Source organism: Physeter macrocephalus, chromosome 10, assembly GCF_002837175.3.
Source record: "Physeter macrocephalus isolate SW-GA chromosome 10, ASM283717v5, whole genome shotgun sequence".
Lineage (NCBI taxonomy): Eukaryota > Metazoa > Chordata > Mammalia > Artiodactyla > Physeteridae > Physeter > Physeter macrocephalus.
The window spans coordinates 2,243,212-2,314,313 of record NC_041223.1 but is presented as its reverse complement, the minus strand read 5'-3'; the positions used below and the strand labels follow the sequence as shown (position 1 = coordinate 2,314,313).

General features: G+C 49.5%; 2 protein-coding genes across 2 annotated transcripts; one reads left to right on the top strand and one right to left on the bottom strand.

The window, feature by feature from the left end:
* The first annotated feature begins 15,199 nt into the window (after nt 1–15,199).
* CCR6 (C-C motif chemokine receptor 6) lies at nt 15,200–42,603 on the top strand. The gene is made up of 3 exons (XM_007108106.4): nt 15,200–15,584; nt 39,250–39,359; nt 39,458–42,603. Exons 1-3 carry the CDS (start codon nt 15,467–15,469, stop codon nt 40,574–40,576), a joined length of 1,347 nt encoding a protein of 448 aa, XP_007108168.2. The 5' UTR covers nt 15,200–15,466; the 3' UTR covers nt 40,577–42,603.
* Nucleotides 42,604–56,964: 14,361 nt separating this feature from the next.
* GPR31 (G protein-coupled receptor 31) lies at nt 56,965–57,918 on the bottom strand. The gene has a single exon (XM_007108105.3). The coding sequence runs from the start codon at nt 57,916–57,918 to the stop codon at nt 56,965–56,967; it is 954 nt and encodes a 317-aa protein (XP_007108167.3).
* Nucleotides 57,919–71,102: the final 13,184 nt, after the last annotated feature.

The following is a 71,102-nucleotide window of genomic DNA, read 5'->3' as shown; positions in this document are numbered from 1 at the left end:
TACAATACAATACAATAATACCTCACTTGTAACAATAAAGAGATCATCGAGACAGAAAATCAACAAAGAAACATTGCACTTAAACTACACATTACACCTAGTGGAGCCAAACAACATACATAGAACATTCCATCCAACAGCAGCAGAATACACATTCTTTTCAAGTGCACATGGAACATTCTCCAGGAGAGATCATATGTCAGGCCACAGAGTAAGTCAATAAATTAAGAAGACTGAAATCGTATCCAGCATCTTTTCCAACCATAATGAAATGAAACTATACATCAATTATAAGAAGGAAACTGGAAAATTCACAAATATGTGGAGATTAAACAACAAGCTACTGAACAACAAATGGGTCAAAGAAAAAATAAAAAAGAAATTTTAAAGTATCTTGAGACAAATGAAAGCACAACATTCTAAAACTTCTGTGATGCAGCAAAAGTAGTTCTAAGAGGGAAGTTTATAGCAATAAACATGTACATTAAGAAAGAAGAAAGATCTCAAATGAACAACTAACTTTACACCTCAAAGAACTTTACACCTCAAGGAACTTGAAAAAGCAGAATAAACTTAGCCCAAATTTAGTAGAAGGAAGGAAATAACAAAGATCAGAGCAGACCCAAATTAAATAGAGACTACGAAGACTATAGGAAAGATGAAACTAAGAGCTGTTTTTTTGAAAAGATAAACCAAATAGACAAATCTTTAGCTAGGCTTACCAAGAAAAAGAAAGAGAGCTCTCAAATAAAATTAGAAAGAGAACACATGACAACTGATACCACAGAAATACAAAAGATCATAAGATACTACTATGAATAATTGTACACCAAAAAAACTGGACTACCTGAAAGAAACTGATAAATTCCTAGAAACATACAACCTACCAAGACTGAATCCTGAAGAAATAGAAAATCTGAACAAATCAATTACTAGTAAGGAGATTGAACCAATAATCAAAAATCTCCCAAAAAACCAAAGCCCAGGACCAGACGGCTTCACTGATGAATTCTACCAAACATTCAAAGAAGAATTAATACCAATCCCTCTCAAACTCTTCCAAAAAATAGAGCAGGAGGAAATATTTCCAAACTGATTTTATGAGGACAGCATTACCCTGATACCAAAACCAGGAAAAAGCATTACAAGAAAAGAAATTACAGTCCAGTATCTCTGATGAATATATAGGCAAAAATCCTCAATAAAATATAAGCAAACTAATTTAAACAATACATTGAATGGATTACACACCAGGATCAAGTGGGATTTTTCCAGGAGGGCAACAATGGCTCAACATTGACCGGTTAGTTAATGTGATTCACCACATTATAAAAATGAATGATAAAAATCGTATCGTCATCTCAATAGATGTAGAAAAAAAATCTGGCAAAATTCAGCATCCTTTTATGACAAAACTTCTCAACAAACTGGGTATAGAGGGACTGTATCTAAACATAATAAAGGCCAGGTATGAAAAGCTTACAGCTAACATCATACTCAATGGTGAAACACTGAAAGTTTTATCTCAAGGTCAGGAACAGGACAAGGATGTCTGTTCTCACCATTTTTATTCAACACAGTACTGGAAGCCCTAGTTAGAGCAATTAGGCAAGAAAAGGAAATAAAGAGATCCAAATCAGAAAAGAAGTAAAATTGTTTCTATTTGCAGATGACATGATATTATACATAGACAACCTACAAGACTCTACAGAAAAAAAAAAAAAAGGTTAGAACTAAAAATGATTTCAGTACAGTTGCAGGATACAAAATCAATATTAAAAAATCAATTGCATTTTTATACCCCACAGTTAATGATCAGAACAAAATATTAGGAAAACAATTCCATCAAAAAGAATAAAATACTTAGGAATACATTTAAGCAAGGAGGTGAAATATCTGTGCACTGAAAACCATAAAACATTGATGAAGGAAATCAAAGAGGATACAAATAAATGGAAAGATAGTCTGTGCTCGTGGATTGGAAGAATTAATATTGTTAAAATGTTCATTTATCCAAAGAGATCTTCAGATTCAATATAATTTCTGTCAAAATCCCAGTGGCAATATTCACAGAAATAGAAAAAATAATCCTAAAATTTGTACGGAACCACTAGGGACTCAAAGGAATCAAAGCAATCTTGGGAAAGAAGAGCAAAGCTAGAGGCATCATGCTCCCTGATTTCAGGCATCAGGCTCCCTGATTTCAAACTCTATTACAAAGCTCTGCTCATCAAAACAGCATGGTATTGTCATAAAAAACAACCACACAGATCAATAAAACAGAATAGAGAACCCAGAATAAACACACATATATGGTCAATTCATTTTCCACAAAAGAGCCAAAAATATATAATGGGGAAAGGACAGCCTCTTTAATAAATTTTGTTGGAAAAACTGGACAGCCACATTCAAAAGAATGACACTGGACCCCTATCTTACACCTTACACAAAAATCAACTCAAAATTGATTAAAGACTTGAACATAAGACCTAAAACCGTAAAATTCCTAGAAGAAAATATAGGCAGTAGACCCCTTGACATTGGTCTTGGTGATGATTTTTTGCATTTGACGTCAAACGCAAAGACAACAAAAGCAAAAATAATCAACGGAACTACGTTAAACTAACAAGCTTCTGCACAGCAAACGAAACCATTAACAAAATGAAAAGGCATGGGCTTCCCTGGTGGCGCAGTGGTTGAGAGTCCGCCTGCCGATGCAGGAGACACGGGTTGGTGCCCCGGTCTGTGAGGATCCCACATGCCGCTGAGTGGCTGGGCCCGTGAGCCATGGCCGCTGAGCCTGCACGTCCGGAGCCTGTGCCTCCGCAACGGGAGAGGCCACAGCGGTGAGAGGCCCGCATAACGCAAAAAAAAAAAAAAAAAAAAAAAAAGGCAATCTACTGAGTGGGAGAATATATTTGCAAACCATATATCTGATAAGGGGCTAGTAGCCAAAATATACAAGGAGCTCGTACAACTCAATAGCAATAAGCAAACAAACAAACAAACCCAATTAAAAATGGGCAAAGGACATAAATAGATGTTTTTCCAAAGAAGACATATAAATGGCCAATGGGTACATAAAAATGTGCTCAAAATTACTAATCATCAGGGAAATGCAAATCAAATTCTCAATGAGCTATCATCTCACACTTGTTAGGATGTCTACTATCAAAAAGACAAGAGATAAATGCCAGTGAGGATGTGGGGATAAAGGACCCTTGCCCGCTGTTGGAATGTCAACTGGTACAACCACTATGGAAATCCGTGTGGAGGTTCCTCAAGTAATTAAAAATAGAACTACCATATTATTAAGAATCCTACTTCTGGGGGCTTCCCTGGTGGCACAGTGGTTGAGAATCCGCCTGCCGATGCAGGGGACGCGGGTTCGTGCCCCGGTCCGGGAAGATCCCACATGCCGCGGAGCGGCTGGGCCCGTGAGCCGTGGCCTCTGAGCCTGCGCTCCGCGACGGGAGAGGCCACAGCCGTGAGAGGCCCGCGTACCGCAAAAAAAAAAAAAAAAAAAAAAAAAAAAAAAAATGCCTACAGCAGAGAGGCACATTTGGAGGGCATGTCCCGCACCCCTCGCCCACAAGGCCAGACCAACACGCGAGCCTGCTGAACCTAACTTTTCTCCCTGCCTCCGTTTTTCCCAACCCAGCTGATCACCGGCCTCTGTCAGAAGGATGTCCCCGCACCCGGCGGCGCTCAGCCTGCCGGCCTCCAGGTAGCGGCCAGATTCCTGACGCAGGCCGTCTCCTCATCCACAGCTGGGCCGACCAGGACTTCCTTCTGTCCCCACCTCTGCGGCGTGTTGGCTGGCTATTCAGAGTGACTGGCTGTGTGTTGTTTTCTATGGTTTTTTGGGGTTTTTTTTTTTTTTTGGTATAAAACATTTATTGTTTCACTAGTTTTTTTTTAATTTTTTTTTTTTGTGTGTGTGTGTGTGTGGTATGCGGGCCTCCCCCTGCCGCGGCCTCTCCCGTTGCGGAGCACAGGCTCCGGACGCGCAGGCCCAGCGGCCACGGCTCACGGGTCCAGCCGCCCCGCGGCACGTGGGATCCCCCCGGACCGGGGCGCGAACCCGTGTCCCCTGCCTCGGCAGGCGGACGCGCAACCACTGCGCCACCAGGGAAGCCCCCTTTTAATCTGTTTTTAAACATTTTTATTTTATATTGGAATGTATTTGATTAACAACTTTGTGTTAGTTTCAGGTGTACAGCAAAGTGATCCAGTTCTACATATACACGTATCTATTCTTTTTCACGTTCTTTTCCCATTTAGGTTATTACAGAATATTGAGTCGAGCTCCCTGTGCTCTACAGTTGGTCCTTGTTGGTTATCTGTTTTAAATAGAGCAGCGTGTATATGTCAATCCTTAAAAAACTAAAAATAGAGCTACTGTATGATCCAGCAATCGACTCCTGGGCATCTATCCAGAGAAAACCATGGTTCAAAAGGATACATGCCCCCCAATGTTCACTGCAGCACTATTCACAATAGCCAAGACATGGAAACAACCTAAGTGTCCATCGACAGAGGTGGGGTTTTTTAAGATGCTCTGGGAAGTTATTCTCACGGGACCAATACAACCCGAGATATTTTGACATGGCACAGAACCCCACTGATTGAGTTTCCACCGTTTAACAATCGCCCAGTAACATACAGGACAGAATTCTCTCCCTCTCCTTCATCGTCTTTCTGTCCCTAAACCCCAGATCTCCTCGACGCTGCTCTGGGCAGGAGGTTCAGGGGCAGGTAAGACGTCGGCCTTTTATTGTTTTAACCCCTCGAAGTGAGTTTTCTAATATGGACGAACACAGTGGTCCCCCCGCATCAAACACTGCTCGAAAAGCCCACGTCAAACCTCCTCATCCTGTCTCCTTTCCAGGACCAACCAGTCTCTGCACCGTCCCCAAGCCGCCCAGAGGGACCTCCCTCTGTCCCTTGGCTTCCACCATTCATTCTCAGGGACGGCCTGCTCAGGGGTCCGGTTGCTGCCCAGGGATCCCCCTTCCTGCCCAGGGGTCCGGTTGCTGACACCGTCTCCTTGCACACTTGGCTTCAGGGCTCCTTCTCCCAACTCTAGCCCGGGTATCTGTACTGTTTCACACCCCCAGGAAACCCCCTGGTGGTTGCTTTATGCTATCTTGTATCTTTCGTGTGTGTCAGGTAGCGCACTAAGTGGTCCTACACAGAACAGAAAACTGAAGGCAGTCGAGCCTTCAGCAGGCTGGGATTGGGGTCTCCTGTCGCATGGAGTGACGGGGTCTTCTGTCCAGGTTGGCGGCGCCAGCTCTGCTCCACCAGCCCTCAGGCAACCCAGCTCTTGCTGCTCAGCCGTCCCCCGTCGCTAGGGGGTGGCCCCTAACTCTTAAAGAAGGTGACATCCTTGTTCCAGCCAGGAGGATGGACGGACAGACAAAGAAGAGGGGCAAAGGGCACCCACATCTCACAGCCAGCACTTCACCACATGGCCGCTCCAAGATACCAGGGAGGCTCTTGTGCAGACTTGGGGCCTTTTTTCAAGGTGCCTGTGTGTCCAGGCAAAAATTCTATGACTGTGCAAGAAGGAGAGAACCGAAATTGGGGGAAATGAGTCTCTACTACAGCACCCACCTTTACAATCTCCACATATTCACGTCTTAAAGGAGCAAAGATGTCCTTTATACTTTACGCAGGATCCTTTGTACAGGACCACCCACGGGCCTGAAGACAAGACAATCAGGACGTTGCGGGTGCTTGTTCCACGGGCTTTTGCTGCTTCAGACGCGATGCTGTGACTGCAGCGTCTTCCCTGAGCCCAGTGTGAGCGTGTTGTTTCCATTCTGCCCACAAAAGACGCGGGTTCAGCCAGTTCAAGATCAGAAAATGAACATGTGAATGGCTGGAATCTCATGACACAGGGAGGAAAAGCCGTCATCATCCTAGATTTGTCCTACAAATGGGGCAGCCACAGCTGAGACCCAAGGAGCTGGGACAGGGCCCAGTGCCTGCCGCCGAGAGCAGTGGGGGAAGAGGAAGCCGGCCCCAGAGGAGGACGACACAGAAAGTGCGTGTGGCGCAGGGCCCTCCTGTCACTGATGGTAACTAGCACGCCCACGGTTTGCTTGGTTAAAACCGCGACCCCCCAGGAAGTGAATGGGGTGACATGGAGAGCAAAATAAGAGACAAAAACTTTTGTGAACAAGAAAAACAGGCTTGTTTACAGGCTGCTTAGGGAGAGTATGTAACTAACGACTTCTACTGCTGACAGCTAGAAGGACCGGTCATGGACATGTCATCTCTCCCACTTTTGTTCGTCCCAGGAGACGTCCCAGAGACCGAAGGTCATGGCCTGGAAGACATCCTGATTCCAGGGAAGGAGTGAAGAATGGAAGTCTGGACTTGGAGAAATCCTAATAAATCTTAACGAAAAGTTTCGGATTTTAGCACAAAGCAGACACTTGGTAATTATTGGCCAAGTTAGTGAAAGGAAAATATTTGAGGACAATTTTATTATTTACAAGTTTTATCGGATGGCTGGAAAGAAACACAGCTCATGAGTTCACTCTTTTAGATATCTTTTCATAAGTGCTGTTATGTTAGTAAGCATCTGAAGAATGTCAAGGAGGCTGGAAAGGAAACTATGGTCCAAGGTGGCAGGTTGAAAAACACAGACTGTGCTCCCTGGCGCTGTGTGGGGCGCAGCCTGTGTGACTCTGAGCAGCAGTCCTGTTCGGAGTCACTTATGTTTAAGTTGACATCCAAGAGCCCTGGAGAACTGTGATGTGGACACAGAGCCCAGGGGGGCTAAGGAAGGTGTCTCTGTGGGCTGTGGATGGCAACCCGGACTGGAGGTCAGAACCAAAGCAAAGTGAGAGGGTAGCTGCTCAGGAGGACAGCGGTGGTGATGGGAGAGTCGTTACATAGAGGGGGGTTTGAGCAAATTGGTAAACATCCTGAGGATTAAAGGAAGCCATGTTTCTCATGGTCAAAGGAGGAAATTATAAATGTGGAAAGACTAGAATGAATCCTACAGTGCTGATTTCAAATTGGAGATATTGGTGAGAGTCAGGGTTTCAATACATGTACATAGACGTAAATATAGATGTATCATACATGTGTATGTGTGTGTTTGCACTACTGTATGTATGTGTGTATATGTAAACATAAATACACTCTTTAGATTTTCCCACCAAAATCGGCTGGGAGCAGACACCCCTGTAGCAATGAACATGCTAGAGCCCAGCTATTAGATTCTATGTACCATTCTCCACAGAAAAAAAAAACCAGACTTGGAGAAACGGCAGAGCCCAGGGCTGGGCGGGACTGGGAAATTGCAAGATGGGATGAAAACAGGAAGTAAGGAAATGCTCAAACAGTGATAGGATGTCAAAAGGATATTTTGGTCAAATCTGGAGAGCCTTTTACATCAAAATAAATAATGATGTTATTATTAATGAAAGTAATAATGGGTTATTCAGTAACCGACTGAACAAAATAGGAATCCGTGATCCTGTTCTGACATAAATAAATCGGGAGAGGAGAAAGCTTTTGGTAGCAGAATGCCAGCCTCGCAGTGTGGAAGGACAGGTGGAAGGCAGCATCACCTTTGGGTACCCTCGTAGCAATACGCAGTCCAAGAACTATCCAGGTGTGCTAGAACCGGCAGTGAAGGTCTGATGAGGGTAGGGCTTATTCACGGTCTCAAAACGTCCCCTCATACAATACTTACTCATTACAAAGCGAAAAGAATGACTTCACAGTGGGGACGTCTGGCGGATACCACAGTCATCACGTGATCACAGTTAGTACAAGCCGAGGGACAAGGCACCTGTCAGGGCCCGCCGTGAAGAGCACAGCATCAGCTCTGTGACATTTCTGCCAGAAATGTGTGTCCCGTATCTAGACGTAAGGATACGCGAGACGAACCCAAACCGAGGACTATTCTACAATTGTCTGAGGTGTCACGGGTGTGAGGCCAGGGAAAGACTAAGAAACTGATTGTGAAGGAGACTTTGAGAACTAAGCAGAATGTGTGATTCTAGGTCGGATTCTTTTGCTCTGAATGACTTTAATGGGACGAGTGGTGAAACTTGAAGGGTCCCCAAGGACTAGATGGGGGGTGTGGATCTGTGGGAAGTGCACAGGAGCTAATTCTTCCTGCCTCGGCATCTCAACAAATCCTCAGCTCTACTTCCTAAGAGTGCAAAATACGAATTGGCCACAAAAAGTTTCTTTTACGTTTTCTGCCCACTTAGAGATGTAAGGCATGATGACGGTAAGGAAAATAGAAAAATACGGTGTCAGTAAAGGAGAGAAACATAAGAGGGGATTTGGAAGAAATTATTTAGTGGCGAGTAAGAAATGAGAGAAATATGTTCATTGGTTGAATGGTTCAGCCAGTGGAATCAATATTTTATTTGTATCATCACTGTCCTTTTAACATCAGACATTTGGTGCTTTGATTAACTTTTTATTTTTATTTATTAAAAATTTTAAAATTTGACCATATGTTGGTTCTGAAGCACTAACATATGGAAACAGGCAAAACCAATGAAGACCTTGCCCTTGGCAGCTCCTATCTGAATGCCCTAATGTGACAGCTGCTTAGAAATTTAATTCTAAGAAATAATAAGGTTATGCTTGGGAATGGTAATGACTATGTTCAGCTTATTCAGAGTTTAAGACTTCACACTGGCACCTTTTCGTAGGAGAGGTGGGAGGAAAAGCAAGCAGATGAAAGATTGAGCCTTTTGGTTCTAATCATTGAAACCTTGCTTTTCATTAATAATGATGGCAATCCAATACATACTACTAGATAACCGCAGGCAATATTTCTAAATAATTACATCTTAATAGGTATATTAAAGGAATTACATTGAGGATTAGAATGACTAAATCTTCATTCATTATATTCACACAGAATCTCCAAATTCCTTGCATGTGGTCGCGCATTCTCAGATCTTCACAATTCAGGGTTTTTTTAGTAGTTGATGGTTCTTATTTAAAAATCATCTACAACATTGTTCTTTTTGCTCTACAGGAGGCAGAATGTGGACCTATTTTATTCTTTCAGAATTAATGAATTTTGTGATTAGCACTGGTTTCTTCAGCAAACGTGAAAAACTTTACTTCCAAGCGGCTATTTTGTTTACTCTGCTAGGGTCCCATTGGCATCCTTGTAATTGGGTATTTCAACAAACAAAGCCCAAACATTCAATTGTAAAATATGTTTTGTACGTATTGAAAAAAAAAAGTATGTATTAAAACGGAAGGACACATTTATCCCAAGATGAAACTCCGACAGTGTTTACATGTTTCATAAGTTCTGCATAGTTTGGGGTTTGCCAGAAGCAGAACCTGGATTCTAATGGAAGTATTTTACAACCTGGTGGGTAGTCCAGGACCCTGGAGAGCGGCTGAGGGCAGCGGGGAGAGGGGCAGCCAATGAGAGCAGTGCCGTCCTGCGAGGCCCCGTGCAGCAGGGACCCATTGTGAGTAACTGGCTTGATTCCCTTCGGAAACTCTGGCCCACCAGACACGGAGTGGGGCCACTGCTATGGGCGCTGGTTCTCCAGCGCTTCCTGTCTGCCATGCTTGGGTCAGCAGGCTCTCGTTTCACAGGGAGTCCGGGCACAGAGGGAGGATGCCTGAGGCTGGAGGGCTGGCCGCTGGACTAGAAGGTCGAGGCCTGAGGGCACATGAAGGGCACGCACGATATCTGCTTGAAAATCGCTTTCAGTTATGTAGAAACAGTAAGCGTTAACTAAAACGTCTGGGTAAATGAATGGGGAAAAAATCGTGTCGCTACAGCACCTCTCCATACTCTGGTCGAATGAATGTCTTATTGGTGATGAAAATGTAATTCTTAAACTTACCAATTTTTGCTGCTTTCTTTCAAGCTGAATGTCTTCTTTGGCTCTTACTAATTTTTTTTCAGCAATGGCAAATATTGTCAAAAGCTAACTTACATGTTTATGATAATGAAAGATGACTTTAAACCTTCTTGGAAGGAATATTCATACTCTGCACAATTCTCAATCCTCTTGGGGGGGAGTGGGAATCAGAACAAAGTGTCTATTTTTTTCTGAGCTACTGTGTCCTCATCAGTAAGTGAGCACAATACTGAGGACCTCACAGGCTATTGTGAGCATTAGAGACAAAGCATAAAATGTGTGCGTCCAGCAAGTGCTCCATTGATGACCAGGTTACCACCTTAGCAGGCTGTCCCAACTTTAACGTGCATTATTTACCCTGATGAAAAATTTCAAGGTTTGAGAGAATTTTGGTTTCAAAGTGATGAAGGCTTGAACACCCATTGAAACAGACAGTCTCCCTGTCAGCGGGCTTATCAGTGAACCAAGGTCATTACTTTTGGAAGGAAAGGAGGATGTGTGAGTGCAGGAACTTCTGAACGCCATGAGTCTCCGGAGTTATGTAGATGAGGTGTGTGTCACAACAATGCCTCTGCAGAACTGGTTGCTTCCTTGGAGGAACACGCGAGCTTGCAGTCGATCCTGGTAGGACACCTTGCTTGCTTTCTTGGGGGTGGTTTATCGATTCTTTGAGGACAGTTTTCAGGAGATCTGGCTGAAAGACAGCCATGCAGGTGTGACCGTCACCTGGAGGAGTTTGTGCCGGACACTGGGTGGGGCCTGGGGCAGCCGCCTGGGCTGGATGGGTGAGGTCTTCCAGGGGGTGTAATGTTTGAGAGCGATGTATAACTCCGGTGAGCTGGACCTAATGCTATGAGGTGGCAGTTCTGTTGGGAAGGGGTGGGGCAGGTTCCCGGGGGTGGCCTGGATGGGACGGTGATGCCCATGGTTCCTGAAAGCAGTAGAAATTCCCACCGTTAATCATCCTGAGAAAGAGATCTTGGAATGAGGGACCAGAGCCATGGGAGCACAGGGGGACGTCTCCCTGCCCAGCACCTCCGCTGCTGGGGCTTGGGCTCTGAGGCTGACTGACTGCCTTTCCCGTGGCAGTGGCTAGTGCCTTTCCCAATGCAATGGCAGTGAGGTGACCACCCAGGAGCCAGGCAAAGAGGGCGTCCGAGGGTCCCCTGAGGATGGCTCTGGAAATATGAAGTCACTTCTAATAGCAACCTAAGTTCCCACATGGATCGGAGCTTCCTTTTATTAATCCTCAACCTTCAGTAAGATCTTGTTTAAGAACTAGTCTTTAGCATGCTGTGGGAATAAAGACCAGGGCTCAGCCATGCCTGAGGGTAATAAAGAAGGGGGAGCCAAAAGCCTTCTCTCGAGGCCAGCACGCGAGTGGCAGCAAACACGCCAGCCTGGACCACCCTGGGAAGTCCCATCTTGTTCTTGGATCCTTGAGAGCTGGCATCTTTTCAGGTCATCCAGTAAATGGTTTAGGATAAGATAGTCTCCTATGTCGCGTCAAACCCCAAAGAGGGCAGATAGATTGGGGCCTTCCTTGTGGTAATGAATTTCAACCCAGATGCCTGGGTCCCCGGGAGTATCCTCGAGAACACAGGCTCTTTTGATGTCAGAAGACTTATCTCCCGCCCTATGACCCATGCGTGTCTTTTCAAAGCAATACGACTTTCTGCTTCTGGGTCTTCTCGGCCATGAAGGCACCAACGTAGTGAATCAATGTGCTGTCTGAGGTGGTATGCCTTAACCAGTTCTATTCATTTCCATGTGCTCAGATGACTACATTAGTCCAGAAGGTAAAGAGTCAAGTAAGCGACCTGATGAAGAGGAACTCAGGATCACCTTCCGATTTCATGCTTATTTGTAGTGTGTTGAAAGCTTGTAGGGTCATGTGGACCACTGCAAGGCCTCTCTCGGGGATGCTCAGGGGTTTCCAACGACCTGGGAAGCCACTTTCTCTGCTAACACCCCCTCTCAACCCCTAGGCACGCTTCTCTTTCCACTGTGGGTGCCTGATTCTGAAGACCATCTCTTTTCTTCATTCTTGGAAAGCACCTCTAGCATATGACTAGCGTATGCAACAGAATTTTACTTAACATTTGGGATTATTGGAATGCTGGTTACATCATGGAAAAGGCCAGGAAAACCTAAAATCAAATATTAGAAATTTCTGCTCATGTTATTTTATTATGCATGAGTAATGTCTCCCAAACCCTAGCCCAGACTGGTGTCTGGACCTACATTTGTCTTTCCAAAGCACCATTAGCAAATTTTCCTAATGGACAGATAACACCAAGATTACTAACATTACTAACAATATTGTTACATTTGTACTTGACATCAAAGAGGACAATTATATCCCATCAGAATGTATTCCTTGGTACCAATGTCAGAGACATTGTCAATGCAGAGACCGATGTCAACCGTGAGCTGGACAGACCCTGTTTCTGAATCTAGACGGTGATCATTATGCTTCTTTTCGATGAATCTGTCTGTGGGCCATCTCTAGACTATCGTGGGGTGGAGTGATCCTTGGATGGTTAGAAGGCCATGCTATACTTTTATTGCACAACCCACTGGCCCTATGTCTGTCTTACTCAGCTGGCTAAACCACAGCTCTTGTTGGGTTCAACTCTCCTACTCCCTGGCTCTTGTGTCTACATAATGAATGTGTCTAGAAAAGGATAACAAACAATCGTCGTGACTGGTCTTGCTTTAAATTCATGGTTGCTCACTGATGTTGCCTGGCAGTTATGTAATTCTGTACCCCTTTCATTCTCCCTCTCCCCTAGATGGCTGTTGCATTTTTTTTTCCTCTCTTGTCAAAGCTCTGATGCCTCTTTTTCCATCCTCACTCTCAGCCGATGACCTGGTTTCCTTTTTCACTGTGAACAAAGGAACAATCAGAAAAGAGCCCGCATAAACACTCACCACCACATCCACCTGTGTACTGTGCCCGTGGACGCTGCCGCCTTGCCTACAGCCGAGGAAGTCTCTTGCTGGTGCACAGTCTCCCAGCCTCCTCGGTCCACTTGGGGATGGGACCGAGTGCTTCTCCCTTCTCTTTCTTGCATAGTCAACATTTTCCTCCTTACTGGGTCATTCCCACCAGTGTGTAAACATCTCTCATTTCTACCATCTTAACGACAGATTTTTGGACTCCAGCGTCATCTCTAGTTCCTGACCATTTCTCTCTTTCCTCTTGTGTAAACTCTCTGAAATAAGTGTTTGTATCCTCTCCTATTTCCAGCCCCTTCCAGCTAGGTTTCCCCATGCCAATCAACAAAAACTGTCAGGGTTGCAATGATTGCATGCTACTAAATCTCATGGTCATTTTTTCTTTTCAGTTTTGTGTTGCTTGATCTGCTAGCAGCATTGACATACTGGATTATTCTCCCCTTCTTGAAATACTTTTGTGCTTGGCCTCCAGATCTCAGACACTGAACCTTTTCTCTTATCCATCTATGCCCACTCCCTTGGTGATCTCATCCACCCATAAGCTCATGACCCCTAAATTTACATCTCCAGCCCAGCACTGTCCTCTGAGCTTCATATTCAGATAAGCAATTATTTATTGTATTGGTATCTCCACTGGGATATTCTAATAGGTATCTCTAACTTCTCACATTCCTAGCTAAATTCCTGATATCCTCTTCCACCCTCAACCTACTGCTTCTGCAATATTCCCATTTTATTTAATCAACTTATCCTGCTACTGTTCAGGTCAACAACTTAGAGTCATGTTTTGTGCTTCTCTTTTCTCTCAAATCCAATATCCAGTCTGTTGGCAAACCTTGTTGACTTTATCTCCAAAACAGACCCATCATATCTTACTGGGATGTTCTTCCTAATTCCACCTGGGTTCCCCGTAATCTACGTTTCCCGTTGCCACCAGAGTTATCTTCTTAAAATGTAAGTCAGACGGTCAATGTAACGTAATGTCACCCAGAGCCTTCCAGTAGCTTCCCATCTCACCCTAAGGAGAAGGTAAAGTCATTACAATGGACTGGAAGACCCCCAACCTGGCCCCTCTCACCTCTTTGACCTCAACTCTCCCCACGCTTCCTGGGCTCACCCTAGTCACACTGCCCTCCTTGGTTTCCCCTGAACATGTCAGGCAGATGTCTGCATCAGGGACAGTGCCCTGCTGTTCCTTTGTCCTGAAATGCCCCTCCCCCATAGAAACACATGACACACTCCCACACCTGTCTCAGGGCTCCACTTAAGTGTCACCTCTCAGTGGCACCTTCCCTGTCCACTCGACTTAAAATTGCCTCAGTAATCCCTATCTGTCCTCCCTGCTTGATTTTTCTCCATGGCACTCATTACTTTCTACCATATTGTAGATCTTTTTCTTTATTTTGTTTATGGCCCAGCTCCCATGACTGGAATGTAAATCCCATGAAGTCAAGGAATTTGTCTGTTTCACTCACAGCTGCAACACTGTGGCCTAGAAAAGTTCCCGGCACATAGTAGAAGCTCAATAAGCGTTTGCTGAGAGAATAAATGAATTGTGGTTTGGTGTAAAGAGGACTTGGAAGACCCAGGCCTTATTTTTTTGAATCCACTACTCCTGGTTTATAGACTCTTGAGAAAATTACTTAACATCTTTATGTGCTAGTAACTTTCCATCTGTAAAATGTTTTACCAAAATAGTTTGTCAGGATTACGCAAAATGATAAATATGAAAGTTCTTTCTAATTTCATTAGATGTGTTAACATTTACAATACTATTTATAATCATATAAAAGAGAAAGGAGACAGTTAGACAAACCAGGAATGAACATTCTCACTTCTTGCCCAGCAGGGTCACTGGTGTTTTCTACCAAGGGCCAATTTAGAACGTTCCATTAGGGGGATTTGTGGCTTGACTAATTCTATTTTAGATTTCAGAGAACGTAACCCAGATTCCCCCTCAAATTACAGGACTATTCCCAGACTGAATAGTTGCTCTGGGGATATAGACACTCAGGTTTCTGCCGTCCCCGCACAGGTCAAGTTACAACATAATGGCCACACGTTGTAGAAAATGGTGGAGAAGGCAACGTGAATCTTTTGAGGGTGATGTTTCTCCTTTACAACTGGGTTATGCCTTCTTTTGGAGCTGATCGTTGACCTACATGATTTGTGACATGCAGATTCTCAAGTTGTCATATCTTTACTTTTAAAGGATAAGTCATGTGGTTTTTTAGGCTTTTTGTTCTTTTAAGCCAGAATGTGGGTAGATGACTATAAAGTTCATTAGGTATTATGTGGAGCTTTTCAGAGAACTTTATAATCATTCTGATTAATTTGTAATTTCCAGGAAGACTAAAAAGTATTTCACAGACGAATAATTCTGAAACGAGAAGAAAAATTCTCTCTAAAATTGAAATTATTAAGTGACCTAGTTGCATCAGCTTGCCTTCCTTCCTCCATCTTATTTTTTACCTTCCTGCGATCTGAGGTGTGAGCTGCAAGAATGAAGCTTGTGATGAGATGTTCACCACACCACCCAGCGTGGGCAAAGTAAGAACACAAGCACACAGGCAAACGCGAGGCGCAGGGGCTGAGCACTCACCATCCGAACCGCTTTAATCCGTATGGAGGCCAGGGGCCTTGCACTGGTGAAGAGAAGTCTAAAGATGAAAGAAACCGACATTCAAGAAAGAAAACTCCTGTGGCTGTTTATTTGTGGAACAAGAAGCTACTTCCTTATTGGTAAGTTTTTATTTCATCCTGGGATTTAGGAAACATTGTATCCCCGTTGTCTTAACTGTTTAATGCTTTGAAGATAAAAGAAAATTGCGAACATTTATGGTATCAAGCCAGACACTGATTGTCACTCAGACCACTTAGCCCCGCCATGGGGAGAGAAGGGGAGACACTAACTTTTGCTGAGTCCGTGATGTGCTGGCCACTGTTCTAGAGACATCCCCTGGGTTTTTCTCAGTAATCTTGTGTTACATAATTCCGACCGCAGTCCTGAGAGCAGGTGTGGTTAAAGAGTTGGAGAGATGAAGTCACACCATCTGTGGGTAATGTGCAGGGAGTCGAGTCCCTTCAGGTCGCCTGTGCCCTGCTGATGGTGACTAGCGCTTGTGAAAGGACTGTAGGGACAGTGGCAAGGAACCTGATAAACCACAGCCACCTTTGAAAGTGCCATCGCTTACGTGAGCCCTGACTGTGAAGAAGAAACGCACACTCTACAAACCAAAACCAGACACAGTCTCCTTAACTTACCATTTGCGAACCTGCTGGGCTGCACCCCCGTGCACCCGTGTACAGAATGAGGGGTGCTGGGGTATCTAAAGGTGGATGAAGCATGGCGGGGGGGTGGGGGAGGGGGGGAGGTGAGCGGCTGTGTGAAGGGGGTAGGAATTGACCTGGAGAGCAGGGCGGTGCTCTAGGTGAGGAGGACAGGGCAGGAGCGAGTCCCACATAGACGAAGAAGGGAGCCACGGGGCGCTGACAAACGGGGGCGAGATGGGAAGGGAGGAAGGGCTGGGGCAGCCTGGAGGCAGCTCAGCAGAAGGTACAGATCCGCGTGTGGACATCCATCCACACGTGGACATGCTCACGGGTCTGGTTCAGGAGAATGGATGAGGCTGCCTTCACGGGAAGTGCTCATGATAAAATCATCTTTCAAGTGAAAGTGACAAATGGGTGGCAATGAGTTTCACTGTGTTGTGGGTTCATGTATGTATGCCATTTAAAAAATACTGTTATTCCATTAATATGACAATACGGGAGGCATTTGCTCTAATCTTGCATTATGTCTTCTCTTACTAAACATTCTAAGCCTTCTGAGCCCTCGCTTACCTGGAGGTCTCTTATCTAATAACATCAACCCTCTAAGACAACTTGAGAAAGAGGAAATGAACACAAAAAGAGACTCTTGCAGCCAAAATAGATACCACAAAGCCCATCCCCTCTCCCAGGGGAGACCCTCAGGTGCACATTCAGATGTACCGACTCTTATTTTAGGCGAGGTTCTGATAAGTAGGGCTGTTTGGTCTCCCAGCCCAGAGCTTATAGAAGCAAAAAGTTTCAAGTGGGAAGGTCACCCCTGGAGTCAGAGGCCGGGAGGAACAAGGCAGGAAAGAGGACAGGGTGGGATGGGAACACCCCAAACTACAGAGAGGACCACTCGGTGTATTTCCGTCTGGGGCCATGCAACGCACAGGCAAAGAGCCCTCGGTATTTGAGCGACTTCTGCTTGGAGTTTGGTGCTTTCCTGCAGAGGAGAAAAGCTCACGTCCGCGGTGGTGACCCCAACAAAGGCATCAAAGGCAGGGCTGGACAGCGGCGATTTTATTAGAAGATGCGTTTGAGCCAGAATTTCATCAACCAGGTCTCAAATTTTCAAACGCTTAAAACTGCAGATGATCAACCTCAGCTGAAAGTTAATTCAGAATTACCTTCCGCCAGGACAAGGTGAATTAGACATGTGGCCAAGTTCCTCTGCCAAGTGCCCTCAGCATCCAGCGAGTTCTTCATGATGGCCGGCGAGGTCTTAGGATCTAAAGAGGGTTCCACGTCAGAGGAGGTTGATCTCTGTGAAACGCATTCCATTTGACTTTGCACAACTTCTTCTGTCTGGGGAGTAGAGTGAGGGGTTGGATGCATGAAAACAGAGAAAAGGGAACAAAGAAAGGATGAAAGATGGGAAGGAGGGGGCGGTCTGAACAGAAGGTAAGCAGTGAAGCGGAGGGAAGTGCTAAGATGGCGAGCGAGGCCATCGAGGGGGAGGCGCAGCCACCAGGGCCAGGGGAGGGCCGGCGGCAGACGGGAGCAGGGCTCGCCCTCAGCCCTGGGCAGGGGGCCACCAGGACTGGGGTGCGGCCGGGGCCTCTGCACTTCCCTCCTCAGCCTCCTCTGAATGGAGTTGCAAGGACCTCATCCTCCTGTGCTCTGTCTCCCTGCTCATCGTACCATCCACCTGAAGTTCTGGGGGTGAAGGAGGATGAGCCGCAAATTAGCGCACGCCCTGGTCTTTCCTGCTCACGTGTGGCCTCCTGGGCAGCACCTGCCCCCGGGGCGTTGAGAACGGCAGGCCCGCTCGGTCAGGGTCTGGAGAGGGAATTCAGCCCCTCATCTGTCTGCTCGCTCGGAACCCCTCCCCTGCCCCCCCAGGCAGAGAAATCCTCAATCCAAAGGCTGGTTACTGTCTCGGAGGCGGCGGCGGCGGCGCCTGCTGTTGTGTTGTTATGTTTCTCTCCCCAACCGTCTTAGTGGCTGCTGATGAGACGGCCAGGAAAGCAGCGGGGCTGTTGTCACATTATCATGACCTCGTCCTTTCTCATCTCTGTAGCACCTTTATAAGTCAGCCTGGCCGTTCCCGTTAGACAGAATGAACACAGAGGCCTGAATCTGGGTCACTGAGGAATGCAATGAATCAGAGTGGCGGCTCCAGGCCCTTTGCTAGGCTGCCCTCCCTCCCATGCACAGAGAGCGCCCACGGGAACTGGGGCGGCGATGTCTTTACGGGGTCAAGGAAGGAGGCGATAGGTTTTACCTGTGGGTTTTTATCTAACATCAAAATTATTCGATTGGAGGTCCCCAGCATCAAAGGATGTGTGGCTTTCAGAGTTGTTTCTGGCCGATGAACAGAGGTTTTAGGAAACTAAAAGCCACTGTCTTGTAGGTAAAATTAAATGAAAATGCAATAAAATAGTTTAGCCTTCTCTGGCTTTTTTGTCACTTTTAGCCTTTTCAGATTCTGTAAAATAGGCCGAGGTGATGTGCATAACTCCTCCCATGTGTTCTGGCTAGGGGTGGGCGTCCTCTCTCCAGACCTGAGGTGGAGGGACTTGCTGGCCTCCTGTGGGGTGGTGTCTGCTGGGGACCAGCCCCCGTGCCCTTCCTGTCCTCCTTCTCGATTTGGCAGAACAGGTGGAAAGGGGGCCTTTCCGCTGTCCCCACCCTGTGATCTAATCCTCTCTATTCTGCTAAATTAGTCATGCCCTCGTTGAAGAGTTTTGTGGTATTTTTAAAGTAAGTCTGAGAAAAGCCAATCCCCCTGGAAGTTAGTTTTAATGCTACTTAGAGCTCTTTCATTGACTGTAATAATCTCACTCTGGTTTTCCTGTGCTGAGCCGGGAGTGGGGTCCAACAATCCCTTTCACCATTTACTGTAACTGATTTGAAGCAAAATAGCATGTTCACTGTTCTGGAAACTGATGGAAAAAGTTGTGACTATGGGAGCAGTGAGACAATGAAGACTATCAGGAAATATCTAGAAGGTGTAATTTTTCCAGAAGTGAGCATTAGTGATATCTGCAACAGTTACTACAATTAGTCTTTTTACAGTTCTCAGAGATTGTTTCATTGTACAACCAATGTATCTCATTATTAAACACATGGAGAGCACAAAGACTTAGAAACAAAATTACATTTCTTATATTTCTAGCACCCTCCCCCCAACCCCCCCCACCCCGACCCCCGCCAAGCAACCATAGTTATCATTTCAATATATTTCTTCCCACACCCCTCCCTCACACCCCTCCCCCTCACGGTCTCCCCCACACCCCATCACTCCTTCCTCCCAGAGCTTGATTTTTCAGATCGGGTCAATCTTTTCCGTTTAACCTTCTTTCCTCTGGCACACGAGCTAACAGAACCCTTCTCTCCCCAGCCTGTCTGGGGAAATCAGCGGGAGGAGGGCACACACTCCACGGCTGGGCAGCCTGGGTGTCTCAAAATCCCTCCTTTCTCCCGGCTGAAACCACCTCCTTCCACCCTCATGTCTTTGGGCCCACATCCTCCTTTTGGCACAGTGGAGAATAAGGCCGTTCCTTTTCCTTGCTGGCTTTCTTCACACACTGAAGGCGGCATCTTCCCTGAGGTCCCCTCCCGACCCCCTCCTTCCTGGCGTGCGCTGGTCCCAGGCCCCTTCACCTCCCCAGTCACGCTCTGCCCTCACCGTGGCCCAGTAGCAGGGCTCCTCGCCCCTGGTCCTCAGGGCCGTGGCTTCTGCCAGATCCTGGTCCGCGCAGGACAGCCGTGGCCTCGGCCCTGAGGTTTCCGCATTCTGGGAGACCGGGACCGTGGGCCACCCTGGTCCTGGCAGCCCACGAGGAGGGGGCTGGGCGGTTGCTGCTGGCGGGAAACGTTGACTCCCGTCTCCGTGGCGTGCGGGCTGTGGCTCCCCCACCCCCCGCCGGTCCATCAGGGGCCGCCAGCTCCTCTGCACTCCTGGGCTGCGCCTCGGGGCTGAGCAGCAGAGCCTGGAGTCAGAAGACCGGCGCTTTGGGGGTTGAGATGGGGACCGTGCAGGAGGCAGTCTCTGTTCGCACAGTCACAGCCAGAAGCGGCCGTGGGCCGGGCGTGGGGAGTGGGGGCCAGCCGCCGTGTCTGCTCACTCCAGGGCTCAAAAAATAAAGCCTCACTTGTGCGGCGCCATTCGACTCCTTTGAGTCTTTACTGCCGGGTTTTGGTTTTTGTTTTAGTTTTATTTTCTATTTATGCATTTTAAAATTGAAGCCTAGGTGATTTACAATGTGGTGTTCGTTTCTGCTGCACAGCAAAGTGATTCGGTTATACGTACATACTCTTTTTTATATTGTTTTCTATTATGGTTTATTACAAGATGCTGAATATAGATCCCTGTGCTGTACAGTAGGAACTTGTTGTTTACCACTGCCAATTAAAAAATTTTTTTTTCTACATCTGTGGTCTCTATTTCCCGAGACCACACTATCTATCGCCTTAGATCCTTATCATAAAGCTTTCACTTGAACATTCATACTGAAAGTCTATCTTCCAAGAGCACTGTAAACAGTAGTGATTCAAAATCCAAAGGTCAGTTTCAGTCCTCGGAGCCTCTGCTCTGCAGGTTTTTCTTCAAGCACTTTTTTCCCTTGCTCCAGTAACACTGTATTAATTTCAAGGGACCTATTCTTCTGGCCACTTCTCTTCTGTCTTTTTTCCTCACTTCAATCTGTTCTCCTGCTTCCCGTGCTTAAGTGCAAAGCTCCCAGAGCTCTCATCTGCATCTCTGAGGTCAGTTACAACCTCCTGTGCACCGCTCTCCCTGCATCTCATGCTAGAGCCCCTCCTTCGGACAGAAGGAGAAGGAGGAGGGGCGGGGGGGAGGGGTTGGAGGCAGGGAGGGAGGAGGGGGAGGGGAGGGGAAAGAGCGGGGAGAGGTCAGCTGTGGGGGTGCGTACCAAACATGCGGGAGATCTGCGCTTCCCCTGTCTCTAATCTTCACCTGAAGCCTTCACAGATCTCTCCGCTTCCTTTTATTAATGAGAAGACGGACACGCAGGGATTAATTTCAGAAATGGCCAGCACGTGGCTGGCCCAGATCTAAAGTCAAGACTCTGCAGTTACACAGTACTTCAGTCTCCTCACACCCCGTGCACCTTAAATGAATCTCATTTCCTTCCCCTTACGTCAGCTTCTATACCTTCTCTGGTTAGAACTGTGTTAGAAACTTAGAAATGAGTTTCCAGTTCTGATTTCCCTGTTTCTGTCGAGGTGGAAAATCTGGCATCATTTTTATTCCTTCTTCCTCTTGCTTTTCACTGATTTTTCAAAACATCCTTTCTTCTTCACATTTATCCCAGAAACGCAGAGACTTCAGGGTCAGATGACATGGCTTTGCGTCTTGGCTCTTCAAGTTATGAGATGCGTGAACTTGGGGAAGTGGCTCTATTTCTGAGTTTCAGTTTGACACCACCAGCACCCTCTAGGCTTCTCGTGCAGATGAACAGAGCAGGGCGAGGGGAACCCCGAGACGCGTGGCTGTGAGCCATCAGCCCTGCCAGCCGCTCTGGGGCTCTGGGCTGCCTACCTCCTGGACGGCTTCCTGTCCACGTCGGTGCTGGGAACTTACTCCCTGTCATTCCACAGCTCACAAAACTGCCACACCTTGGCGTTGTCACTGAGACCAAGTCCCAGCTCTTCGGCCAGGCTTCCTCGACTTCCCGCTGCAGCCCAGCCCGTCCACTGCTCCCCGGGCTGGCCCAGGACGTGCTTTCCTGCCGCCACGCCTTTGCCCTGCTGCTTGCCCCCTCCCCCTCCCTACCTGGCCAGTGGGTCGGCTCTCCGGGCTGAGCTCTGGCCCCTTCCCCACAGACACTGCGCTCTACGCCTCCTTAAGCTGTTCGCATTCTCAGTACCGTGAAGCATCACTCACAGCCTTGAACTCGGCCTGAAACGTCATGTGTTTGTGCCTCACCTTTGCAACTGTGGAAGTCCCTTAAAGGCAGGAAATAAATCACATACGTTAAAGCGTCTCTGTATGTAGTGTAGAGCATGGGGTAGCTATCTGAAAGTTTAATTTACAGCAGGCAAAGGAGATCGGTGTGCCCCTGACTCTCTAGCAGTACAATGTTCAGGCTGGATCGTTTAGCGCGGAGAGTGAAAAAGTATCAAACTGTGCAGGCCCAAAGCTACAGCATGTGCCCTGAACTCGAAGGCTGTACAACCCGAAATCTTTGTCGGTTCCAAAACACGAGGGGTCAGCGTGGTTGATGATTCCCTCTGTAAAATGCACTTCTGTCCCTGCCGGGGAATTTGCTGGCAGAATTGGATGAAGAGCGTTTCCGTATTTCTATATGGAGGAAAAGCTACCAAGCCAGACCACAAGGCACAGACCTAAGCCGCTGCTGGATGAGACATTCTGTTTTTAAAGTTGCCCGGCTTCATCTCTCCAACAGCATTGCTGGCTCAGATTTCTTATCACCCCCCCCCCCGCCCCCGCCACTTCTAGCATCTCTTCTAACTGTTGGCTTTCTTGGGGAGGATATTTTTTAAACAGAGAAAGTCTGTTTTTGTTTTGATTTTTGTTGCTCGTAACACATCTCGTTACTTCAGAAGAGGATTAGAGCTCGAGCTGAAGAGGAGAGAATGGTTCCCGTTACTCATTGCCGCTCAGCAAACGACGTCCAACTGTGGTGGCTCCAAACAACAACTTATTATCACCTCTCTAGGCTCTGGGGTTGGCGGGGCTCAGCTCAGTGGTTCTCGGGAGGGGCCTGTCGTGCGGTTCCAGTCGGAGGGCGGCTGGGACCCGAGTGGTCGGAAGGCTCCATGGGGCTGGCTGTTGTCTGGGGTCTCAGCAGGAGCTCTCCGCACGCTGCCCACACGTGGCCTCTCTGCCCAGCACAGAGGCTGGGCTCCCAAGAAAGCACAGCCCAGTGGGGAGCGGCAGGGCTCCTGTGACCCAGCCTCAGGCATCCCGGATCACTGCTTCTGACATAACGGTTGGTCAAGCAAGTCAGCAAGGCCAGTCCAGACCAAAGAAGAGGGAAATAGATTTTACCTCTGGACACGTGAGCCGCATGCTTGTTTTAGAAGAAAAGGCATTGAAGCTGGCGGTCTCCAAAGACTACCTAGCACGCGAAATGGACATCTCGTTAAGATACAGGTAACGCCGACATCAGCTGGGCTCATTTTCCAGGTCCCTGAGATCCTAACACTCCAGCCACCAAACCAAGACTCAAGCGTGTCCCTCAGAAACCCTGCAAACCACCATCTGCTGGGCCTGCACAGTGGCCGGCAAATATCAGACACCGGAACTGTTCATCAGTGAGGGCCGAGGTCCTCTGAAATGCCAAAGGCAATCAGCTTTATCCGCCACAAGCCCATCGGCAGATACTGGTCATCTGGGTGTCATGCATCTTTGGAAATTATCCACAAAGTTGAAAATGTATGAAATCCTTGTTATGGGTCTTCCCTGGTGGCGCAGTGGTTAAGAATCCACCTGCCAACGCAGGGGATGCGGGTTCGAGCCCTGGTCTGGGAAGATCCCACATGCCGCGGAGCAACGAAGCCCGTGCGCCACAGTTACCGAGCCTGCGCTCTAGAGCCCGTGCTCCACAACAAGAGAAGCCACCGCAACGAGAAGCCCACGCACGGCGGCGAAGAGCAGCCCCCGCTCGCCGCAACTAGAGAAAACCCGCGCGCAGCAACGAAGACCCGACACGGCCAAAAATAAATAAATAAAATAAATAAATTAAAATAAAGAAAGAGAGAATTTTTTAAAAAAACCTTGTTGTCCCTTAAAGGAACATTCAGTATCATCTGTGAGGAAGTCCATTTGATTGAAAAACTTTATGAAATTGTTGCCTAAAACTACTTTAACTTTTATAATGAAAAAATGTGTTTGTTCATAGTGTACACACATTTCTCAAGTTCCTATTTTTCCTTTTAAATTCTTCTTCCTTCTTAGGGGAACCCACTTGTATTCCCTGCTGTGCTTGTGTGGCCAAGACTCCCTTTCCTTCTAATTAAACAGGGACCTGCAGCTGAAGGAGCTGCCTTTCCACACCCCAGGGGTGAACCCCGGCAGTTAAGATGAGGGGTCCCCGGGAAGCCCAGAACTACACAGAGTATCACAGCCAGCCTCACGGCAAAGTGTAAAGCACTTCCTGCTTGGCCGTGATATTAATTTACCAAACTGTCCCTGGACTTGGTTCTGAATGAATTTTTCACACCTGCTGTCAGACTTTCAGACTGGAAACTATTTATATAAAATGCCTCACCGTATTGTGTGCTTCTGGCTTTTTACATCCCTCACAATACCATGCAAATGAGCAGCTGCATTTTATTTAAATGAGGTGAGAGCTCCCAGGATCTTTAACATGGGACATTTTCTAGAGAGAGAAAACAAAATGGGTCTGAGCTTCCCAAGGATGACATATAATTGGGATTTTACTTTGAAGTACAGAAAGAGTACTGGGGCGAAGGACACATGAGGGCCACGCAGGCCCGGAGCCCCACAGAGGAGACCCTCGTGGACAGGGTGGGAAGGCCAGAGGCCCGGGGCTGGAGCTGCTCAGAGGCCAGGGCCAACTCCTCGACGGACCCTCCTCCCTCTGGGGGCAGAGAAGTCGTGTAAGGGGCAGTGGTCCCTCTGGGGGGGGGGGGGGGCGTGTCTCTCCCGCTCCGGCCTCTGCACGCTTCTGACAGGCGGGCCAGCCTTGGTGCCGAAGCGTGTGGTTCCAGAAAGGGAGCAGCGATGGAGCCTCCTGGCCCGTCGCGTGGCCTCACAGTGTCGCTTTTCTCAACATGCCGAATCCTACTCACTGTTCTGTCTTGGTCCTCAGCGAAGTCAAATCTGTTTTCCTTGCTTTAGGCAGGCCGGTTCTAAGGTGATGATGAGCCGCAAAAGGCTTTACCTTCCCACCTTCTCGCTACACGAGACCATCAAAGGGGATTTCAGAAGGAACGTGCAGAAAAGGTGTGTGCGTGACACCCGTGCCCCCGAGGTGGCCCGTTTTTTCCTCTGCCAGGAGCCTGGGGCCTGGGAGGCAGCCCTTCCAGCAGTGGGAAAGGCAGGAAGGACACACCCCCCTGCTCTCCATCCGGGGATCAGTGGTCCAGGTCAGGGACCCCGAGGGGTGTCACGTGGAGGGCTCTTTTCGAACAGAGGAGGGGATGGGACACCCGTGTGAATGCAGAATCGTAAGCTCCGTCACAGAAACACAAGTCAGGACTTGGAAAGAAGCGAATGACCTTCAAAAGGATCATTGTGAGGGAGGGAATATGGGACTCTTGCGACATCGGTGCCCTGGGATCAGAGGTCGGCAAGCACCTCAAAGTCAAACAGAAAAAGGCTTTTCTTCTATAGGGCTGCGAAGGAGACAGGATGAGCAGAAACTTCGCAGGGAAATGACCCGCAATGGCCAGGAAGAGGGTCCCGCTGTGCTAGGACGATTCCCCAGAGAAGCTGACAAGAGGACAGGTCCACGTTTCAGTGCTGCTCAGACTTGGGGACAAGCCGCGTTCTGGGGTCTGTAGGAGGGAGAGACCCCTGACTAACTCTTAGTCAAGACAAAGCAGAGGGAGGGCCGTGGGCAGCTTGCTCAGCTCAGGAAGAGAAAGGAAGCTAAAGAGAAAGGAGGAGGGAACATGTCAGTCAACCTGGCCTTGCATTTAATTGATCTTTGCTATAAAACTTTGCTATAATTTTTTTTATAAAACTCTTTCCTGGGACTTCCCTGGTGGCGCAGTGGTTAAGAATCCACCTGCCAATGCAGGGGACACGGGTTCGAGCCCCGGTCCGGGAAGATCCCACGTGCCGCGGAGCACCTGAGCCCGTGCGCCACAACTACTGAGCCCGCGCTCTAGAGCCCACAAGCCACAACTGTTGAGCCCGTGCACCACAACTACTGAAGCCCGTGCGCCTAGAGCCCGTGCTCTGCCATAAGAGAAGCCACCACAATGAGAAGCCCGCGCACCACAAGGAAGAGGAGCCCCCGCTCGCCGCAAGCGGGGAAAGCCCGCGCGCAGTGACGAAGACCCAACGCGGCCAAAAATAAATAAATAAATGTATAAGAAAAAAAATAAAAAATAAAAAGAACTACTTCCTGAGACGTGAATCACAACAACACACTACATCATGGTGAACACTTTTATGATTCCAGAATTCTTTTTCTTTTAATTTTCTGTCTTTTTTTTTTTTTTTTAATCCCTCGCACCCAAAAATGAGTTCTCCAAATGACTCATCAATTTCTTTTCCTTCCATCAACTGCTATACCTAATGACAGGGCACTTGTTAGGTCTGTCACCTGCCATCTCATAAAGATCAAGTGCCCAACTTTTTAGCATCTCACGCTTTTCTTTTTTTTTAAGTTGAGAGATAATTGACATATAACATTATATTGGTTTCAAGTGTACAACCTAATGATTGGATATTTACATGTATGGTGAAATGAACAATAAGTCTAGTTAATATCCATTACCACACGTGGTGTTTTTGATCCCAAATGATACAATAGTAATACTTGTGTTTTTTTATCCCCCCAAAAAACTAGTGTTTGTTGAGTAGCTACCCGACTCCAGGCACTGTCCTACCAGCGTCACATGAACTGAGGCTGCTGTCCCCCGTGACACTCTGAGGCTTCCCCGTCATGGTCTTTATTGTACAGAGGAGGGAATGAGGGGTGCGGAAGGTCAGTGCCTCCCTGTGGCGCACAGCTTTCGGGGTGAACACAGGCAGGGGGCTCCAGAGGCTGCATCACTAACCACAGTGCTCACACGGCCCTTTCTAAATACTTCTAAATCTTTCCAGGCAGCCCACAAAGTGCCCTTTGCTCCCAGAGGTAACTGACCGGGAGACGGAGTGAGTGTTTGTTTGAGCATAAACGCATTGTCACACCTTGAAAGGCAACTCAGAGCCCTTCTTCTGGGAGATAACAGCGCCCAGGTCCCTCCCTTCTCAGCAACTTTACCACCGGCTCCAGGGAGACGTGTGATTATTCTATAACCTACAGGATATAGATGGTTAACCATCTGTATTTGGGCAAATAGGCGTTCCTTTTACATAGGAAGTGGTAATTCAGCGATTTGCTTTTGGTTAGTTCTGGTCTCTCGCTGCTTTTTTCTTAATGACCATTAGAAAGTGCATCTGGTTAAGAGAATCACACTGGTGCTGTGCGTTCCTGGGGTGTCATGAGGGGCGTGTAACCGAACTGGGCACTTTGGATCACGGCGTTTCTCAAGGTGAGCCCTGCTAAGCCCCCTCGACTCCTTTTAAGAGTGTATTTTCTTCTCTTGATACCCACATCTAAGGAATATTAGACATGGAATTGCTTTACTCTTAAGGATTCCAGAATGCTGGCATGTTGTCTGTGTTTACACTTAGTAAAACATACTCACTTTCACACATGCGGTGCCCTAATAGTTTTAGGAATAGTACTGTGTGTTCTAGAAGCTCGCTCTCCCTCTAAATGTACAGGAAGTGATTTCATCCTAATTGCCTCGAACTGGAGCTTGGGCGATGGTTCGGGCATTGCTTCATAGGGGAAAAGTCCAGGGGCCACCTGTCTGGAGAGCAATTCTTTATTTAAATAAGTACGTAAAGGGTTTGCAGAGCTAAAACCTGAGCTAAAATAATGTTTTGGCGGCCATGCAATAGGTGATTTATGCAATGAAAGATGACGAGTGAGGATCTTGAATAGCTGGAGATTGATTGGGATGGAGCTTTTCAGGCAGTCATTTAAGAGAAATCGATGGGGTGGAAATTTTTATGAGACTCAGTGAAATACAGGAAAAGCGCTGATAATGGCTGCAAAGGCCACAATGATTGTGGAGTGAGTGTCTCATGACCATAAAAGGATGTGCAGTGGTCTTTAAAAGAGTCTGCCGTAGGTGCCCTCCAAAGCCTATGGAGTTGCAGCAAAGAGCTATTGCAGAGATCAGTAAAGAAACGAATGCAAGGTCTGAATTAATTAATCACTGACTCTGGAAATGATTAGAGATATGAAATATAATTTCTGTAATGAACAAGAAAATGTAAAAGTGAGCTTTTAAAGAAGCAAAAGGAACCAAAAGAAAAAAAATACAAAACTATATACCAATCACTGGAAAAAACCTTCTGGCTTCTCTCTTAACCATTCTTATTCAAAAGCAGAAGGAAGCCAGACTAGAGTTTCAGCCCCACCGATGTTCATCTAAAAAAGGATAAAACACCCATGCTTCAAATGAATTAAGAGAACCTACATTTATTGAATACTTACTTTTCTAGTACGTGAGATTCTGATCTACATATCGTTTTAAAATAAACATATTATTTAAGACCTTGTGGGAATTTTATAGCCCTTCAGTAAGACCTGCTGGAGACAAGGTAAATTAGGTCTCTAATTCACAGCCCTAGAGGAACTGCAGTCTTCCCATCTATAAATGGGTATAAGTCTACCTTCGAGGGGTTTTGTGAGGCTAAAAGGGGTAATAGATGTAAAGCAGTGATCCCAATATCCCAATGCCTAGTATGTAATTAGAAATTAATTTAAAGTGTGCACATCCGCTTTCCACACACTCAACAAACATACACACGCATACACGCGTGCCACGCATACACCCGTGTATAATATGCATACATATGACTGACTATGTGTGTGCACACAACATATATACATGCACACACATCACACACATGCATGCAATGCATAACACGACATACATACGCCTATACACACAATGTAGCACACATACATGCACACACATTACATACACACATGTGTGCATGTGCATACATATACTCAACATGTGTACACACACACACATACACATTTAGTTCTTGTTCCTTGTCTTGTGGGCCATCACTATTTATGAAAATAAACACAGATTTAAAATCTTCTGCTTTAACAAACTGTTAAACTTGTTATTAAATTTGTTTAAATAAAAAATTTAACACAGTTTCCTTGCTGATAATGTTTTGTTAAAATTATTCATGTTTTCCCCGTATTTAATTTTGTTGGGTAGATTCTGCCCTTGGCCAAATGGACAAAAAGGTTGAAGTTGGTCTGCTACCCACCCTCTTCTGCTTTTTCAGCCACCTCTTCTCTTCTCTTGGGGATCTTACTTCCTTTTTGCTGCCACCCACTCCTGGTCCGAACAGACAGCAGACCAGTAATTGACAGACAGACCCTGCGAGGCTGTCCTTGGTCAACTGATAGCAGTGAAGACGCTGGCTGCTGATGACCTAATCTGTTTTCTGCCTGTGTCCCTGGTCCTCTGATGTGACCAGAGGAGTGGCTTCTGTGAGGTGGAGGCCCAGGGGGCGGCCTCTGGTGGATCTGAGAGCAGTCGAGTAGGGAGGAGGGGCACTGCCTGGAGTTTCTTTTTTTTTTAATTAATTAATTTTATTTATTTACTTTTGGCTGCATCGGGCCTTCAGTGCTGCGTGCGGGCTTTCTCTAGTTGCGGTGAGCGGGGGCTACTCTTCGTAGTGGTGCAGGGGCTTCTCATTGCGGTGGCTTCTCTTGTGGAGCACGGGATTCAGGCACGTGGGCTTCAGTAGTTGTGGCACGCGGGCTCTAGTAGTTGTGGCTCACGGCCTCTGGAACGCAGGCTCAGTAGTTGTGGCGCACGGAGCCGCGTGCTGCTCCGCGGCATGTGGGATCCTCCCGGACCGGGGCACGAACCCGCGTCCCCCGCGTCGGCAGGCGGGCTCTCAACCACCGCGCCACCAGGGAAGCCCCCTGCCTGGAGTTTCTTAAACTGCCTGGGGTGGGCTATGACCCTTGCCTCCCACTCGTGGGGCCCATTCTGATTTTTAGGACATGTATTATTGGGCATTCTTTTCATTTTTAAACGAAGTAGTCAATTAGCTGTTAGTTTCTGAGATACCTTCTTTTGCATATTGTACCTAATGAAAATGGTACTAGGAAGCCACACTGTTTAATTGCAAAAAAAAAAAAAAAAGTAAATTAGCATTTAAAACACTATGTTAAAAATGTTAATCGAATTAAGTTACATTAAGTTTTCCTTGAAGTAACACTTTTGTTTTCCTGGGTGGTAACAAAATCTTTGAAATCTGACAGTTGAGAGGCAGAAGCTCTCACCAAGTGCATACGGTGGATCTTGGGACTTTAACACATTTACTTTTCATTTAAAAGAGTAATATATTTGTGGTTTCAAATCTTAAATGCAAATGTCATATGAAGGTTCAACTTATCACTGTGTGTCTCTATAAACGGAAGAAAAGCCATTCAAAGATATATCTTTTAATAATAGATTATTTCGAAGTATGTCCATGATGAGAAAAGAATCCATCAGGAGTTAGTGCAAGGCCTGTGTACTTTTCCTTTCATGCAATTTCTAAGTGGTGGATACACTCCTAGTTGGAGGCCCGGCGTGGAGACCAGCTTGCTGCCTAAAGATAGGGGATCTGTTCGCCTTAGTGATATCTCTCACCAGCTTGCCCCGGCAGGCAGTGCCAGCGCTGGCCAGAGCCTGGAGCTGCTGGCCACTGGGTGGCATGTGGGCCTGGCATTTATACTCGTCTTGGAAAGAAGGAAGGAGGGAAGGAAGGAAGGAAGGAAGGAAGGAGGGAGAGGATAGCTCCTCTAGGTCAGCTTTTTCCAAAGTGTATTCCAAAGAACACCGACTCTAAAGTTCCTGTGGGTGAGCAGGTTGGGAAGGTGTGGTTACTCAGCGAGGCTCTGAGCCATGGTAATAAACGGTGACATAAATATCCAAGAGGAGGATGCAGGTGGTAGTGTTGCCCAATCTTAACCCCAGAGCAGTCTTTTTGCGGTACGCGGGCCTCTCACTGTTGCGGCCTCTCCCGTCGCGGAGCACAGGCTCCGGACGCGCAGGCCCAGCGGCCACGGCTCACGGGCCCAGCCGCTCCGCGGCACGTGGGATCCTCCCGGACCGGGGCACGAACCCGCGTCCCCTGCATCGGCAGGCGGATTCTCAACCACTGCGCCACCAGGGAAGCCCCCCGAGAGCAATCATTTGCCCTGCTCTTCCTCTCTGCCTCTTTCCCGCTGTTCTTTGTACCCAGAGCATCTCCGGGGAACTCACTTTTAAATGCTGATCTAAATTCCAATGATCTCAGTTGCTGGACGCTGGAATTCCTGGTGAAGCCACAGCTCTCACACACAAACGTGCATTAGCGTAACCCGGAGACAGTGTGAAAGGAGATGGTCCGTGATCACAGCGGACATGCACAGGACTCCAGAACTTACCTCACCCCTAACTTTACTGATGACTCAGAAGACACAGGCAAGCATAGGCCCAGGGTGACATCGCTTTCCTGGCGGGGCCCCGAGCCATCAGATACAGCTTACTGAACGTGGGTTTTGGTTTCAGGTCAGTACGAAGTGTTACGAGCAGTACACGTGAAAACACTGTTCTCAGGGCTCTGCAGGTTTTACCTGCTCGCCGCACAGCTGGAGGCTGCCTCTTTCGCACGCCCGCAGCCTCCCGTGGGCCGGGCTCCAGCGGCCCCATAGGCTCCACAGCCAGGCACAGGGTGCTGCCGGCCTCACAGCTTCTCCGGCAGGGACTCCACAGGCAAATGCACTTAGCATGGTTCCAAGGAGGCCGGTCAAGGCTAGTCCTGCCCCCGTGTCTCCAGCTGGAAGGGAGAGCTGCACCTGCTTCAACCCTTTCCTCACCAAAGAGCTCATCCCCAGAGACTCTGATTCAGCAGGTCTGACCCACGTCACACCCACCTCGTGTTCTGTAAGGGCTCACCACTGTGCCTGCCGGAGAGTTTGCCACCCCCCAAGGCGGCTCGTGCCATTCTTACTGAACGGTTTAAATGTTCTTTCTAATGTTCAGTCAAATCTGTGGATACCGTCTCCACTCACTGGGTACATTCTTACCCTGTGCGGGGACGTGTAAGCCTAGACCCTCTTTCAAATGACAACCTCGCGGGTAGTTGATGGCCTCATTCCTACCTGGCCCTCCCTCCTTTCAGGTGGGTCATCTCCAGTTCCGACACATGGGGGTCTCTCTTCGCCATCGTAGCCACTTGGCTTCAATTGATTCCAGCTGGCCATTTGTTTCCGTCGCTCAACTCAAAATTACTATGTAAGTCTGATCAGCGTAGACTTGATGAAGCTGTCACGTCCCCCGTGCTAAACCTTGCAATGATGTGGCCTAAAAATAAAACATCAATTACTTTTAACAGGCTACATTTATTGAGCATTATTTTGGTTTTCTATTGCTTCCATAACAAATTACCACACTTATATTTAACTCTCAGTTCATTAGAGAAGGTACGAAGGATCTATTTTTAAAATGTCTTAATATCACAATTTTCATAACAGAGAGTCCGCAGATTCTTTCTCCAAAGAGCTGGCTATTGCTGCTCGAGGTTTGAGGTAATTTACTTGAAAAATAAAAGGTTCTTTCCATGCTGTGGTGCCCCTGATGGCTTTCCGTCGCCAACACCGTTTCCTCCGAAGAGCTCACATGATTTCTGTAGTGAAAATGGCGGTCTGGGGCAGGGCGAGTTACTTCCAGAGGCTGCGGGTGCCTCGCGCACGTGTCAGCCTGACAGCAGTCTTTTCTGAGAACACTGGGTCTCAGCCACAACAGCACGACGTTTGTCATCGTCCAGATTTCTGTATCGTTCGCACCCGACAGTTACGTAACCCTATCCCTGAGAGAGGCAGAGCTTACAAATTTGGGTTATTGTGATTTATTCTGCCATTCTAATCAGAAGTAAGAGTAAATCAAGGGAAATTAAAATAATGTCTCAGGAATGGACATAATTCAGACCAAACTTCTAAGGTCTCTGCTTGGAGCGCACCCCCCGGCAGCACGGCCTGAGTGTCTGGTTTCTTGCGGTGCCACAGCTCAGACCCTCCTGCCGACGTTCACGACAAAGCCTCCTCCTTACCGGAGGGGACCCCTTGCTTTGCTGGACACCCCACTATCATTGCTAGCACTGCACAGTTCTATAATGATTTGTTCACCCGACAGCTTCTCGACGCTGGAGCTTATGTTCAACGCATCTTTGCATCCTCTGTGTCTCTCCTCAGTAGCTACTCGTAAACACTGGTTGGACCGAATTCAGTTTGAATTCAGAAAACATTATCTACCACAGTGTGGTTAAAAAATATCTTCCCTAAGTGGGGCTCCGGCTGGGCCGAGCGTGCTGGGTCATCCCTTACCGCGTTTTAGCTGGGCTGCCGTTTCCGCCGTTGCCGCCCCCACCGCCATAGGGTACGAAGGCCTGAGCCCCGCAGCACCCCGCAGCTGCGTCTCGCCAGCACCCCTGTGGCCTCCCCAGGTCTGGACTCCGTCTGGGCTCGGTCCCTGCACAGCTCCCCAGCAGCGCGGTCTCCACGGCAGCCCTGCGTCCCCGCTTCCGTGGCACCCCCTCCTGCTCTGCTCCCAGGCCCCTCCCACGCACCTGGAGCCCACCCCTCCCTCAGTCTGTACCTTTTCCTCCTTCTGGAGTCCTTGAAAGCCCTTCTTCCCTCACACCTTCCACAACCTGCTCAGTCCCAGGGGAGGACAAGTGCCCCGCATCGGCGCATTTGTGTGAAGCTGTGGGCACGTTATTTTTATTAGCTTTCTGAGGCATCATTTATAACCATAAATGTCACCAGCTTGAAGTCCACCCTTCAGTGGGTTTTGACAACAGTCACCGTCCTGGCAGAGGGAGCATCTCCGGCACCACAGAAAGTCCCCCAGCCTGGGCCAGCCGGTCTCTTCCTCCTAGCCCTCACCCACGGCGGTCACTGACTCGGTTCCTGCCACGATTGCTTTGCCTTTTCTAGAATTTCATATAAATGGAAGAATGCAGTGCGTGGGTCTTGACTTCTTTACCCAGAAAAACGCGTTTGTAATTCACACGCGTGGAGCGGGCATCGGTAGCCACTTCTCATCTTCCGACTGCGTTCTAGGGCGTGGATGGGGTGCAGCTTGCACGTCTGTTCCCCATCTCCTGGGCGCTGGGGTTCTTTCCAGTTTGGGGCTGTTAAGATAAACCTTTGAGTACAAGTCTTTCATTTTCATTCTCCGGGGTGAACACGCAGGGGTCACTTGTGGTTCACGTGGTAAGTGTGTGGTTTAACTTATGAGAGACTTTGACTTGTTTTCTCAGAGCGGGTCTCTGTGTTGCAGCCCCCACCACTCTGGTGAGAACGTGAGGCTCCACATCTTCTTCCACAGTCTTGTTTGCCTTTCTGATTTTAGCCAGTCTGGTGAGCATGAAACGACTTCTTATTGCAGCTTTAATTTGCATTCTCCTAATAATTAATGACATGGAGTGCCTTTTCTTGTGCTTATAAATACATCTGTGTATTTTCTATGTGTTTTCTTTGGTGAATCGACTTAACATTTCTGCCTGATTCTTCTTGAGTTGTTTGTCTTCTTGACATTGCGTTGTAAGGGTTCTTTGAATATGCTGGCTACACTGATCAGATATAAATTTACAATTTTTTCCCCATTCAATGGTTTTTTCATTTTCTGAAGCCTTTCGAAGGGCAGAAGTTTTAAATTCTGATCAGTTACAGAAATTTATCAATTTCATAACAGTTCATGCCTTGAGCAATTTATACAAGAAATCTCTTTCATTCCCAAGGGCGTGAAGATTTTCTCCCATGTTTTCTTCTAGTTGTTTTATGGTTTTAGCTCTCACATACAGATCTGTAACCTATTCTGAATTATTTTTTTGCCTACGGTATGATATAAGGGGTATGGATCAACTTTTATACATGAATATCCAGTTGTTCTGGCACCATTTACTGAAAAGACTGTTTTTCCCACTGAATTACCTTGGTAGTTTAGTGAAAAATCTGTATTTATTCTGTTCTATTGATCTATGAATCTATCCTCTTGCCAATACCACACTGTCATAATTGCTGTAGCTTCATAGTAAGTCTTGAAATCAGGTATTGTGAGTCCTACAATTTTGTTCTCTGTTTCAAAGTTGTTTTGGCTATTCTAAATCCCTTGAATTTCTTAATAAACTTTAGATTTACCTTGTCAATTTCCACAAAAACCCTTGCCACAATTTTGATTTGGGTTTTGTTGTATCTGTAGATCAGTTAGGAGAGAACTGATATTTTAACAATATTGAATTGTTTAATCTACACATGATATATCTTTCCATTAATTTAGCTTATTTAATTTCTCTCAGCAATGTTTTGTAGTTTTCAGGATATGTATACATTTTGGTGGATGTATTCATAAGTACTTCATTTCATGTTTTCTGATGCTATTATGATTGTTTTTTCAGTTTCAATTTCCAAACGTCGCTGGGGCATAGAATTACAATTGATTTGTGTCTGTCATCTGTGTCCAGCCTGATGTTAATCCTAATCAGTGTATTTATTATTATTATTATTATTTTTTGCTGCACCGTGAGGCATGTGGGATCTTAGTTCCCCAACCAGGGATCGAACCCGTGCCCCCTGCAGTGGAAGTGCGGATTCTTAACCACTGGACTGCCAGGGAAGTCTCCCAATCAATGTATTTTCATTTTACATGTTGTGTATTTCATCCATGGGATCTTTCTTTAGGTCTTTTTATATCTTTCATGCCACTCCTCGTCATGTTTATGCCTTCCTCTACCTTCTTGATCATATGGAGTGTATTTACAGTAGCTGTTGGAGCATCTTTTCCTGCTAATTCTATCATCTCTGTCATTTTTCTGTTTCTTTGTGTAGATCATGGGTCACACTTTTCTGTTATTTTAAATGTCTGTGCTTTAGTCAGTTTGAGCTACTATAACAAATTACCACAAATTGTTGTTTGTTGCTGAAACAACAAACATTTTATTTCTCACGTTCTAGGGGTTGGGGAAGCCAAGATCAAGGCCCCAGAGGATCCAGGTCTGATGAAAGCTTGCTTCCTGGTCTGCAGTCTTCTCACTGTGTCTCCACAGGGTGCAGAGCAGAGAGAGGAGGCAAACCCTGTCGTGTCTCTTCTTGTAAAAGGGCACGAATTCCATTATGGGGGGAGGCCCCATCTCCACCTGCCATCACACTGGGGGTTCAGCTTCAGCATACGAATTTTGGGGAGCTGCAAACATTCAATCTACTGTGGTCTGGAAATTTTTGTTTGGGTGCCTGACATTATGAATTTTGCATGTTGAAGGCTGAATTTTGTTTATTTCTTTAAATAATTTTGGGCTTTATTCTGGAATGTAGTTGTATTATTGGAATCAGATGGATGATTTGAGACTTCCTCTCAGGCTTTGCTGTGGACGGCAGGTCCAGAGCAGCATTTAGGTCAGATTTTTTTTTTTTTTTTTTTTTTTGCGGTACGCGGGCCTCTCACCGCCGTGGCCTCTCCCGTTGCGGAGCACAGGCTCCGGACGCGCAGGCTCAGCGGCCACGGCTCACGGGCCCAGCCGCTCCGCGGCACGTGGGATCCTCCCGGACCGGGGCACGAACCCGCGTCCCCCGCACCGGCAGGCGGACTCTCAACCACTGCGCCACCAGGGAAGCCCTAAGTCAGATTATTTTAACCCCATTACTCCTAAGACGGCGCCCTTCTGAGGATGCTCCCAGGGCCCTGGGATGTGGAAGGTCATGGTTGCCACTGAGGCCGAAAGCCCGCCTCTCTTTACTGGTGCCGAGTAGAAATGCAGAGACAGAGTTTTGGGTGAAGTAGAAAAGAGTAGCTTTTATTGCTTTGCCAGGCAAAGGGGGCCACAGCAGGCTAGTGCCCTCAAGACGTGCCCTCCCTTGAGAGTAGGAAAGGCTCTATAGTCTAGGGGTGGGAAATAGGGCAGCAGACAAGGGTGCAAGTGGCACATTCTTCTTGACTTCAGGAAAGTTTCAAAACCATCAAAGCTGGCGTCAGGTGGTCCCAGGATGGGCTCTGGTGGTCCTTGAGGCTATCGTGCTGTGACCTTCTTTCTGGAATGAAGAAGGCTCACAAAGGGAGGGGTTGTTAAGGAGTGTTTTCTCCAAGAAGTAAACACCAGGTGCATAGTTCAATTCTAACCAGAAAACAATCATTTTCAAACGGCAGTTAAGCAAGAAGAAAAAGAAAAAAAAAAATATATCTGTGGGAGAGAGTGGCCAGATGGGCTAAAAGAATGAAGTTTAACATGATGGAGGCTGTCAACTAATTTCTGTTGCAACAGCGATCTGGCCGGGGGAGAGCTATTTCCAGCCCGGGAGAGCACTGCGAACCTCGCTGCCCATCCTTTCTGGCGGTTCTTCCCCCAGTCGTGTGTCGCTTCCTCTTAAGGACACCACTCTGCTGGTCTCCTCATTTTTCTGTGTGTAGGGCCTCCTCTCTCAGCCGCCCGGCCTCCCTGAATTCTGGTCCCTGTCTCCTCAACTCAGCAGGAGGGCCGTTCTCTGGGTTACCCCCCTGCTCTGCACTTGGGAACTGCTCCCCTTGAGAGCGGGGGCTTCGCAGAGCTCAGACCATTGCCCACTTCGCTGGTCTCCTGTCGGGGACCACAGTCCTGTGGTGTCTGTCATTCAATGTCTGAAAACTGTGATTTAATGCATTTTATAGGCTTTTTTGGTTTTTAATGCGGTAAGGTGCATTTGGTCTCCGTTAATCCATCATGGCTGGAAGCACAAGTCTTGAGTTTGATTGATACGTTTAATCTGATCATCTGATCGACGCGTCTACTTCCTCAATATGCTTTTGCAGCACAGAAGCTCTGTATTATGCGTCTTCTGCATGCTCTGAAGTGCCCGTTAGAACTCTACACTTGCAGGCAATTGCAAAAGTGCAGAGGGGAGCCCAGCCTCCCTGCAGTCCTGTGTCCAGAGCAGGGACCGGAGCGGCAGCGAAGACTCAGTCTCCAGGCATCAGGGAAGGAGTGGGTTCAGGCCACCTGATCTGTGATTGGGAAGCAACAAGGGGAGAGTCAAATGATACAAGAAGTACGTTCAGAAAACCCTTCGGGGTGACCTCTGTGATCGACCGAATCCTTCCCCCAGACGTCAGTGTTGACTCTGGAGGTGGGGGCCGACTTGGCGCAGGTAGATGGGTCGTGGGACACATCGCTCCTTCTTGTCTGAGTCTCTGAGGGCCGCGTTGCTGTTGTTCCTCCGCCTTGTGACCTTGCTGGGCCGCGTGGCAAGGGGGGAGCTAACGGAGGGGCGTGAATGTGCGTTTCACAGGAGTATCAGGATTGCAGGACAGGGATTTTGTCGGGGGTGGGGCTGGATGAGAAAGCAGCACGATGAACAGCACCAAGTAAAGAAGGGTGGGTGGAGTATTGGGGGAGCAAACACCCTTCTTTCCTTCCTGTTTGTTTCAAATGACGGATTTCAGAGTCCTGCGCCCTGATGCTCCAGCTCCGTCCTTTCTCAGTCTCCTGGTGAATTTCTCGAGCCTGGACCCCGTGTCACCCCTCTTGGCATATTCCCGGCATGTCACATGCTCCATCAGGGTTGTCTGGTAGAAGTCAGGCTGACCCGGCCAGGCTGGCCACCCCGTTTCACAAACACGCAGCGCTCAGTATTCCTTTGCAGCCGGAGCGGTCACCTGCAGGTGATCTGTTCTCCAAGGACCCGGGGTGGGCCTGACCACAGAGCCTTCCCTCGCCATGCCAACCTGAACCTTCCTTCCCACACTCTGGTTTCTGAGCAGTATGATGTGTTTGCCCCAGCAGAGCAGTGGTTGTTAGCTAGACTGTCCATTGCACATATCTGTGGCTTTTAAGGATTATATATATAAAACCATAAATATATACCCAGCCTTTAATAGTATAGATAATATTTTCAGGCTAGGACTATAAATTATAAGTATCCTAGCAACACCTGCACTTCTATGGGTTTTGTTCAGTGGAATCTTGTGAATGTAATTAATTTGAATTTTGCAGAAGATTTTTCTGCAGATCAAATCTGTGGTTTTGCTGATATCACCCTTTTCTATGCTCTAGATCAGGGATCGGCAAGTCACAGCCCATGGCACCACGTCTGGTCCGCCCACTCATTTGTGTAGCTGTCTGTAGCTGCTTTCACACTGTACCCACAGGTTTGAGTAGTTGTGTCAGAGACTATATGACCTGAAGATCCGAAAACATTTACCATCTGGCCTTTTACAGAAAGAGGCTGCTGACACCAGCTCTAAATGCGTATTTCTGTGTAAAACAGTATGCTGTGCACTCTTCGTGTTGAAATGGGAAGAAATCTATTTCCTTAATTCTCTGGCTCTCTGAGGATACTTAACTGTGATGCGTTTTGCTTTCTTTCCTCCGTAGATTCACTTCTGTCCTGTTCTCTCCACTGTGAGCCAGAGGAGTTGAAGGTCCGCCCCCCTCGTATTCCAGGCCCGGACTTTGTGCCCAGATCAAGCACCGCCATGAGACCGGTGAGCGTCCTTTTCATTTTGGTCGGGAGTATAATTTTGGCCAGCTGTGCTCCTTGAAAATTACACTACCGATAACTCTATCTTTGTTCACGTTCCAGGAACCCATGAATTCCACCAACATCTACGACGCAAATGAGGATTACTTTGGGTTGGCTAATAGTTCAGATTATTCACTCGATGTTGACAGCTTTCTATGCTCCTTGCAGGAGGTCAGAAAGTTCTCTGGGCTATTTGTGCCACTTGCTTACTCCTTGATATGTGTCTCTGGCCTTCTGGGCAATATCTTGGTGGTGGTCACCTTTGCTTTTTATAAGAAAGCCAAGTCTATGACCGACGTTTACCTCTTGAACATGGCCGTGGCAGACATCCTCTTTGTCCTTACCCTCCCGTTCTGGGCGGTCAGCCATGCCGCTGGCGAGTGGATTTTCAGCAACGTCGTGTGCAAACTGACCCGGGGCATCTACGCCGTCAACTTTAACTGTGGGATGCTGCTCCTGACGTGTATCAGCCTGGACCGCTACGTCGCCATCGTGCAGGCCACCAAGTCCTTCCGGCTCCGGTCCAGAACCTTGGCTCACCGCAAAATGATCTGTCTGGTCGTGTGGGTGGTGTCGATCTTCATCTCCAGCTCGACCTTCACGTTCAACCAGAAATACAAGCTACAAGGCAGCGACGTGTGCGAGCCCAGGTACCACACCGTCTCCGAGCCAATCCGCTGGAAGCTGCTGATGCTGGGGCTGCAGCTCCTCTTCGGCTTCTTCATCCCGCTGGTGTTCATGATATTTTGCTACATGTTTATTGTCAAGACCTTAATGCAAGCTCAGAATTCTAAGAGGCACAGAGCCATCCGCGTGATCATAGCCGTGGTCCTTGTCTTCCTGGCTTGCCAGATCCCACATAACATGGTGCTTCTCGTGACCGCCGTCAACCTGGGCAGGACGGACCGCTCATGCAGCAGCGAGAGGCTGCTGGGCTACACCAGGAACGTCACCGAGGTCCTGGCTTTCCTGCACTGCTGCCTCAACCCGGTGCTCTATGCCTTCGTCGGTCAGAAGTTCAGAAGCTACTTTCTGAAGATCATGAAGGACCTGTGGTGTGCGAGGAGGAGGCAGAAGGCGCCGGGCTTCTCCTGCTCCCGCCTGCACTCGGACAACTTCATCTCCCGGCAGAACAGCGAGACCGCGGACAATGACAACCCGTCCTCCTTCACCATGTGACGCCCCCCCGGGCTCGGCGCGGACGGGCGGACGGGCAGGACAAAAATGCGCGGGGCGTGTGGACATGAAGCAAAAGCGAGCGGGGTCTCTCCTGCAAGATCAGGGCTGCACGTGCTCGGGGTGCCAGCGGCACGCTGACGGGCAGCACCCCCCAAACTCACTTGCCGGGGTTGCTCTGTGCCCCTGTCCCTGACGGCTGGCGTTCTGCAAAACAGGCTTTGGGAAATGCTGAATGAAAATGACTTGCTGACAAACGTGGACACTTTCAGGAATATTCGCTACGCGGCCCGAGACCACAGTTTCTTCTGGTCATCGCACAACACCCCACGGCTTAAAAAACCCAGATGGAAAAAACAAACGAAAGCCCTCATGTAACTGATTTTAGGCAGAAGGTTAGACATTTTTCCATCGCGATGGTTACTGTTGGGAATCGTAATAGCAAGATGGGCTGGCTTGAGCTTTATCTCATTTCCCTGTGAAAAAGTGTGAGCTTTGTCTCATTTCTCAAGCATGAGCTCATAAAAAGGCAGGCGAAAAACAAGCTCAGAGACAGAAGAGGTGGCTGCATAAGTACTAGTGACACTTGTCACGGTGGATAAGGCAGTTGAGGTTGTAACAGGCCGTCAGGAAGTGTAAGTTTGCTCCATTTCCCTCAGTGATTGGAAATTCTCCTCTAAAAATCCATTAGACTGCATGCATTTAGCATACAGAAGGGGCTTAGTAATTATTTGTTTAACAAAACACAATAGAATCGGAGCTTACAGTGCAGTTTAAAGAGTTAGTTGTTTAAATTTTTTTTTTAATAAATAGAGTACTTTTTAAAAAAGAACCAGGAAACTTTGCTGAGACAATAATGAAAGAACTTCTGTTCATTTCCATCATGGAGCTGAAGAAAGATGTGTGGAGGGGACCCTGGTAGTGACGAGCTTCAAATTAGCTTCTCGGAGAGCTTGGATCACGTTGGCTTCTGCTGCAGTAAAGTGGTGTTACCTAAAGTCTGATCTTAACGATGGAATCAGTTTTTAAATCTCTTTGACGGCATCAAAAGTTCATAGAACTCAGGTTTTGACAGTGCTTTGTAAATATTTGAACCTAAGGGGAAAAGCATCAACACACCTTACAAAAACACAAACACGGCAATTGCCTGGTGGTCCAGCGGTTGGGACTCTGTGCTTTCACTGCTGAGAGCCCAGATTCGATCCCTGGTCGGGGAACTAAGATCCCGCAAGCCTTGAGGCGTGGCCAGACCAAACCAACCAACCAACCAAACAAACAAACAAACAAAACCCCGCAAATGCGTATTAGAAAAGTCCTGACATGAGCTGCAAAGATACTGACGTGTTTTAAGTGTTATCTGAAACGTTCTCTTGTTCTTACAAGCTTCAGCTACATCTCTACATGAAATTCAACATGATCTCTTAAGATCCAAAGCCTGTATTTTTTTTTTTTTTTTTTTTTTTTTGCGGTTCGCGGGCCTCTCACCGTCGTGGCCTCTCCCGTCGTGGAGCACAGGCCCGGGACGCGCAGGCCCAGCGGCCACGGCTCACGGGCCCGGCCGCTCCGCGGCACGTGGGATCTTCCCGGACCGGGGCGCGAACCCGCGTCCCCTGCATCGGCAGGCGGACTCCCAACCGCTGCGCCACCAGGGAAGCCCCAAAGCCCGTCTTTTTAAACATGGTTTTGGCTTTTGCAAAATAAAACTGTTCTGTGGGTGAAGTAGGAATTGTCTTTCAGTCTCAGGGCTCCGACTGGGAGACCCTGGTGTTCAGGGGTCCCACGTCCTTCAAATCTGTTAGCGCGTGACTTCAGACATCAGAGCAGGGGAGGCGTTACTCAGATGCTTCTTTCGGTTTGACCAGAGCACTGATGAGATCTGTGAAAGTGTGGTTCAAAACCGGCACAGAAACATCATGCTGACTCGGCGAAGCTGGAATCAAGGTCTTCTGCATCTCAGTCTCCAGAGGAGTGAAACTTGCTTCTTTATGCAATAACCCTTTTCAGACTTCAGCCATAATGAATAAAGGTGTTTCTAAGGTGTGCTACAGATTTTATTTCATTAAATGGCACCCTTTCTTCGTGCTGCCTTTTGGGCATCAGAACAGGTGCATCAGCGGCCGTTTGGTGCCGCAGAGGCCAACAGCGCCGGAGACCCGGGGCTACCGGGGTCTCTGCTCCTACCTTAAAGGGCTCCGGACTGTTCTTCAATGGTTCCCGGGTCTCCTTTCATCTATTTCTCGTGTCTTCTCTCACGGTCAGGCTCTGGCTGGACCTCAAGCGTGTGCCTTTCATCCCCCCTCTGACTCTTTGCAAACATTGTCCCACTGCATTCGGGGATCATCCGTCTCCCCTTGTCGGGACTGTGTATTAATAGGGACAGTGGGTTCGTGCCTGCCAGGCTGTTATTAATACATTAATCCTAGGCACGTGTGTAATTTATTGCATATGCATGGTGTGTGTGTTCATGTATAATCACATCTATGTACTGACCAGAGGATAATTTTTCTTGGTTCCTGTTACAAAGTAGTTGAGATGCGGTCTCGATCAATTATTTCTGGATAACTGAGACTTTACTATATATATATCTCAGCAAAGGTGAAAATTCAAGCTCGGAGGTATTATCTTGCAAATTGTATGTTGATTTGCTTCTGAGGACAGATAGCCTAGCTTTTAAGTGAAGCCAGGAGAGTACAATATTTTAAAATCCTTTTAAGATTTCTGATAGTGTGTGCAAATTCCAGGCGTTCGGGAGGTATGAGGACACAGAATCTGGTCTAAATGAACACAGTGTGTATGCTTAGAGTCTACTGGTGTATCACTTTGGGAGGCCTGCCCTAACAAAATATCACAGACCAGGCTGCTCAAACCACGGACGTTTCTACCTCCCCGTCTGAGATCCAGGTGTGGGCAGGGCTGGTTTCGCCAGAGGCCTCTCCCCTTGGCTTGCAGACGGCCGTCTTCTCCCTGTGTCCTCACACAGTCTTCCCTCGGCGGGGGGAGTGTGTGTGTCCTGACCTCTCCTTCTTATAGGGACACCAGTCACACGGGATTAGGGCCCACCCTGACGGTAGGTATCGTTTTAACTTATCAACCCTTTAAGGCCCTCTCTCCAAATACGGTCCCGTTCTGAGGCACAGGGGTCAGGACACCAACGTGTTAATCTGGGGACACACAAGTCCAACTAGCCCGTAACAACTAGGTTTCTAAAGGCAGAGCAGCTTTTCACATTCGAGTTAATCTCAAACACGTGAGGATTCATTTCCGGGTGGGGTGTCCCCCTTTCTGGTAAGGTGGGTTCTAGGTAGTCGCTCCCTGTTCAGGTTTTCAGTTTTCAGGTGCATTTCCCCATAAAATGAGGGTGACAACGGACGCTGTGGCGCTGGTCAGCCACACCTGCCTGTTCAGCCCGCGCAGTAACTGAGCCCTGATGCTCCCACCGCGGATGGCCCTCCTCTGAGGATCTCCACTGGCCAGTCTGCCGCCCCCCATCCCCCCTTGGGGGAGGGGGCTTCTCCCGCCTCCCTGCCTCACCCTCCAGCTCTTCAGGGCAGTGGGAGTTTCCCCCAACTTGGGCCACTTCTGTACTTGACGTAGAGCGCACCCTCTTCTCTCGGGGGCCTCGGGGTGGTGGCCAGCAGCTGTGGCCGCAGAAGGCAGCTGTGACGGTGCTGGGGGGGCGGGACCCCCTTCGCCCACCCATTTGTATAAACAGGGCACTCCTGGCTCGAGACTTCAGAGGCCTCTGTTATCTAATCCGATTCCTAGAGCGGCCCGTATCCTCCCTCACAACTGCGGGAAGACCGTTCGAATCGCTGCAGCCCTCACGGAGCTCAGGTCCCCGGATGTGGAGCTCACTGCCCTGCGGGAGCCAGAGGTACATGCTGTCTTTGTGCTCAGGGACTTTACATGCGGGGAGGCTGCGGAACCAGAGCTCACAACGAGCAGCTGCGACTTGTTTTCACACTTTATGATTCAGTATGAACACCCGCCACACTCACTGCAAATTGCCAGATTGCTTTCTTACGTTCTTCCTTGAGTTGCATTTGCTAATATACTAATTTTCCTGATGTTTTATTTAGGCAAATCTAGAAGAGAGCTAGCAGTAGGGGCTGTATCTTTTCTAATCCCTTGGTTTATTTCTCTCTTGTATTAGAGTCCAGGTAGACAATCCAGGATGACTAGCAGGATGCTGTTGTCCTCATGGTGCAAGGGGGCTGCTCTAGCTCCCTCTTTCACATTTTCACCCCAGGCAACAGAAAGAGGAAAAGGGGGAGCCAGGTGGCCTTTTCTTTAAGGGCACAATCTGAAAGTTGTGGGAATCACTTCTCCCAACCTATTGGCCTCAACTTAGTCATGTGGTTACAACAAGGTGAAAGAAAGTTGGAGAAATGTCTCCCGCTGGGCGGCCACCTGTCCACACACGTGTAATAACAGTGAATACACCACAGTTCTGTCACATGGACTGTTACTCTGTGGGAGGGGAGAGGAGACAGTGGGAAAATGAACTCCAAGGGAAGGAAGGGCAGCTGTACCACTCACTTCAAGAAAAAGAGCAAAGGTGGCAAATTTTAGAGAAACGTTCAAGTTGCAGTAGAAAGAACAGAGCGCCAGAAGCGGGGATGGTCTTGGCCAGGGTCTCTGAGAAGAGGGTCGGTCCAGCCCCCTCTGCCCAGGAGCGGCCTCCCTCCCCACCTTCGTGACAACCAGCGCCGCAGCATCCAGAGCTGGTCAGTCTAAATTGTCCAAGTACCGTGTTTGGAATCAGGGTTAATATTTTAATGAGAAAGTTTTATTTCTCTGCCTCATTTTGAAAGATTAACTGGCTCCTTGAATTTAAGAATTTGAATTTACAAAGGACATCTGGGGGTCCTTTTTCTGAACCGAGCATGTAGGCGATGACCCAGCACATCTCTCCACGCTAGTAGTGAACAAGTGCATCTATGAGACGCTGTAAAGGGGTCCTTTCAAGGGTCCTTACTTCACCGGAGATGTGCGGCCCACTGGCCTCCTGGACGGGGCGCTGCCGCCACCTGCTGGACGCAGGCTGCAGTCACAGGGGCTCCAGGCGAGATGTCCCTGCATCTGGTCTGCTGGTGGGATGGGTGAGGAGGGGTGGCCGCACTGGAGACCCCCATCAAAGGCTGCTGACAGCCTCGCCTTTGGGGAAAGCCTTCCCAACGAGCTGTCCTCGGTCACCCGCAGACCTGACTTCCAAGGTCAGGTCTCTGCCACCACGCAGAGACCCTCCAGTGACCCACCGGATCTGGGGAGCAGGGGCTGCGGGGTGGCAGTTCTGGAGACATTCATGACCTCGGAGGCCACCTCCTTAGACCCAGGGGGCAGCTGCCTCTCAGCAGCATCTCCAAACGTGTCCTGGCCGGCGGCTTTCTCTCCTGGGGCTCCTCCTCTGTGTGGCAGTGGGCCCCTCCTGCTCTACCCGCCCCCTCGACGCGGAGCTGCTCCGACTGGACTCCCTCCCCTCCCCCCGTGCCCCCCACCCAGGCCGCCTCCAGTCCCTGGATTTCCGGACCACCCCCGCCCCCCATGCTGATGACAAGGCTGGAACTTTCCCCAAGGTTCTGGGCTCGCAGACAGACCTGTCTCTTGGATGTGCCCGCCAGATACCTCCACCGGGCCTCGAATTCCACCCTGAACTTGACGAGCGCCCCATCTTTCCCAGAGAGCTGATTTGCCCCGGTCTTTCTCTTTTTGATGACCGTTGCCTCTGTCCACCGTGTTTACCGAGCCCACTCCCTGGAGACCCCCCGTTCCAGGCTGTCCCCGGGCCGTCGGTTCTGTCTCTGAGCACCTCTCTGCACACCGGGACCTACTGCGCCGCATCCCACCACATCTTCTTTCACCCAGACCGTTGCAGTAGCACCATGGCCTGTCTTCTCACCCTCCCTTCTGCCTTCACACTGCAGCCAGAGTGGATCTGTAAACCCAGAGCGCATCCTCTCCCTCTCCTGCTTAACCCCTTTCAGTCACTGACCTTTGCAGTTAGAAGACAATCCTGACTGCCCCCCGCCAGGCCTGACATCCTGGGCCCCATCGCTCCCTACCCACCTCAGGCTGCTCTCACGCCCAGGGTCCCAGCCAGAGCTTGGCCCCCTTCCTCCCAAGGCCATGCCTTCCCTCCTTGGCACTGTCCTCTCCGCCTGGACGCTCCACTCGGGGCACGGATCACGCTTGCTCATCCTGCCAGGTTTCCTTGGAAGGTGCCCTTCTTGGTGAGGCCTTCCTGACGTCTCTCCCTGACCCAGGTGGGTCCCCACGCTCTCTTGTAACTCTGCTTCCTCTTGGTGGCCTCCTAGCCTCTCGCACATTCCTTCCTCCGTTTGTTCTGTGTATTTCGCTTCTTAGAGTCTGTGCCCAGCTCTAGAAGAGCCAGCGTTAGGGCAGGATCGTGTCTGTCTCACCAGTGACGGCCAGTGTCTAGCACCTGGTGCCACACCCAAAGCGGGTTTGTCTAATTAACGCACAGAGGAAGACACGGATCTTAACACTTTCATACTCAAGTACCTCTTCTGCCCGACTCTCCCTGACCTCTGGGCTGGGCTGCAGCTCTGACTCCACTGCGCTGTGTAAAAAGCACGCATTCTTCTGTTCAAACGGCAGAAGGTCCCCAGGGCTGGCCCTGTGGTCAGGGGGCCATTTTTTCAAGTCCGCACCCTGTGCCTAGAAAGCCCGGCCTGTCGTTGGCACTTGGTTCCTAGCTTTGCTCTCCATTGATACTTTGGTCCCACCTGAAATGCCAGCATAGCTGTTCCGATTTGTCTGGCCAAGAGGGTGCAAGTCGTGGGCCCCGTGAGACCCAAGCTGAGTGTGGAGGTGGGCCAGGGGACCCCAAGCGGCAGGCACAGAGCCCTGTGTGTGGCAATTGTGACGACCCTCCTGTTAAGTCACAGCTGGGCTTCCTGCCCCCTCACCTGGTGGCTTTCATGCCCCGCGCGCCCACCCTCGGGGCTGAAGGAGTCTGTCGATGTCTTGCAACTGAGGAAGAGACACCGGCCGGACGCGTGCCAGGAACTTCGGCCCCGAGGTCTCTCCGGGCTGGGGACGGCTACCGTGGCTACCGGGCAGCAGGGCAGGACCAGGAGGGGAGCGTCCGCCTGTCACCAGCGCCCAGGAAGCCCCTTCCCGCCTGCAGACACTCAAGTTGCTGTCCGGTGTGAAAGGGCGAAGGGCCTGTGCGTCCTCTGATCAGCACCCACTGGACGACCCCTGCCATCTCTTGCCCGCTGAGGACGCAGAGTCCCTTTGTCTGCCTCTCTGCTGGTGAATCCGTTCACTTTTCTCAGTCTCCTCCCATCACTCACACACACACACACACACACACACACACACACACCCCTTAAGTGTCAGGTTGGGAACTTAATTTTCAAGTATTGCGACTGCTAAGTTACCATGGTTTCCAGGAAACGACGGTAACGTTCCAGGTAATTTTGCTACCTCGTTTTTATTGTCTTCTTCCTTTATCTTAACAGTGTTCACCTTTGTACTGGCAAAAGTAATAGCCAATGCATTTTCCTAGGCAGCCAGCTCTTAAAATTTTAGGATGCTGGTGTTGGGAATCAAACTAAATGTTTTAGCATAAATTAAAGCTGTAAATGCTTTTAATGTGCTGTGGGTAAAATAATATGATCACAGGAGAGTCCCGAGCTTGTTAATAAGAATAACAGGCTTGTTATTATGCAGCTGGACTGGAGTCTCAAATAATAGAAGTATGATTGCATCAGAGTTCTAGTAAAAATGAGAAAAGTGAGTCATTAAAGACTTTGGGAACTCCTCCCACTCGACACTGAAGTTCGTGTTTAGAAACAAAAGCAGTGCATCTGAGTCTCCCCCGAGCCGAGCTCGTGGCTGCCTGGAGGAATTATTTCCCTAAAACACATTCATTTTCTCTAGAACGGCCAGTGTGTTCACACCCCAGTCTCCTGTTCAGGATTAAAGAAGGTTTCTTTTGCCTGTATTTTTAATTTGGGGAAAATTGCTATTATTAAATGTACCTTTGTTGAGTTCTAAGTGACAAAAACTTGTAGTTCAGAACTGGTGACTGCATTTCACGCAGGTGTTGGATGGGGTTAGGATTTTGGTGAGACCTGGCTGCTTTTTTCTTGCTAAATGAAGAAAAGGTCATGCGAATGTATAGATGACAGAGCGGTTTGAGCTTCTGTCCAGAGGTCAGAAACAAACCTACCTTCTGTGCTGAGCTTTCACGGTTATAACAGGGCTGTACAGACACACAGCCGGATCCGATACAGGCTGAATCTAACCGAGGACCGTTCAGTTTCATGTTGATCAGAAACCAAACGCGCGAGCTTTGGGGACCCTGGAAGGTCCCCGGTGCAGCGCGAGAAGATTGTAGAGAAAAGCCAGAGGCAGGGGGCTGAAGTGTGTCGGGGGAGAAACGAGGGCGTCAAAGGACAGGAGGGCGCTCTGGATGAGCAGGGGACAGAGGCCCAGCTGAAGCCTGAAATTAAGAGCACGAAGAGATGTGAGTGCGAGAGACTGGGGGTGACGGAAACAGAAATAAAGTGATGAAAGCAAATCTTTTGAAGATCTGCACTGGCAGCCATCCCTGAAATCGCTGCCTCTGGTAACTGGGAAGGCGGGCAGGAGGAGTGGAGGAGAGCTGTCCTTCCGGAGGAACAGGACGAGACACAGGCGTGTGCTCAGATACAGAGATCTTTTAAAGGAATTGACTCCTACGTCTGCAAGGGTGACAAGTCTGAAGCTCACAGGGCTGCAAGCTCTGGTGGGTCTCTGTGTTCAGTCTGGGGGCAGAATTCCTCCTTCTCTGGGAAACCTCGGGGTTCTGTCTCTAAGGTCTCCTCCCGAGTGGACGAGGCCCACCACCTTCTGCAGGGGGATCTCCTTAGCTCACGACACTGACCTCGTCCACAAACACCTTCTCGCAACAGCTGGGTTTGTGTCTGATGAGTCACTGGGCGCCACTGTCTGGCCAAGTGGACACAACGATTAACCATCACACTTACCCGGGAGGGGAAACTGAAAAATGCGCCTGAAACTCAGTGAGGTGTAGATCAGGGTCTACGATGGCATAAACGCTCGCTGGGACCGGGAAGGACACACACGAGCCCAGAGGCAGGGACTGGTAGGTGAAACCCACCCGAGGAGTGGGGCTCCAACCCCTCCAATGCCGGGGGAGCGTGCGCCCAGGGCTGGCGGATCTGCCACTTTTCAAGACGAGCTGAAAATCGAAACTTTTAAAAATGTAGAGTCTTGGGTTTGTTTTTTTAACTACGTGTAATATAAAGTAATTAAAAATAACTTGTGAGTCCATCAAGAGCCTTCTGTGGGCTAAACGCAGCCGTTGGGCAGCTGTTAAAGGATTCTGAGATGGACGACGATTTGACCATCCAGACACAGCAGCAGACTGGAGAGCCACCTCCCCAGGGCTGCCAGGTTGGTGCAGTGATGGGGCAGCGCACAGCCGGGTGACGGGGGCAGCGGCTGTGCAGGGCCCCTGACGTCTGGGCCCGATACCCCCTCTCTTCCTCCCTCTCTGTGCCCCCATCCACTGCACACAGATCTGTGTCCTCCCCTCTCTGAATCTCCGTCTGCCAGGGCTCCCTGGGCAGGTAGGATCAACAGGGATCCTCTGGAGCACAGTCTCTGCCGTGACCTCCCTTTACAGGATCAAGAAACTGCTGAGGATGTAGCGTAAAATGTCACAGAACAAAGACTTGTCTGTTCAAAGTGGTCCATTGGGCAAACCGTCCCATTTGAATGAAAATGTGGAAAGCATCCTGTGCTGCTTGTCAGGGGCTGGACTGCGGACAGAAGATCCCATCGTGTTCCCTGACAGCCCGGCCTGGGGCCAGGAGCGGCCCTGGGAGGAGGGGGCGGTTTCGGGGGTCGGGGTGTCTCAGCTCCACCCAGCCCTTTGGCACACGCAGGTGCATGTTCCCGCACGGCTTCTGGTGACATCTCTGCGTCCGGGAAGCAGGCGCTGTCTGGAAGTGCGGCCCCCAGGGCTCACCAGGACGGACACTAGAGCACCCCGAGGTGTAGAAAGGAAGGCGGGGCCCTAAGGAGGTCGGCGCCCTCGTGCTAAGGATGGCTCGAAGAGACCCCACCTCCTCCCCCAGTTCCCGCTCTGCCGTAGTCAGTTGGTTTAACTTAGGAAATAAGAGTATAGTTTGGGCCCAATATTCCTGCTGTTATTCTTTTTTTTTTTAACATCTTTATTGGAGTATAATTGCTTTACAGTGGTGTGTTAGTTTCTGCTGTATAACAAAGTGAATCAGTTATACATATACATATACCTCCATATCTCTTCCCTCTTGCGTCTCCCTCCCACCCTCCCTATCCCACCCCTCTAGGTGGTCACAGAGCACCGAGCTGATCTCCCTGTGCTATGGGGCTGCTTCCCACCAGCTATCTATTTTACGTTTGGTAGTGTGTATATGTCCATGCCACTCTCTCACTTCATCACAGCCTCTGCTATTCTTGATTAGAACACTTTAAAAAAAGTTCCGTGTTATTATACACTTTTCCAATAAAATATGTGAAAGGGAAATCTTGTAGCGGTTTTGGTGAATATCACGTGCATTTGTAAGTTTTCATTTAAGATATTCTCCAAAAATCATCTTAGTTCCCTCTGTCTGTAGATGTGACGCTGTTTTATTCACTCCTTGGGGAAAGGAGGACTGAGCCTGACCCAACCAGGGCCCCGAGCTCAGTGTGTCCAGACGTGTGGGACCAGGAGGTTTTATCACGCTGAGCATCTCAGAGGACACACCCATCTCACTGGACACACACTAGCATCACCTCCTCTCTGCAGACATGCAAACAGCGTGGCCATGCGGCTCTAGGGGGGCAGCTGGAAGCCGTAAGTGGAGAAGCTGGAACTCCAGCCTGAGGATGTCCGACCTCTTCACGTACCATCTGCCGAAGCACGTTGCTTCCTGTCAGTTCTTCAGAAATCCGATGTCTTATCTTCCGTTATCCTCTACTTACTAAACCTCACACCTCCGAGCATCCCACTAGGTTTCTTCTGGGTTCCTGGGTTTGACTGGCCTTTTGGTGGCCTTTAAGACAAGCTCTCTTTGCAGGATGCTTCCAGAAGTCTCCACAAGGGGCACGTGATACTTTTTTTGGTTGACAACGAGCAGGGCGACAGGGTTAAATGCCGGTGCAGGATCTCGGGTGCCTTACACCCTCCCGAGCATCCCCCTTGCCAACCCTTAGTGGGAAATTCTCCCCCCCGTCCGCCCCGAGGCCTGCGGGAGACCCTTCTCTTCTTAGCGCATTTCATTTTGTCCTTGTCTTCTCGTCGGGTGACCCGAGGTGCGGGAGTGAGATGCACATCATTCCCGGGGACTGACGGCCAGGGCAGGGGGAGAGAGGGGGCCACAGCTGCAGACTCATCGGGGAGCCTTCAGGAAGCCGCTGTGAGTAGGTCACAGCTTCCAGCCGGCCGCATGGGAGTGTCGACACCTCTCGATCCCTCTGCCAGTCAGGGCTTTTGTCTCTTCCCAGCCATCCTTCCAGGAAAGGGGCGTCACCCTCGCTTTTCAGATGAAGACGTAACCTCCACAGGGTGATGTGTCTGAGGTCCCTTGGCCAAAGAGCAGCAGGGCTAAACTCCAGCTGAGGCCGAAGGACTCCCAGCTGGATGGCAGCCTGTCTGGTCCCGACTTCAGAGCCGAGGGCACGTCCAGCGTCTGTGGCTGAGCTTGGGGGAGGGGTGGCTCGGCCCTGCATCCGGGGGACGGCTTCTCTGACAATGCCGGGTGCACTTGTCCTCAGGCCTATGGTTTCAGTGAAAAAGAGCCTTAGAAACAGACACTGCGTGAGATCTCGGTGGATTAGAGAACAGTGTGGCCACAAACGAACTCATGGTGGGCCTGGGGCTGGTGTTCCGGAATCCAGGCACAGGGATGTCTTCTTCTTAGTCTCTGACGTTATCAAGCATTTCCCAATTTTCAAAGAAGCATTTCTCCACTTCACGTCCATTAGGATGGCTACTCTAAAAAACAAACAAACAAAGAAAAAACAAACCCAGAAAACAACAAGTGTTGGTGAGGGTGTGGAGAAATTGGAGCCCTTGCACTGTTGGGGGGAGTGTAAACCGGCGCAGCCGCTGTGGAGGCAGAGTATGGAGAGTCCTCAAACAGCTAAAACTAGAACTATCATCTGACCCAGTATTCCTCTTCTGCGTATAGACTCAAAAGAACTGAAACCAGGGCCTTGAAGAGATATTTGCACACCCATGTTCACAGCAGCGTTATTCACAACAGCCAAGAAGAGGAAGAAACCCACGTGTCCACTGACATCCAAGGATAAACGGAACGCAGTGCATTTGTGCAGTGGACTCATTCAGCCTTAAAAAGGAAGGAAAGACTGACACAGGCTGTAACATAGAAGAAATCTGAGGACGTTATGTGCAGTGAAATAATCATTAAGGAACAAAACAAGTACTGTCTGCTTCTACGTATGTGAAGTTTCTGGAGGAGTCAAATCCATAGGCACAGAAAGGAGGGGGGTGAGGGACAGGGGAGCTGGTGTTCAATGGGGACAGAGTGTCAGTTTGGGACGATAAAGACCTTCTGGAGATGGCTGGTGTCGAAGTCGCACAATGGTGTGAAGGTACTTAATGCCGCTGAACTGTATGCTTAAAAACGGGTAAGATGGTACATTTTATGTATATTTTACCCCAGTTTTATAAAAGAGACATTTTGAGGGTGACTGTTGTTTGGGGGGGATCCCGTGAGCACTGGTGGTGTGCTCGGGAAGCCTCTGAGACGTACGTGATGCATCTCCCCGTCCCCGCCAAAGCCACGGCCAAACATGGCGTCCGTTCACCATCCCGACCCTCAGATAAATCAGAATCGTTGCCTGAATCCTTGGCAGAAGCTATTATGAAAATATAGAGGAAAAGCTTTCTCCAATAAATGTGAAAATTATATTTTCCTTTGTATTAGTGCTTCCCTAGAAGATTCTTAAGATACAATGTTAAGTTTGCCTCTGGATCTAGTCTTTCAAAGTGAATTTAAAAAAAAAAAAAAAAACCTATTAAATAGTGGATAAAGTGAGCTTTTAAACTTTAAATCTGGTTGATTTGTTTATGTATTTATTCCACAGATTTATTAAGCGTCTACTGTGTGCCAGGCCCCGTGCGAGGAGCTGACGGGGAGGGGAGAGCAGACGTGAGGCCCACGGGAGGCCTTTGGGCTGGGTGGAGTCAGGCGCTCTGCTGGGGTCTGGCTGGGGCATGTCAGAGGTAGGTCCCGGAGGCTGGACCTGAGTGGCGGGTAAGGGATTCCCAGGACAGAGCCCGGAGCGTCCCAGACAGCACGCCGGCACCTGCAGGAAGCGCGCAGGGAGGGCTCAGGGGCCTGCTGGGTTTTGGAAAGAGAAAGGCGAAGATGACCAGGATTTTGAAACGGTGATGGCACTCTCTGACTAGGGAGAGAAATGCGGCACGCAGATGAAACTCTGGGCCCTGAATATGTCAGGATTAAGACAGTGCTGAGATTTGCCAGCCTCGCAGCCAAGGCTGGGTACCTGCTGTATTACAAGAAGCGAGTCACACGGGAAAAGAAACCAAAATCTGCTACTGGTAGCAAAATAGTTGTGGTTCTGAGGCCCACCATGTACTGTTTACTCACGCTTTCATTTTGAGTCTTTTCCTTTCTCAGAGAAAATAATTTGGAGAAGATGAGAACCTTGTTACTCTGCGTCTTTAAAGAAGACAGCCGTCTGAGGGCAGAGCCGGTGTCTTGGACGCGAGTGACAGGACGGGTGGCAAAAACATCCTCCGAGATGGGTGTTCAGAGGGTCCTGAGGCTTCCACTACAGAACATTGTCCTTTTCAAGGAAGCCTTAGAAAATATGCAGAAAAGAATGACTAGAAAGAAAGAATGGTAATACAGCTTTGACTTAGCAGAACTGCTCACCAGCCAGTTCACGAGGCTCTGCGTTGAGGGTGTACTGGCGCAAAGCTGTGTCTGCAAAGGGTCCACAGACTGGCGGAGCGGCAAACAAAGACCAGAGGATAAACCTATCGCTTGGAAACAGCAAAGTAACACCCACCGAATACTGTCGTGTGCCAGGCTCTGTGCCCAGCAGAGTTTTACGTATTATTTTGTCTCCACAATAACCCCGTACGGTCTCTTGTTATTATCCCCATTTTACGGAAGAGGAAAGTTCCGAGCGGTTCGATGAATTGTCCCGGGTCACAAAGCAGGGAGGCGACAGAGCAGGGTGCTGACCCAAAGGCCCTGACCGTGGCCAGTGACCCGGGGACTCTCAGCCCTGGCTGCGCGGTAACGGGATCAATGAGCGGACTGGGAACCTAGCCACGTCTCCCAGACGGGCCGAGTCGGGCCGCCCGGGGTTAGCCGAGACGCGGGGGGGGTTTCGAGAGCTCCCGGATCCCACAGCGAGTCAGGAGGAGGCCGGCAAGAGCCCGAGGGGAAGTGATGCCGTGGGGAGGCCTCCCCGCTTCGCCCGGCAGAGCCGCTGGCCGTAGCATCGTGGAGGGAGCCGGCAGGACCGGCGGCGCGTGCGAGGCACTCGTGCCCGGCGTTCGCCAGCAGGCCTGTCTGCACGGCGCGGCGGGAGCTGGCTTCGCCCCCGCTCAGGGCGCCTCGTGCCTGTAGACGGCCACGTGCTTTCAGGCTGTGGGATTTACCTGCGCAGGGAGGAAAGGATCTAAATGTCCTCAGCAGGACAATGGTTAAGGAGCAGCTTGTGGGAAGGTGGTTAGGTCCTCGGTAACGCTCACGGGGCATTTATCCTGATATGGAAAATATTTATACGAAATGTTAGATTTTTTTTAAAAGCAGCATTTAAGACTGTATACGCAGTAAGATCAAAGGAAGAGAAAGGGAGACATCTCTTTTCTTTGAAAGGGAAGAAACACAGCCTAGAATGTTCCCATCCGAGAATTTTATTCGACCGCTTTGCATCTCCTCTGGTCACGGCTCCCTTCTAAGCCCTTTGAAATTCTGTTCACTAAGGAGGAAATCAAACCCGAGAAAATAACACAGCGCTGCTGACGGAGACCTCGCTCCCCTGGGGCCACCGCGCACGTTATACCCTCGGCGCCCGCAGGGCCTACACCCTCCAGAAGCGCAGCAGCGGGGTCACGCCCGCATTTCAAGTCTGGTTCTGGTAAGGGGCCTAGCTGGGAGGCCCACAGCTCCGGGAGAGGGTGTAGATTTGCCCTTTTCTACCGCCGAATGCCAGCAGTTTTAACCTGAAATACTACAGCGATCACAGGACTACCTCCTGGGACAAGCAGAGGCCTCTCCCTGGGGGCAGTACAGGTGCACCTCCAGGTGAGGCCGCCCGCTGCGGGCCGCATGGGACCCTGTCTTACACGCAGACCCCAGGCCTCTTCTAAGCATCTTGGTGAGTCCCTCTGGGGGAGACCACGCCGCCTCTCACAGAGAGTGAGAGATCAGGCGGATAGGAAGCCGACTTTCTAAATCCTTTGGCACCAGCATGAGCTACAAATTTGGGACATAATTTGAGAGGAGTGAGAGGAAAAGACGCAGCCGTTGCTGGTGTCCAGGGGCTGTGCCCACCTTCCCTGAAGTGGCCTTGCACCTGGGCTGGTCCCTAGCTGCTGTCCTCAGGAGTCACCATGGGGTGGCAATCGCCATTTCACAAGCAGGCTGGTATCTCATACTGTGTGTTTCTCCCAGGAGGCTTAAAGTACCTTGATTTTTTCGGAGGAGGGGAAGCAGATTGAGCTCCAAAAGCATTCAGACATTCAAACTTCAGAAAAAGTAGAGAAGCAATTTTGAGAAGTTTAGTAGGAAAGTATTCCTTTCAATAAACGAGGGCACTGACTGTGTTGTCTTGCACGTGACGTGTAAGCTGTGCAAGTGAAGCTGAAGTCTACCGATCAGTTGTGAGCTAAGTAGAACTGAGCGCAGGACACTTACACCCTGCGGGACCTGTTTGTAGACCCAAAGCCCCACTTCCCCACGTCAGTTACCACAAGTCTGTGCGACAGGTAGGAAAAGAGCATAGACGTTTTGCATTTTTTGCATTCAAGCATGGCAGGGTAAAACGACTTGCCAGCACCAAACAGTCAGGACCTCATCTGCAACACCGCTTTCCACCACCTTCTGCGCCACCGGCCCACTGCAGCATCTTTGTCCGGCCATGAATGTGTCGGAGTCCTTCAGCGGCTGAACCTGCGTGGGAATTGTGTAAAGGAGGCTCTGCTCGCTCGTTTTGGTGAGCTGCTCTGCGACACAAAACAGCCGAAGGCAATCCCGGTAAACAACAGCGACGCCTGCTGAAGTTGCGTTCCAGTTTGTGGTGCGGAATCTTAACCAACCATCATGACTGCTCAGCGCCCCCCGGGGAGCCGTCGTGGACGCGAGGTGGGGAGCGGGCCATCCTCAGGAGTAAGAGTCTCTGAGCTCACAGCCTGGAGCCTCTGCTTCCTGCTTTCGGCCCCTGAGGGTGAGGGTGTAGAAGAGCTTGCGGTAGGAACGTCTGAAGGCGGGGCTCGAGAAGCAGTACACCACGGGGTTCAGCACGCCCTGCAGGTAGGTGAGGCTGCCGGTCACGTCAGCGGCGTGGACCATGGAGCTCAGGACCCCGCAGCTGAGCGCCCCTCGGAACACGGCCAGTAGGATGCGGACCAGGAAAGCTGGGCAGAAACACAGCGTGAACAGCACCCCAACCACGGCCACCAGCGCCTGGGCCCTCTGCAGCTTGGGCTGCTTGCGTGGGTCTCGGAGCCGCTTCTGGAGAGTCCTGATGAGGCCGGCACTGCAGAACAGGATGAGGCCGAAGGCCAGGATAAACTGGAGGAAGAAGAGGGCTTCCTGCCAGATCAGGCCGAAGGAGGACCCCGTCCTGGGCTCAGGACCGGGGCACTCGTCCTCAGAGAGGAACACGCTTTGGAGGGTGAGGGCTGCCGTCATGAGCCAGACCAGGACCGAGATGCCCCAGGCCGCCCGCAGGGACAGAAGGTTGACCTTGAGCCGCGAGTGGACCACCCGGAGGTAGCGGTCCAGGGCCACGGTGGTGAGGAAGGCGACCCCCGCGCCGCGGCACAGGGACCGCAGGAAGAGCATCCATTGGCAGGACGCACGTCCCAGGCCCCAGCTCTTGTGCCGCAGGTAGAAGGCGGCGTGGAAGGGCAGGCAGGCAGCCAGCAGGAGGTCCGCCAGGACCAGGTTGAACAGGTAGACGGCGTAGGGCTTCCACACCTTCAGACGGAAGAAGAAGGTCCAGAGCGCCGCGGCGTTGCCCAGCGCGCCCAGGGCGCACTCCAGCAGCAGCAGCGAGGCTGCGGCCGCCTCCGCCGCGTAGCTGGGCGCCACCGAGCAGTTGGGTGGCGGCATGTGGCCGAGCCTGACGCCGCGGAGGGCGGGGACGCAGGCCCGAGGCTGTGCTGTTTCCCACAGAAGGACAGAAAGCACACTGACCAGCGTCCGAATAAAGTCAAAGGCGAACTAAAATTGGTCTGTAGAAAGAGGATCGGGGCAGAGTGCAAAAACCCCTTGCAGTTTTGTTTTGCCCTGAAAGCAGGGAAATTGTGTTTCACTTCCCACATCTGGCATTAAATTGAAGCCCTAGTGCCCTGAGAGTCTCTGCGTGAGCACGGCTCTACGTCCACAGCTGTCACTGCAGGGCTTGGGAAGTTCGGGAAGGCTTGCAGTCTATAAAGCTAAAATAATGATGGAAACAAATAGATTGTTCTCTCGTTTGCACTGTTTTCCGAGAGTCAGATCTGGTCCCGCGTTCCCCTCGAAGAGGATATGGGGTGGTGGGGCGGGGGGGGCTGGCCATTTTGTAGTTGCCCATTTTCACCTGTCCTTTCGTTTTGTTAGATTTGATTTTCTGCTGAGGAGGCCTCCCTGCCTTCCCGCACTACCTGGGTCAGGACCCGCACCCCTGGGCCTCCGTGCTCCCGGGAAGCAGAGTAAAATCGATGATCGGTCAAGATGCACAGGATCCACCCGGATGGCAGGGCCATGAGCCCAGGGACATGCTCCGTAGGCCAGTGACAAAATAGTGCCTGACACACAGCGAGGGTCAAAAAATGAAGACCGATGAACCCAGTCATTCCTACCCATCCTGATCCTAATTCACCCGGTCCTGACCCACGGTTGACCCTAATTCACCGTGTTTCTGTTCAGCGTGGTTTTTTTTTTGGCCGCATGGCATTCGGGATCTTAGTTCCCTGACCAGGGATGGAACTCGTGCCCCCTGCAGTGGAAGCGCGTGGTCTTAACCGCCGGACTCCCAGGGAAGGCCCTGTTCAGCCTGGTTTGGGCTTTGGAATTGAATGGACTCTGGTTCTCTCTGTCTCTCCGCTTAGCAGCGATGTGGGCTGAATATGACAACACCTGCTGGCAGGGTCCTTGTATTTGAGATACTCTTACAGGTACGGCACTGTGCACCGTATCTGGGACATCTCGGGCGCCAGAGACATTTGCTGCAGTCATTATTAACCTCTGTCTGGTGCTTAGACTTTTTTAAGAAAACTTTTTTTCTCTCCCAATGGAGTAACACAATTTCGCACCCAACTGCAGTTCCACGGTGCTTCGATGCCTTCGTTTCTGAGACCTAACTTGGAAGCTTTAAGGGGTCTCAACAGTAAGAATTACTAGTTTGCCGCATGTTTTCCATGTGTCACGTGCTCTCCTGTGTTATTGCAACGAACCGAGCAACACGAGGTGCGGTCGGTACCATTTTAAGCTCTATTTTTTAAAATATAAATGTATTTATTTATTTTTGGCTGCGTTGGGTAAGCTCTATTTTATGGGTGAAGGCGTGGCAGCTCAGAGAGGTTAGGTCACTTGCTCCAGGTCACAGGACAGTCAGCGGCAGGAGCAGGACCCCCCCAGCCCAGCTTGCACCAGAGCCCAGGGTCTTGACCCCGCTGCCCGCCGCTTCCCTGCTGGCGGCAGCCCCACCCCTCTGCGCATGAAAAGCCCATGTCTCGGGAAGCCCACCACGACTATTGATTTGCATGACATTTCGGGTAATTTGACGTGTAGTCCGTCCTGCTTTAATTTTATCAGGGTTTTCCTTTCCAGCTGGGCCACCAGCCCACATGTCCCCCCGTCTCTGCGTCACGCAGGTTCACCTGCCTCGTGTTTCCTAAGAAGGTGCATTTGGAGAGTCGTCCAAGCGTCCAGAGCTGCAGAAGCGTCCCGACTGGTACCTCTCGTGACACCTCCCATGAACCGCGTGCCTGTTATAAAGGGTTCCTTGGGGGCACAAAAGGATGCGTTTGGTCCAGGTGAGGGCTGGCTGGGGACCACGTGTCTCACCTCCAGGGTTGCCATGGCACGCTCACGGTAACACCAGAAAAGCTGGCACTCACTCATCTTTGCAGGGACGGGAGTTACACAAACGCAGGGAAGAAACAGATTAAATCCTTTCTCTCAACGCGTTGATAACTTTGAGAGACGTTGAAGGCTACCCCTTAACTGCAGACTTCTGTCCACAGTACACCAAAGACCTTCTAAATTATAAATATTCTAGCTCAGTAGGTAACATAAACATTAATAATTACACATTTTCCTTTTCAAAAATAGAAAATCAAAGTTACAGAATTTTTGAAAATTCTGCTGGTCTTTCTCAGCACCCTGGTGTATTTTCCTAACTTCTGAAAGACTGAATTGTCCTTTACTTCCTCTCTTTTAAAGTTATAATATTCGAGCTTTTCCCTTAGGGATCTTGTTAAATCTTTTTATGCTTAGAAACTCCATTTTCGAAAACCATTCTATTTCTTCAATACTCTTCCTATTAAGGAAACTTCTCTGTTCTCACTCCAGTTGGTTTCACTTTTTGTTCGATGTCAATAAATGAAGAATGCTTGGTCAGTAAACTGTGATTCTCCTTCAAAGTTTCCCTCACCTCCAAGCCCTGTGGGAATCTACCACCCCCTCACCCACGAGGGGGCTGCCCGTCCAGCGTCACAGCTTGGGGAGCGGCCGGCTCTTTGTAACCACAAGCCTGAGAAACAGGAAAAGGAGGGCCTGTCCCTGAAACTCACAGTTTGGCGGGCCCAGTACAAGTTCCCAGAACTGAAGAGACCTGGGGCGGGCCCAGCGAAACCAGGCTGGAGGGGTATGTCTCAGGTCACTGACAGAGCAACAGGGTTGCGGCTCTGCCGGGACGCGACATGGTCCCGGGGGTGCAAGTCTGGGTCCGGGGGTAGGGCCTGGTGCCCGTGGACGCAGGGTCCCGTCCTTGGAGAATCCACTCTCAGTGCCTCCCCGGCAGGTCTCCCCTCAAATTATTTTTCTTCCCCGGACACCTGGCCTAATAGATCTAGAAAGGACACCAAAGGAACGTAAGATCTTCTTTGTCAACTTTACACCTGTTTACTAAAAACAAACAACAAAAATTAAAATCAAACACACGCAAAGCCCTCCTATACCTTGGACACAAGTTCCATGTCTTAGAATCTTTCATAAAGTGATAGCTAGTGACGGAAACAAAGACTTAGCAACAGGAGATCCCTGTGATGTGTCTCCGATACCGATGTTCTAAATATTTCAAAACACAATGACCTGAGAAGTTGTTTAAGATTACAGATTAAATGGAGAAAAAAATCCACATTGTCAACTGTGTAGAGCAGCACCTAATCTTAACTTGTTTATAGAAAGTACTGGGAGGAAATTTACCAAATGTTTAGCAAGTAGCTATCTCTAAGTAATGCGATTATAAACGATTTTTTTTTTTTTGCTTTAGAGTTTTTAGAGTTTTTAGAGTTTCCTATATATTCTATAACAGAACAGATCACTTTAATAATCAGGAAATAACGGTAAATTTTAAAATCAAGTTTTTAAACTGTGAGTTTACACATGAGAGGGAACCATTTTCTTTGGAAGCATCAGTCCAAGACCAAGGATGGCAGTGTACGCTGTGTGGTAGCCAGCTTTGCAGTGTGGTTAATTATGTTCATGTGGGCATCACACCCTCTGGGTGAGAGAGACACACACACACACACACAGACAGAGATAGAGAGAAAGAGAGAGGGAGAGAGGTGGGGAGAGAGAGAGAATACGTGTGATTAAAACGTTGTGACTGATCTCCTGAAAACAAGGGTTTAAAGTCAACTGCCTTTCTGACAGCTCTCACAGCCAGAGAGATGATGTTGGCCCATCTCAACGTCTGGGGAAAGAAGAGCTGAGAACGAGAGGAAGAGAAGAGAGACGAAAATGCAGACGGTGCTGACCAGGGGAGGCTGAGGAGGGGGCGGCAGGGGGCAGTCCCACCGCCAGCCAGGGAACCCGCCCTGCAGCCTCGTGTCTTCGGATCCGGGAAAAGGATCAGACAAGCCACAGAAAATAGCTGTTGTGTGACGCAGTTTACGTTTAAAAATATATGTGTATATATATGTATATAACTGGTGGTGAGGTAACAGCTGATGTCTCTTCTTATCATGCTTCTCTGTGTTTCCCATTTGTTGTGCATTGAGCTTCTGTCAGATTGGCAATGAGATAAAATTTAAGAGTACTCTGTAAAAATGGAAGAAGATCGTGTTTAGGAAAAGGAGAAACAATTTCTTTTAATCCCTCGAGTTACGCATTATCGGAGTGATGGTGTGAATACTGGGGGGGTGGGGTGAGAGCAGAACAATGGGGCAGCCGTGGAGGGGGTGGTGGAACGAACGAGGTGGCCGTGCTGACTGCCCTCCGCCCCCGAGCTCTCCCGGGAGGGCAAGGAGCAGGATGGAGCCTCAGGACCACAGCATCACGACCCCTCGTCCATGCTCGGGAAGGAGAGCGGGCCTGGGGCTCAGGTGTCCTAACAAGGGCACTGTGGAGAATCGCAACCTGAAAGCAGATCTGAGCGGGGGGTGGTTGTGGGATGAACTGGGAGATTGGGATCGACGTATATACACTACTATGTATAAAATGGATAACGAATGAGAACCTGCTGTATAGCACAGGGAACTCCACTTTGCTGTACAGTAGAGACTAACACAACATTGTAAAACAGCTATCCCCCCCCAAAAAAAAACCCCAACAAATCTGAGAAGTTTTGATGCATGGTAACAGTCATCTTTCTCCTGAAAGTCAGCTGTCCTCCTTTTAGCTCAGTGTAGAAATCCGTGATGTACACACACACAGACCCACATGTATGCATATACTATACATATCTAGCAATTCATCATTAAAAGAGGACATTTAAAAAATGTATTTTAGTGAAGTATCGAAGTAAATCAACTGATTTACAGCGTTGTGTTATTTTCTGCTCTACAGCAAAGGGATTCAGTCATACATACATGCATTCTTTTTCATATTCTTTTCCATTGTGGTTTATCACAGGATATTGCCCTGTACTGTACAGTAAGACCTTGCTGTTTATCCATTCTATGTATACTAGTTTGCATCTGCTGACCCCAAACTCCCAATCCATCCCCCCGCCCCACTTGGCAACCATAAGTCTGTTCTCTACGTCTGTGAGTCTGTTTCTGTTTCATGGATAAGTTCATTTGGATGGTGTTTTAGATTCCACATGTAAGTCACATCGCGTGGCATTCGTCTTTCTCAGTGTGGCGTGCTTCACTTAGTGTGATCGTGTCCAGGTCGACCCACGTTGCTGCATAAATAAGACCTAAGATGCCACTGCTCCCCAAACGTGGTCAAGGCAGGGGGCTGCTTGCCACCTTATACACCGTTAGCAGCTACGACCCGCTTGCCTGTCTTCCAGATTCCGAGCTCCCGCGCGTACCCTCAGTCTGAGAGGAGAAAGGGGGCCCGCGTCCTGGTGTCGTTCACGCGTGTTTCCCCGGTGAAGACGCTTTTGGTGAGTTTCTCCCCAGACGTGAGGTCTCCTCCAGCAAGTGCAGAGCCCTGGAGGTGACGTCCCTTCTCCCTGCCTTTCCTCGACGTGGCACGGCTTCCCGTGACCTTCGATTCATTTACGGCATGGAAATTTCAACAGCGGCATGAAGGTCACTGCTGAAACCTGCCTCCTGCAGGGATCCTGGCAGGGACAGCGGGTGGCACTCAGCTGGCCACACCCCACGCCGACCCCGCCCGCTGGGAGCCCGTCCCCCATGGACCGTCTCTACTCGCTGGCGCTAGCTGCACAGAAGGGCCTCTGTGATTTCCCATGATGCGACAGAAGGAAAATTTTTAAACAAAAGTACAAAATATTCAAAAGCAAATTGATCAAATTCTACACATTTGACTTTATTTCTTTACTACTTATTCCCTTCCACTGAACTTTCAACTTTCTAATTCTGCATCAAGATGAGATTGTTTTAATTTTTGTAACCTGAGAGTACGTGGTAGTATCTAATTTAGAAAATGCTCTTGGATGCTTTTACTTATTCTTCCAAGAGAAAGTCACAAAAACTTCTTCAAGCTCTAGGTGCCGTCGTGCGTGTCTCCCCGCCACACGCAGACGCTCCTGCCCTCACTTCCCTTCAAGGACTCGCTTCAACTGTCACTTCTCAAGAGGGCCTTCGGGGACCAGCCTGCTAAAGTAGCACTGCCGTCATCACCGCTCACTCTGCCACCACTGGGTGACCCAGGTGTGTCACCTGGATCAGACGCAGCTCCACCCCTAGGGCCAGAGCGGGACTGGGTGTGTGGCAGTGATCCACCGATTTCTTTTTTAAAAATTAATTAATTTATTTATTTTTGGCTGCGTTGGGTCTTCGTTGCTGCGCGCGGGCTTTCTCTAGTTGCAGCGAGCGGGGGCTGCTCTTTGTTGCGGAGCACGGGCCCTAGGTGCGTGGGCTCAGTAGCTGTGGCACGTAGGCTCAGCAGTTGTGGCTCACGGGCTTAGTTGCTCCGCGGCATGTGGGATCTTCCCGGACCAGGGCTCGAACCCGTGTCCCCTGCGTTGGCAGGCGGATTCTCAACCACTGCGCCACCAGGGAAGTCCCCACTGATTTCTTGAATGAGCAAATGAATGAATAAATAACATAATTACAAATTCTCAGTTTCACAAAAAATATAAGGAATGCCATATTTTGATATAAGTTGATTTCTCCAGGAGCAATGAAACTGAAAAGAACACCTTTGAAAACCAGTCCTGTGCTGTCACCTTAACTTCTGTCCTCATCTTCCTCTTGTGTATCCACTCAGGAAGGTCTATGTAGGGGATTTCCATCATTTTGAGTTTGAAACTCAGTTCATTTACACCTGTACTGAAAAAAAATGAAGAAAAATATTAAAGGGCTTTTTTTTTTTTTTTTTTAAACTAGGAAAAGTGCATTTGCACACCGTGTTGGAGTTTGGGTACAATTATTCAACTTCTGCTGAAGTTTTCCTTTTGTAAGATTAAACATTTTTCTGCAGCAATAAATGATGCTCAAGGTGATTTCTCAGGCATGAAACACTGACGACTGATTTCTTAGGCATAAAACACTCATTCCTTCCTTTGGTGCTATTCACATCCTAGGAATATTCTGAGGTCGCTAAATTTCCTTGACATGAACCATAAACTCAGACTGATGCCCAGGACCCTTGCACACTGCCCCAGGCGGGGACTTCCAACCTCTGAGACTGCTTCCAGCCTCTTCCTCTGAAATGACCTCTTTTCCTGGAAATGACATAGCTCGTTTCTAAAAGGTCCCCCTCCCAGGCCGGAGGTGGAGATCAGATGAGCGAGTGAAGAGTCAGCAAGTCTCCTGGAGAGTCAGCCCACGTGGGAGAGAGCAGAGGCCCCTCGGGAAGAGGAAGTGCAGGACTCTGGCCCGGGCCGTGGCCTGGCTCTGGGGACTCCGGGGAGTCTGCGGGGAGGTCGCTAACCCAGGCTGAGCGAGGTGGGCAGCCCTCCCAGCACGGGACCGGCGGGCGGTCCACAGCTGGGCCTGAGCTGTGGGTCCACGTCCCCGGCTGCACTTTCCAGGCGCTGGGCCTGTCCCTGCTCCTGGCCGCCTTGGGATGTTTCTCCTCCTTCCCTGACCCCGCTGCCACTAAAGTACACGTTGTATTGAATTCTATATCATGTCGCTCTTTACAAACGCGTGTCCTCACTGGTATATAAATCGCTTAAAGCTGGGAAGTATTATAAGAATTATAAGTATGTGTAGTCTCAGCACAGAATGAGCAACATAATACATTCTGAATTTTTCTGAATAAAAAAGAATTTAATTTTGCCCCAAAGATGTCTGCCCCCCGGCTCTCAAAGCCCACTTACCTGCCCTTCGTCCCCTCCCAGCGGCAGGATTCTGCCCCCTCCTCTGGGCCCAGGCCGCTTCAGACTTGCTTTGTGGAGCACGGCACAGCCGTCTGTGTCCCTGGAGACCCTCTTGATCGGCCTTATGGCCCTGGCGTCGCTCCGCCCGGAGTGACGGAGACGCTTGGCTCTCCAGCGTTTGGGCTGCGTTCAGTCGGATGTCCCCCGCCAGCGAGGGGGTGCGCCAGAGTTAAGCTTTCACCCTTTGGTAACGTTTGTCACAGACATTGTTTATCCTGTTTACCCTGTGTGGAGACCACCCAGCGCACAGTAGGCCTCCGCCTAGATTCTGGATTGACAGTGTGTGGGAGAGGCACCACCCGGCAGGGGCAGAGGAGGCAGACTGCACGGGGGGCCCACCCACCGTTCCTAGCAGCCCTGGACACGGCGCTTCGTGCAGGGCGGGCCCTGGGGGTGCCGGCTCGCCGGGGGCCGCCGTCCAGCCGTGGGTGTGACTTCCATAGGCCGGTCCCCCAGCCGGCTTGGTTGTAGACGCGGGAACCCTCTCTCGTCTGGTCCGAGGGCGAGTCTGGGGTCTTCCTTTGGCAGCGGCAGAGCCCAGCTGAAGGGGACAGGACCAGAAGCCGGCATGCTGGTCACCTAGCGATGCAGCCTGCTCTCCTCACAAAGGGGGTCATCCGCTCAGGGGCAGGGCCAGGGCTCAGGAGCCCGTCCAGGGTATGGACGCCCTGGAGGGGGTTCTTCTTTCCAGGAGACCCACGCAGGCCAAGGGCTTGGGGGCCCGTCAACGACACACCTGAGGGCTCAGAGGAGAGGCGGTAGGCTCCTCTGGTGGGCCTCCCGGGGTCTCCTGGGGGTGTACCTTAGTGGGGCCTCAGAATACATGATTTCTACATAAAGACAGTTGAGTTTCCAACAGGAATCTTTATTATTCGTTGAAGCCACGTTTACAGCAGAGAGCCGGTTGGACCCACCCTCCAGGAAGGCTGAATGCTGCCCTCAGGGTCTCACCCCCTCTTCCAGAGCCCGTGGGCCACGCCTGTGGACTTCAGGCCTTAACCCAAGAGAACTGTCTCGCATCTCGAAGCAGGAGCCTCCCTGCAGAATCGTTGGACTCAGCGCCTTCGGGCTCCGGTGTGTTATGACCTCTACTGATTACTGTTTAACGTTTCCCTGTTATCTACTTGATAACAGGCACTGTTATAACCACTCAGGACCAATAAACTGCTTCACGTAACTATATGAAAACTGCAGGACACAACAGCTGAAGACGTTGGCTAAGTTGTATCAGGCAAAAGGGAACCGTTGCAGATTTTCTAATTAGCAAACCAAGAATAACAGTAATTCATTGCATGTAGCCGAGAAGGCATTTCTCTTTCGGTTTGACGTGTTCGCGTGTTCATTATTTATTGTTATCCTCCAGCCACGTGTGCTGGTAAATTTTGTAAAAATGAAGTGTAATTACGTTCTTCCCCTGGCTGTCTTCAGGCGCATAAAACGAAGGGCGGGTTTGGAAAAGATTTCAGCGACGTGCGCGCCGGGGAGGGCGCTGCAGACTTGAGTAACGGTATTTGGGCTGCATGGCCCAGGTGAGCGATGTATACCTCCTGAGTCTGAACAGCAATTTTAAATTTTCCCGTCAATTTGAGATGGTCGCGTGGGCTTCCAGGATGTCAAGCTAAGCGCCAGCCTGGGCGTCAGGGCTGGGAAAGGAGGCGACTGTCCAGATAAGGGGGCCTGAACAATAAGGAAAATGCAGGGGGCGCTTCTCTGATGACACTGATAGCTGTTTTCCAAAATGAGAAAGCACATTCCTCCTCCAGCTGCGTCTTTTCCCCGTTCAGCTGCCTTTTGATAAGTTCTCATGGGGCTCAGCTCTCTCCGTGGCTTGTGTTCTCTACGAGACCCTGGGCCTCCTCAGACATGGAAAGGCTTCAGGATGGCTCAGCGCCCCCTGGTCACTGACCGCATGCGTTTCGGACTTCGTGGTCAGAAACCCGACTCGGAGGTGCATCCATGCGCCGGAGCAGTGCTGATCCAGGGCCGCCTTCCACCTCGGCTCCACGCTGAAGCCCACGCCCTTGGAGCTTTCTCCCATCACTTGCGTGGACCTCACAAGCGCCCACCACTTACAGCATCCGTCTAACCTCACCTTCAAGTGCGCGGGCCTGCTCTTTGCGGCCGGAGGCTCTTATTATCTTGCATGCCCTCCTCTGATAGGATTGGGAGGAAGCTGGATTCATTATGATGTTTAAATCCAGGATTTTGGTGGAGTCCAAGGAAGCTCTGAAGCCATAATAGAATTTTCACTCTTTTAATTACCCCTCAGTCCCATCTGTAAGACCCACACCCCAGGTGGTCGATAGAAAAAGGACCCCATCTAGCAAGCCTGAGGGAGGGAGACAGGGAAAACAGCATGACTGAGCGAATGTGGAAGTCTCTCCTGGCCCCCAAAGGTCTTCCCACCCTGTGACCATGCCCTTGACATTTTTCCAGTTAACATTCATTGAAAACCAAAACTTGCACAGCGCCTGGTTCATTGGAAGGATGCTAAGTGTTTATTGTGAACGGACTTTTACTTATTACCGTCGTCACTTCTGTACTGCTTGAAGGACTTACATGAACAAGATACTTTTATAATAAAAACTTGAGAGAGACACATATAAGTGCATAAAGTGAATCTATGGTTTGGGGAGCTGTTGCCTTGGAGGAAGTGATGGGAATGGGTCTCCAGGGGTCCGTACTGGTGGGTCGTCCGTTTCTTGTTCTAGCTGCTGGTTACGTGGGTGTGTTCAGTGTGCAAAAATTTATCAAACTGTACACATATACCTTTGCTGTCTTTATGTTACAATTCAGTAAAAACTTCCAAAAACTTAAGAGCATCTACCTCAGTTGAAGAGCATTTGGAATTATCACCACTATCTCCCCTTGTAGTAGCTAACACCCTCAACCAGGAGTTATGGAGCCAGGTTTCTAGTACCATTTTTTTCTAGTACCTGGGCTATGTGACCCAGGCCAAGTCACTAATCTTACTGACTAGTCTTGCTTTTCTCATCAATATCACAGGAAGAATTTAAACTAGAATCACCTGAATGCCCTGTCCTTCCCAACTCCCACAGATTTCAACCATGTAATTGAAATGGAGCAGGACCTATGGTCTGTGCCCCCCATGTCCTCCACCTGCCTTTTGTCTGTGAGAAAACTTTAGCTGAAGAATAAGTTTAATTAGAAAAGTGAGAAAATGAAGAAGCAAAGTAAAGCAGCCCGATAGGACTACATAATAATAGTTTGGTCATTAAGCAAAGTCAAGGACCTTTAGTTCCTCCTCAAGGGCTATAGATCATATTCTGAGCCATATCCTGTGAGCTGTCTTGTAGGTACTGAAACCCCCGCCAGGTGGAAGAAGTTAACTACATGATGACTAGACTGTAGCCATGACACAAGCCGCCACAATTCCGAGAACTGGCCTCAAGGAAATGGCAACAAACCGACCCTGGAACTGAAGACTCACTGTACTTAAAACAATCAAGTTATTGCTGATCAGAGCACTGCACGACCAATTTCAAGAGGACCGTCGGGGCTGACTGTGCTGTTTCTGCATGGAGCCCCCTCCCTCCACCTTTACACCCCTGAAACTCCTCTTTTAAAAGTTCTCACCCACTGATGGTCTGGCGGGGGGCGGGGAGCCAGTCTTTGACAGGGGTCCGCCCTCCCCCCTGGTTCCTGACATCCAAAGTAAAGCAAGCTTTCCTTTCCACCAAACTTGCCTCTTTACTGGCTTTTGAGCGGCAAGCAGCTGGACCCCACTTTCAGCAACATAATGACCCTTGACCCCAAGGCCGTGCTTGGGCAGTTGCCTCTTTTCCAGAGAAGCCCTCGAGGGAGGGTTGGAAACATCCACTGGCGACACTTCTCTGTTCTCCTTGAGCCACCAGGTTCACATCTTCATCCCAAACTCCCCTGTGCTGCCCTGGTCATGAACACCAGCGACCTCTTCGTTGCCAAACCAACGACCCAGCCTCCGTCCTCGTCCGGCCATCACGTGGGCAGCCGTGGACATGGCGCGGCCCGGTCTCTTGGAACACTTTCTCCGTCTGGGCTCTGTGGTGCCCCTCTCAGCGCCGTCATTCATCTCACCGGTCCCTTTTCCCCAGCTCCTCCGACGGACGTTCAAAGCCTGGAAGATGCGAGGATTCAGACCCCAGATCTTTGCTTTCCTCCGTCTCCGCTCACCCAGCGTTGGTCTCTCTTGCTGTGCCACGACTTTCAATCTCATCTTTTTGGTGATAACTTCTGAGTCTATCTCTCTCCGTGTGGTACCCCCTCAACAAAACCACCTGAATGTCTAATAACATATCAAAACGAACATACTCAAAACCAGACTCTTGATTTTTCACCCTGTGACCTTGCCCCCCTGCCAGCCTTCCCCATCTAAGGGGCCACTTCACTCTCAGTTCTTGTTAAGCCAGACTTCTGGAGTTTTCCTTGCTCCCTGTCTCTACATCATCACATCCCGTAGACTCTGCCTTAAAGCACAGCCCAGATCAGACCACTTTCACCCTCCGCGGCCACCAGCCCACCTGGTGCCAGCCATGCCGTTTCTTGCCCCATCGATCAGTAGTTTCCTAATTGACTCTGTCCCACCCTTGCGCTGTGTCTTCTCCACCCGCAGCCAGTGAGCCTTTTACAATGATCATGTTACGTCAGTCCTCTGATCAGTGCTCTCCAGCGGGTTCTGTACTGGGTGAAATAATGTCTCCCCCCAATTCATATCCTTCCCAGAACCTCAGAACGTGACCTTCTTTGGAAGTAGGATAATTGTAGATGTAATCTGCAATCTGCTATGATGAGATCATGCTGGACAAGGGTGCACCCTTAGTCCAATACACGGGTCTCCTTATAAGAAAGGAAGAGACACAGAGACAGACAGACACAGGGAAGGGAATGTGAGGTGAAGACAAGACACATGGAGGACGGTCATGTGATGTCAGAGGCAGAGACTGAACGGACGAAGCCGCAAGCCAAGGGACATCCAGGGCTGCCAGCACCAGAAGCTGGAAGATGCAGGAAGGGCCGTCCCTCAGGCCGTCAGAGGAAGCGTGGCCCTGCCGACATCTGATCGCAGACTTCTGCCCTCCAGAACCGTGAGCAGACACGTTCCTGCTGTCTTAGCCTTCCGCGTTCGTGACACCTGTTACAGCAGCCGTGGCAGAGGAACCCAGTCTCCCCTGGTGCTCAGAGTACAGTCCTAAGGCGCACCTTGGTCTGTAGGCCCTAGTGATCTGGTCCCTGCTCCTTTCTGGCCTCATGTCTGACTGCCCTCCACCCTCCCCATACACACACATGGATGACACACCCACACAGACACACACACACACACACAGACACACACACAGATGACACA

Coding starts and splice junctions, on each gene's coding strand:
- CCR6 (XM_007108106.4), top strand. CDS start 15,467: ATGGAGGCCAGGGGCCTTGCACTGGTGAAGAGAAGTCTAAAGATGAAA. Junction 15,585..39,249: donor AAGAAGCTACTTCCTTATTG/GTAAGTTTTTAT, acceptor TTTCCTCCGTAG/ATTCACTTCTGTCCTGTTCT. Junction 39,360..39,457: donor CAAGCACCGCCATGAGACCG/GTGAGCGTCCTT, acceptor TTCACGTTCCAG/GAACCCATGAATTCCACCAA.
- GPR31 (XM_007108105.3), bottom strand. CDS start 57,918: ATGCCGCCACCCAACTGCTCGGTGGCGCCCAGCTACGCGGCGGAGGCG.